This window comes from Engystomops pustulosus, chromosome 6 (genome assembly GCF_040894005.1).
Source record: "Engystomops pustulosus chromosome 6, aEngPut4.maternal, whole genome shotgun sequence".
Taxonomy (NCBI): Eukaryota; Metazoa; Chordata; class Amphibia; order Anura; family Leptodactylidae; genus Engystomops; species Engystomops pustulosus.
In genome coordinates, this window is record NC_092416.1 from 19,449,562 (window position 1) to 19,521,650 (window position 72,089).

A 72,089-nucleotide genomic window follows, 5' to 3' on the forward strand; every position below is an offset into this window, starting at 1 on the left:
GCTGCACACATGTTGGCACAGGGGCATGAATATGCGATAAACCAAGTCATCACCTGATAATTGAGAATCCGGTACCATTGCATGGACATGGGCCAATTATCAAAATTGAGTATTTCTGAAATGCTTGTTCCATATAATTTTCCTAAGTTTCGTCCCTTCTTGTAGCTCCACCACCACATCAAACTTCAATTTTGAGCTAGTAGAGGATTCTCAGCGGATTCCTTACATTTTTGAAGACCTGGAATCTGAAAATCTTTATCACACTGGTCACAGTAGTTAACTTTGTGGTATAAATTAAAGGGGTTGGCCAACTTTGATAAAAACACTGCAGGGGGCCTGTTAAAAAAAAATCAAGCTGTACTTAACTCCTTGGGCTTTCCTGGTGTCCCCCCGCCACCATCCATCAGAGTCACGCTCCTGGGCAGCGCTGAGAAGGGAAACGGGTGGGTGTGCCAGGCGGCCAGAAGCGCAGGAGCGCAGGACCCAAAAGAACAGGGGCACAGTTCCAGTGCACATTGGCGTGGAACACTGGTACCAACGGATGGGGAAAGTACTGGGTTTTTTTTTTAACATTTTAAGTACATTAAAAAAAGAATTGTAATAAAAATAAATATATAAGCAAACTGAAAGTCCCTTTAACACTAATATTACAAAAACATATCTAATAAAGCAAAAAGAAACAAACAAAATCACTATTCAACCCCATATATGGTATTGCGGTATCCATGAAAATCGGTACAATAAATTTAATTTGTAAAATTATTGGACCAGCTTGATGAACGCTGTATAGAAATATCCAAAAAAACTTGCCAAATTGTTTATTTCTCTTCAAAATTTCTTCAATGGCTTAATTGCAATCTACAGTCATGTGGTGGTAATTGACGTTATCATTGTGATGGCACTAGAGCTCAATTCAGGGAGGGCCTAGAGGATCGCACCTGATGAACCCGAACCTACACTTCTGGACTGCTCATCTCTACTGGGAATGATACCTAATTGTAATAAATCCTGCAGTATCAAAATATAAAACAGAGCATAAAAATTGTAAAGTACATGCATAAAATAACAATATGTTCTGCTAGTTTATTTATGTCCATCCCATAAAAGTAATACATGGGTGGTCGCACATGCTCACTACTGTTCAAGTTATGTCATGCATTTAAAAATTTATTGAGGGTCCCAGAGGTCAGATGCGTAGTGTCTTTTTTTCATTTCCCTTTAATTATGTCAGGATCGGAGGTAGTGGATCCTCTGGACCACCGCGGACGATGACGTAAGCCGACACCTGGGTCCGGAATCTAAGTAGTACCCGGTCATTCCACAGGTGTTCGGCCTGTTTGTTGGCAGCCCAGGCATAGTGCAGATTTGTCAGGCAAACTTGTGGTTGGGAACAGGCAGGAAGTCGAGACAGGCAGCACAGAATCGGAATTGGGGACATAGCATTAGGTCAGGACAGGCAACATAGAATCGGAGTCGGGGACATAGCAGAAGGTCAGGACTGGTAGCAGAGGAGCAAGGTCTGGAATGGAATCGAGTTCACAACAGGATAATGGCACAGGGCAACAGGAAATCTTTCTCTAAGGCTATGAGGCACAAAGATCCATCAGGGAACACAGGAAGGGGCAGGAATTTATCTTGGCAGGCAGCCAGCGCCAATTATCGGCACGCTGGCCCTTTAAATCTTAAAGAGCTGGGAAGTGAGGAGGCCACCACTGGAGCCAGGAGAAGCAAGTTGTCAGGCAGGCAAGTTCCTGGGGCAGAGTAAGGCACAATGGTGCGCCAGCGACCCGAGGTAGGGGTTGCAGGGGCACCCGTGGCGGTGAAACATTCAGTTTTTTACATAAGGAAATACGACATTTTGTAGAATGATCAGAACATTTATGTTCCACACATGATCAGCATCTCATGAAAGCATTAAAATGCTAAATACTACACATGACATACTAGACATTCCCTGTAAATGACAAGAGATAGAAGAAGCAGCGACATTCTTACTTGTGACCAGGAAGATGGCGGATAACGTGAAGTAGCTCATGACTCTGGTAAGAGGAGATCTTAGAATTTCACAAGTCACTAAGAAAATAAGATATAGACAAGATATTGCAGAGAATGAATAATATATAAAACATAAATATATAGAGACCTGCATGTTACCGGCTGGGGCTGTAGAGGCTTCAGGGTTCTGACTGCTGGACTGGACGGATCTCTAGATGTGACAGGTACTTAGGTCCGGTTTGGCTCATGACTAGTGACACTGGTGTGTTGTATCTACGTGTCTCTTTATTGTCTGATAATTATCTCCAGACAAAGGGTATAAAAACCAAGATTATATAAATTAAGTCAAAATGAGGTCAACTTGTTCCTTTCCAGCAATTCAGAATTTCAATAGAATAAACTGTAATATATGGATTTGGTGTTTTCTGCAGAAATCCATCAGGTTGCAACTTCAAAATCAATAAAGTGGAAGCAGATCCAGAAAGAGTCAAGAGCAGGATTAAGATTAGTGGGGGCCCCTGGGCACAAAACTTGGTTGGGGCTCCATTGCATGTAGTCCAGACACGGAACAATAATCTATACAGCTTGACAGCAATAACTATATACAGCCTCCTCAGTAATCAATATATACAGAGCCAGGATTCACTTTATACAGCGTCTAGTATTCACTGTATACAGCATCCAGTATTCACTGTATACAGCATCCAGTATTCACTGTATACAGCGTCCAGTGTTCACTTTATACAGCGTCCAGTATTCACTTTATACAGCATCCAGTATTCACTGTATACAGCCTCCAGTATTCACTGTATACAGCATCCAGTATTCACTGTATACAGCATCCAGTATTCACTGTATACAGCGTCCAGTGTTCACTATATACAGCGTCCAGTGTTCACTATATACAGCGTCCAGTGTTCACTATATACAGCCCCCCAGCAATAACTATGTACAGCCCCCAGCAATCACTGTATGCAGCCCCCCAGTAATCACTATATACAGCACCCCCAGAAATCACTATACATAGCCCCCCAGGAATCACTATATAAAGCTCCCCCAGTAATCACTATATACAGCTCCCCAGCAATCACTATATACAGCTCCCCCGGCAATCACCATATACAGCTCTCCCCTATAATAACTATATAGAGTCCCCCTATAATAACTATTTAAAGCCCCTAACAATATCTATATAAAGACCCTATAACTATATATACAGTCTCCTATAATAACCATATACACCCCCTATAATAATATACACCTCCTACAATAACTACATACAGCCTCCCTATAATAACTATATACTGTATACAAACCCCCTTAATAAAGATATATGCAGCCTCCCTTTAACCGGTTAAAGACCGGGCCATTTCCCGTTTTTTCATTTCCATTTTTCACTCCCCACCTTCAAAAATCTATAACTTTTTTATTTTTACAGGTAAAAAGCCGTGTGATGGCTCATTTTTTGCGTAACAAATTGCACTTCATAGTGATTGCATTGAATATTCCATGCCATGTACTGGGAAGCGGGAAAAAATTCCAAATGCAGTGAAAATGGTGAAAAAACGCATTTGTGTCGTATTCTTGTGGGCTTGGATATTACGGCTTTCACTTCACGCCACAAATGACGCATCTAATTTATTCTTTGGGTCGGTACGATCACAGAGATACCAAATTTGTATAGGTTTTATAATGTTTTCATACATTTACAAAAATTAAAACCTCATGAACAAAATTTTTTTTTTTATTTTGCCGTCTTCTTGTGCTTATAACTTTTTCATACTTCGTTGTACGGAGTTGAGGGTGGTGTCACCCTCGGCCTGCGAGCCCTCTCCATGCATCGGAACGCGACCGCCTCCGTGAATACACGGCGGGCGGGCGCGAACCGGTTAATAACTAAATACAGTCTCCTTATAGTAACTATATACAGCCTCCCTATAATAACTATTTACAGCCCATCTATAACAACTATATACTGTACAGCCCCCCTATAACAACTATATACAGACTCCCTATAATACCTATACACAGACTCCTATTTCAGTTATATACAACCCCTTCCCATGAAAACTATATTATATATAATAAGACTGTACTCACCTTCCATTGTTCCCCCGATGCTGGTCGACATCCTTTCCTTCCCTCGCGTTGTCAGGATAGTGGATATCGGAGGTGTACCAAGATGGCAGCGCCCTGTTGTAGGCGGCGCCAGGACTTCTCGGCACAGTGACGTCAAGAATTTAAAAAAAACAAGAAGAGAATGGACAAATATCTGCGTATTTAGGATGCAAGCAAACTTGGAATCTTATTGCTCAGGCTCCATTATTGAGTGAAGGAACCTAATTTTCCAATTAAGTGCAAGGGAGCAGAAAGCAAGAAAAAAGGTGTTAGAGTTGCAATTCTAATTCAACTGCATCCACAGTATACATGACATTACTTATTTTGCACTGGTCCTGACTTACATCCTGTAGATCTTTTATTTTATATAAAAATGAAAAACATTACAATCATAAACATAAATCAAGCCATAACTTCTGGCTAAAGAAAACAAAATAATAATAATAACAAAACAATAATATAAACTAAAATAAATCTCCTGGCCCAGCCACACATACACCACACAATCAGCATTATAAAACAAAACCTTCACCCAATCACACCACCTAATTTTTTTTTCTTATAAATAACTAAACAATACACAGCAAATTAGACATAAACAGGGAAAAAAATAAACAACAACAAAAAAAACTAAAATTAAATACAACTAACTAAATCCCATGCCCATCACCCTCCCACCCAGACACTGGTCTAACGTCCAAAGTTCGTGTTGAGTAGTCCAGACCAGTGCCCAGGATCATAGTGTCAAAATCCTGTCCATCCGCCTCCCAACTTAATCCCTACACCCCAAACCAACTTATATACAAAAATACTATAATAATTAGAGATGAGCGAGCACTAAAATGCTCGGGTACTCGTTATTCGAGACGAACTTTTCCCGATGCTCGAGTGCTCGTCTCGAATAACGAGCCCCATTGAAGTCAATGGGAGACTCGAGCATTTTTCAAGGGGACCAAGGCTCTGCACAGGGAAGCTTGGCCAAACACCTGGGAACCTCAGAAAAGGATGGAAACACCACGGAAATGGACAGGAAACAGCAGGGGCAGCATGCATGGATGCCTCTGAGGCTGCTTAATCGCACCATTATGCCAAAATTATGGGCAACAGCATGGCCATGACAGAGTGACAGAATGAAGCTAGATAGCATCTAAAACATCCAATAATTGACCCTGACACTATAGGGGAGGCAGCGGCAGCAGCGGCAGGCTAGAGAGTGTCATGGCGACATACCCTAAATGGACTCAGGCTTCAAACCAATGGGTGGCAGAGAGGAACCAAAGGAGGTGAGCAAGAAGCGCTCAAATAATATCGGTACATGATAAAAGTTTGCCAGTATATTTTGTGGATTACACAGCAGGGTGGCGACAAAGTTAACATGGAAGCCATGAAAACAACCCAAAATTCTGCCTGACACAGCTCGTTTGATAAGGGGACCATGTATGGAGGCAGTGAACTAGTAGTAGATTAAAGGTGCTGCAGTTAAAACTATGTTAGTTGGATCTTGGCATGAAGCTGGCGCTCCGCTGCCAGGCGAGCTTTCGCCAATCCAAGCCCCTGTCTCTAGGCTACTCCCCAAACAGCACTTCTAAGAATCTTTTGTATAAGATCAAGTGTAGTAGCGTTCTTATAAGTTTAGGATATGGCGGGTGAGGGGAATGTAAACAGATGCGCTAGAAGCGCTGAAATAATATTGGTAAATGATAAAAGTTTGCCAGTATATTTTGTGGATTACACAGCAGGGTGGCGACAAAGTTAACAAGTTTGATGTGGAATGCCCTGTAATAGCTCTTGGGCGGTGTGCCTTTTATCGCCTAGGCTCAGCAGTTTGAGCACCGCCTGCTGTCGCTAAGCGACGGCACTGCTGCTGTGCCTAGAGCTACCGACTGATGGCGCCATGTCCACGGATGGTAATTCGGAGGAGGAGGAGGTGGAGGAGGGGTGGGAGGAGGAGGAGGTATAGTAGGCATTTGAGACCTGGACCGAGGTAGGCCCCGCAATCCTCTGCGTCGGCAGTATATGACCAGCCCCAGGGTCAGACTCGGTCCCAGCCTGCACCAAGTTAAGTGTAGTAGCGTTCTTATAAGTTTGGGATATGGCGGGTGAGGGGAATGTAAACAGATGCGCAAGAAGCGCTGAAATAATATCGGTTAATCATTAAAGTTTGCCAGTATATTTTGTGGATAACACAGCAGGGTGGCGACAAAGTTAACAACTTTGATGTGGAATCCATGAAAACAACCCAAATTTCTGCCTGACACACCTCGTTTGATAAGGGGACGATGTATGGAGGCAGCTATATGGACGACTTTTGGAGGTAGCAATGGAGACAACGTGTGGAGGCAGCTATGGAGACAATTTAATTTGGATAGTGCCTGTATGTGGCAGTCCAAAAAAGTTTTCAAACCAGAGGAGCAGGTAGGTGGCCCTCCAGAAAAATGAAATAGATTGAGTGCCTGTATGTGGCAGTCCAAAAAAGTTTTCAAACCAGAGGAGCAGGTAGGTGGCCCTCCAGAAAAATGGAATAGATTGAGTGCCTGTATGTGGCAGTCCAAAAAAGTTTTCAAACCAGAGGAGCAGGTAGGTGGCCCTCCAGAAAAATGAAATAGATTGAGTGCCTGTATGTGGCAGTCCAAAAAAGTTTTCAAACCAGAGGAGCAGGTAGGTGGCCCTCCAGAAAAATTGAATAGATTGAGTGCCTGTATGTGGCACTCCCAAAAATTGTTTAAAACAGAGGACCGGGTAGGTGGCCCTCCAGAAAAATTAAATGCATAAAGTACTATAGCTAGAGCCAGTGGGCCCTGTCAAAAAATAGCCAGTTTCCTCTGCTTTAGTGTACAAAGAGGAGGAGAAGGAGGAAAATGAGGAGGAGGAGGAGTGCATAAATTATTCAGGTTGAGCTTCCTTCACCTGGTGGAGATTGGAAATTATGAGAAATCCAGGCTTTATTCATCTTAATAAGCGTCAGCCTGTCAGCGCTGTCAGTCGACAGGCGTGTACGCTTATCGGTGATGATGCCACCAGCTGCATTGAAAACCCGCTCGGACAAGACGCTAGCGGCAGGGCAGGCAAGAACCTCCAAGGCGTACAGCGCCAGTTCGTGCCACATGTCCAGCTTTGAAACCCAGTAGTTGTAGGGAGCTGTGTGATCATTTAGGACGATGGTATGGTCAGCTACGTACTCCCTCACCATCTTTCTGTAAAGATCAGCCCTACTCTGCCGAGACTGGGGACAGGTGACAGTGTCTTGCTGGGGTGACATAAAGCTGGCAAAAGCCTTGTAAAGCGTACCCTTGCCAGTGCTGGACAAGCTGCCTGCTCGCCTACTCTCCCCCGCTACTTGTCCCGCAGAACTACGCACTCTGCCGCTAGCGCTGTCAGAAGGGAAATAGTGTTTCAGCTTGTGCACCAGGGCCTGCTGGTATTCATGCATTCTCACACTCCTTTCCTCTCCAGGGATGAGAGTGGAAAGATTTTGCTTGTACCGTGGGTCCAGGAGAGTGAATACCCAGTAATCGGTGCTGGAATAAATTCTTTGAACGCGAGGGTTACGGGATAGGCAGCCTAGCATGAAATCTGCCATATGCGCCAGAGTACCAACGCGTAAGAATTCACTCCCCTCACTGGCCTGACTGTCCATTTCCTCCTCCTCCAACTCCTCTTCTTCTGCCCATACACGCTGAACAGTGAAGGACTGAACAATGGTCCCCTCTTCTGTCTCGCCAACATTCTCCTCTTCTTCCTCCTCATCCACCTCCACCTCCACCTCCTCCGATATGTGCTGAGAAACAGACCTAAGGGTGCTTTGGCTATCAACAAGGCAATCTTCTTCCCCCGTCTCTTGTGACGAGCGCAAAGCTTCCGACTTCATGCCAAGCAGGCCAAGCAGCGGGATGGTGAGGCTGATGATGGCGGCATCGCCACTGACCATCTGTGTTGACTCCTCAAAGTTACTCAGCACCTGACAGATATCAGACATCCACGTCCACTCCTCATTGTAGACTTGAGGAAGCTGACTGACCTGACTACCAGTTCTGGTGGAAGTTGACATCTGGCAGTCTACAATCGCTCTGCGCTGCTGGTAAACTCTGGATAACATGGTTAATGTTGAATTCCACCTCGTGGGCACGTCGCACAACAGTCGGTGAGCGGGCAGTTGGAGGCGGCGCTGCGCTGCCCTGAGAGTGGCAGCATCTGTGCTGGACTGAAATGCGCACAGATGCGGCGCACCTTCGTGAGCAAATCAGACAGATTGGGGTATGTCTTGAGGAAACGCTGAACTATCAGATTTAACACATGGGCCAGGCATGGCACATGTGTCAGTCTGCCGAGTTACAGAGCCGCCACCAGGTTACGGCCGTTGTCACACACAACCATGCCTGGCTTCAGGTTCAGCGGTGCCAGCCACAGATCAGTCTGCGCCGTGATGCCCTGTAATATTTCTTGGGCGGTGTGCCTTTTATCGCCTAGGCTCAGCAGTTTGAGCACCGCCTGCTGTCGCTTAGCGACGGCACTGCTGCTGTGCCTAGAGCTAGCGACTGATGGCGCCATGCCCACGGATGGTCGTTCGGAGGAGGAGGTGGAGGAGGGGTGGGAGGAGGAGGAGGCATAGTAGGCCTGAAAGACCTGGACCGAGGTAGGCCCCGCAATCCTCGGCGTCGGCAGTATATGACCAGCCGCAGGGTCAGACTCGGTCCCAGCCTCCACCAAGTTAACCCAATGTGCCGTCAGCGATATATAGTGGCCCTGCCCGGCAGCACTCGTCCACGTGTCCGTGGTCAGGTGGACCTTGCCAGAAACGGCGTTGGTCAGGGCACGGATGATGTTGTCTGACACGTGCTGGTGCAGGGCTGGGACGGCACATCGGGAAAAGTAATGGCGGCTGGGGACCGAATACCGAGGAGCGGCCGCCGCCATGAGGTTGTGAAAGGCCTCGGTCTCTAATAGCCTATAGGGCAGCATCTCCAGGCTAAGCAATCTGGAGATGTGCACATTAAGGGCTTGGGCGTGCGGGTGGGTTGCACTATATTTACGTTTCCGCTCCAGCGTCTGGGGTATGGAGAGCTGAACGCTGGTGGATGCTGTGGAGGATCGTGGAGGCGACGATGGGGTTTTTGTGCCAGGGTCCTGGGCAGGGGGCTGACTATCAGCTGACACAGGGGAAGGAGCAGTGGTGTGCACGGCCGGAGGTGAACGGGCTTGGTGCCACTGAGTGGGGTGTTTAGCATTCATATGCCTGCGCATACTGGTGGTAGTTAAGCTAGTAGTGTGGAACCCCTGCTGATCCTGGTTTGGCAAATGTTGCACACCACAGTCCGTCGGTCATCCGGTGTTTCTTTAAAGAACCTCCAGACTTCTGAAAATCTAGCCCTCGCCAAGGGAGCTTCACTAGTTGACACATTTGGCGCTGATGCACCAGCTCTGGCCCTGCCTCTCCGTCTGGCCCCACCACTGCCTCTTCCAACCTGTTCTGGTCGAGGACTCTCCTCCGTCTCAGAAGCACTGTGTTCACCCGGCCTCTCAACCCAGCTTGGGTCTGTCACCTCATCATCCTCCGATCCCTCAGTCTGCTCCCCCCTCGGACTTCCTGCCCTGACAACAACTTCACCACTGTCTGACAACCGTGTCTCCTCATCGTCGGACACCTCTTTACACACTTCTTCCACTACGTCAAGAAGGTCATCATCACCCACAGACTGCGACTGGTGGAAAACCTGGGCATCGGAAAATTGCTCAGCAGCAACCGGACAAGTGGTTTGTGACTGTGGGAAGGGTCCAGAAAACAGTTCCTCAGAGTATGCCGGTTCAAATGCCAAATTTTCCTGGGAGGGGGCAGACTGGGGGGGAGGAGGCTGAGGTGCAGGAGCTGGAGGAGTGCCGATTTCGGTGACATGGGTGGACTGCGTGGAAGACTGACTGGTGGACAAATTGCTCGAAGCATTGTCGGCAATCCACGACATCACCTGTTCGCACTGTTCTGGCCCCAACAGTGCTCTACCACGAGTCCCAGTAACTTCAGACATGAACCTAGGGAGTGTAGCTCTGCGGCGTTCCCCTGCTCCCTCATCAGCAGGTGGTGTCTCACCCCGCCCAGGACCACGGCCTCTGACCCCTGCAGTAGTTGGACGCCCACGTCCCCGCCCTCGTCCTCTACCCCTAGCCCTCGGGTTAAACATTTTGAAAATGAAAGTTATAACTTTAATTTTTTTTTACTTTTTTTTGTGTTTTTTTGTGTTTTTTTTTTTGTTGTGTTTTTTAGTTTTTAAAACCAAACGATGCTATCCTATTGCTATGGCTATTTTCTAGCCAAGTATGAAAGCACACTGCTATGCCAGATGAGATGACGCTGAGTTATGAAAAAATAAACGTAAAATAAAAAGGAAATGGCAGACTGTGCCTAATTGAAATCCAACCCCTAATAAATTTTCCCACTTCGGTCTTTGCGATGGATATGTGCGTCACTAAGCGCTAAACACAAAGGTCGCAAGTCTCACTACAAATTCCTCACAATTTGGTAGTAGATGCACTGCAGCAAGGACAGCCACCAGCAGATCAACCAGAAATAAAATATATATAACGCTATTGTAGGCGTAAGTAAGCCGTTTGGATTCTCCTATGGCTATTTTCTAGCCAAGTATGAAAGCACACTGCTATGCCAGATGAGATGACGCTGAGTTATGAAAAAATAAACGTAAAATAAAAAGGAAATGGCAGACTGTGCCTAATTGAAATCCAACCCCTAATAAATTTTCCCACTTCGGTCTTTGCGATGGATATGTGCGTCACTAAGCGCTAAACACAACGGTCGCAAGTCTCACTACAAATTCCTCACAATTTGGTAGTAGATGCACTGCAGCAAGGACAGCCACCAGCAGATCAACCAGAAATTTAATATATATAACGCTATTGTAGGCGTAAGTAAGCCGTTTGGATTCTCCTTTGGCTATTTTCTAGCCAAGTATGAAAGCACACTGCTATGCCAGATGAGATGACGCTGAGTTATGAAAAAATAAACGTAAAATAAAAAGGAAATGGCAGACTGTGCCTAATTGAAATCCAACCCCTAATAAATTTTCCCACTTCGGTCTTTGCGATGGATATGTGCGACACTAAGCGCTAAACACAACGGTCGCAAGTCTCACTCCAAATTCCTCACAATTTGGTAGTAGATGCACTGCAGCAAGGACAGCCACCAGCAGATCAACCAGAAATAAAATATATATAACGCTATTGTAGGCGTAAGTAAGCCGTTTGGATTCTCCTATGGCTATTTTCTAGCCAAGTATGAAAGCACACTGCTATGCCAGATGAGATGACGCTGAGTTATGAAAAAATAAACGTAAAATAAAAAGGAAATGGCAGACTGTGCCTAATTGAAATCCAACCCCTAATAAATGTTCCCACTTCGGTCTTTGCGATGGATATGTGCGTCACTAAGCGCTAAACACAAAGGTCGCAAGTCTCACTACAAATTCCACACAATTTGGTAGTAGATGCACTGCAGCAAGGACAGCCACCAGCAGATCAACCAGAAATAAAATATATATAACGCTATTGTAGGCGTAAGTAAGCCGTTTGGATTCTCCTTTGGCTATTTTCTAGCCAAGTATGAAAGCACACTGCTATGCCAGATGAGATGACGCTGAGTTATGAAAAAATAAACGTAAAATAAAAAGGAAATGGCAGACTGTGCCTAATTGAAATCCAACCCCTAATAAATTTTCCCACTTCAATCTTTGCGATGGATATGTGCGTCACTAAGCGCTATACACAAAGGTCGCAAGTCTCACTACAAATTCCTCACAATTTGGTAGTAGATGCACTGCAGCAAGGACAGCCACCAGCAGATCAACCAGAAATAAAATATATATAATGCTATTGTAGGCGTAAGTAAGCCGTTTGGATTCTCCTTTGGCTATTTTCTAGCCAAGTATGAAAGCACACTACTATGCCAGATGAGATGACGCTGAGTTATGAAAAAATAAACGTAAAATAAAAAGTAAATGGCAGACTGTGCCTAATTGAAATCAAACCCCTAATAAATTTTCCCACTTTGGTGTTTGAGGTGGATTTGTGTGTCACTAAGAGCTAAACACAACGGTAGCAATTCCCCTGCAAATTCCTCTCAATATGGTACTAGCTGCAAATAAAAAAAAAAAAAAGTATAACGTTATTGTAGCCATAAGAAGGGCTGTTGGGTTCTTGTAGAATCACTCCTGCCTAACACTATTCTAATTGAACAGCCTAACGCTTTCCCTGACCAGCAGCAGCTCTCTCCCTAGCGGCATCCAGACACAGAATGATCCGAGCAGCGCAGGCAGGGGCTAGTCTATTCCAGGGTCACCTGATCTGGCCAGCCAACCACTGCTATCGACGTGTAAGGGTACCACGTCATGCTGGGTGGAGTGCAGAGTCTCCTGGCTTGTGATTGGCTCTGTTTCTGGCCGCCAAAAAGCAAAACGGCGGGAGCTGCCATTTTCTCGAGCGGGCAAAGTATTTGTCCGAGCAACGAGCAGTTTCGAGTACGCTAATGCTCGAACGAGCATCAAGCTCGGACGAGTATGTTCGCTCATCTCTAATAATAATCTTTATAAAACAATACACTATGACACACATCAAATCTCTAAACAAATACAAACCACATAAAGCCCAGGTATCACAATATGCTCAGAACACAAAACAAAAATCTACTGTGCAGCATCAGCCCAACACCAGGAGAGGAGATGACAGACTAAGGGACACTAAAGGAGAAGCCCCTCCAAAGGAGAGAGGCCCTCCCCGTGCCCAGCCTCTCATACTCCAGAGAGCGCACCTTCACCAGGTCACCCAGAATGTTCCTAACCACCTCATCCACCGAGAGGGTTTTACGCTGTGTCGAAGCTAAGCACCGTGCGTTTCACATGTGGTACCTAACCAGTAGACTAACTAAATATAACGTGCATCGGTCCCGGCCACCCAGGCCTCTCCATAGGCCCACTCCGCATAGGAGAGACCGGCCAACCCAGGCCAATAGATGAAAAAGCCCACCCGGTTGTACACCTCTGTGTTAAAGGGGCACTGAAGCAGGAAGTGGTCCATGCTCTCCAGCAGGCCACCGCACTCCTCCCGGGGACAACCCCTTTCCTCAGAGCTCCTACACCTCAGATTGTCCCTCACACACAGCTTTCCATGGAAGCAGCGCCAAGCCAAGTCCCAAAACTTCAAGGGGATCCTGATAGAGTTCAAAAGACTTAAACCCACCCCAAGATCCCTATTTGGGCAATCCCTGAGGGTCAGAGGCTTCTGGAAACGGGCAAACAGAACCATTTTGTCAAGGAGTTTCCTTGACATGGTCCTGATCTTCCACATTCCCAGAACCCAACAGAGAATCATCTTCAGAACCGGGGTAGTGTAAGCCGGAAGATGCCTGTGAGGTGTACGGAGATACTTCACTTATCCTCCTGTTTCCCATTCCTGGAAGAAAGGCTGGAACCATCCTTTACAGGAGTATACCCACGGAGGAGCCCTCTCTTTCCAGAGGTTTGCTACGTTAATCTTATTCACTAGGAATACCACAGGGTTGACCATACACAACCCTCCTTGTCTCCTCGTGCGGTAAGTAACCTCCCTCTTGGTTAGGTTCAGCCTATTTCCCCATAACAGCTGGAAGAACAGACTTCAGAGCCGAGCCCAGAGAGGTTCCGGCAAGATGCACACACTGCCCAGATATATCAGCAGCGGGAGCAGGTAAGTTTTAATATGATTCACCCTTTCTCTGATGGTCAAAGACCAACCCTTGCACTGGTCCACTTTCTGGGCGGCGATCTTAAAGGGGTATTCCCATCTGGGCATTTAAATTTAATTGAATTCATTTGCCATTTGTAAACATTTCTTCAATTGAATGTTATTAAAAAAAAATGTTCCTGTGTGAAGATAATTTATCATAAATGTAGTCATTCTGTCCCTTAGAAAAGAGATAGCTTCTTCGGTTATGACCACCTCACACTCTGGAAGCGGAGGCCAGACATGCACTACTGAGCCCTTCCTGACCACCTGGATTCAGGGATCATTACCACGCTGCAGTAACTCCCGGACATTTCATATACAAAAACCTTTTGTTTCTTTGTGCAATCCCTCCAGCAGAGATGGTCATATCCGAGGAAGTTATCTCGTTTCTAAGGGACCATATGACTACAATTATGAGAAATTATCTTCTCACAGGAACATTTTTTTAATAATATCTAATTGAAGAAATGTTTACATATGGCAAATTAATTCAATTAAATGTAAATGCCCAGAAGGGAAAACCCCTTTAAGCCTGTCGTCACAGTTTTGCATGGGGTAATACCCCTGGCCAAATTCGATGCCGAGAACTTTGGCAGAGTCTTGGGGAACTGGAAGAGTGTCCAGGAGATCAAAGCCTGGATCCCCCTCTCCCAGCCATAGACTCTCACAGTTATCCCGGTTGAACTTGGACCCAGAAGCCTCTAGGTAGAGCTCAACCTCTTATATCACCCATTGTGCCCCCCTCCCGAGGACACAAAAATGGTGACATCATCGGCATACGCTACCACCCTTAGAGTGGCTTCCGGTGCTGCCCGGTCCATCCCGACTCCCACCAACAGGCCACGATCAACCGCCCTAAGGAATGGGTTGATCGCGAACACATACAGTAGTGGGCTCAGAGGACAACTGTGGCGAACACCAGACCCAACCTCAAAAGAGCGGCCAATCCAACCGTTCACAAGCGGGAAACTCTCTGCCCCTGCATACAAAACCTTTAGCCAATTGACAAACTCCTCCAGCATGCCATACCTCAGAAGGACAGACCAGAGGTACTCATGGTTAACCCGATCAAACACTTTTGGCTGATCCAAGAACAGAAAGTACCCCTTCCAGAGACCAGCCCCGCCCCGCTCCACTGCCTCCCGGACACAAAGCACAGCACTAAATGTACTGCGGCCTGGAACAGAGCAGTGCTGGGTCAACAAAAGGAGCCGGGGCGCAAACTGCACCAGCCGATTAAACAGCACCTTTGCCAAAACCTTTCTGACCGCATTGAGAAGCGCTATGTGACGCCAGTTCTCAACACAAGATCGGCCCTTACCCTTTGACAGAATCATCAGGGCTGACCTCCTCATTTATTCGGCAGAGCACCCAAGGAAAGACACTCATTGAATACCTCAGGCAAAAGGGGAACCAAGACATCCTTAAAGGTCTTATAAAACTGAGATGTTAAGTCATTCGGACCTGGAGATTTCTTGAGGGCGAGCCCTTCAATCGCCAGGCTGACTTCCTCTTCCCTGATCACTTCGGTCAAAACATCAAGAGAGGGGTCTACTCCTGGCTCAGGGACAGTTTCAGCCAGGAAAGCCGACATCACATCCCGATCTAGATCCTTCCTGCCCAAGAAGTGTGAGTAGAAGAATGTGACGACCTCCAGGATCTCTGATCTGGACCTTTTCAGGGATTCCGTACTGTCCACCAGTACTGTGACAACTTTACCACTCACTGACATCTTGCAGTTTCTGTAAGGATCGGGCAAGCGGTATTTCCCGTAATCCCTATCAAAAACCAAAGATGCGTGTCTATCGTAATGACACCTCTTCAGCAAGGCTTTCACTCTGGGGATGTCCTCACGACTACCTCCAGTCGAGACGAGATGCTCAAGTTTCCTCCTCAGGCCCTGATACAGGCGGTACCTGTCTAGGCTCCTGAGGCTCGAGAGCTGGCGGAAGAATCTCGCCAACCTTTTCCTAAACATCTCACACCACTCTGACTTACTTCTACAAAGGCCCAGCAATGGTATCTGGCACTTAAGAAAGTCCTCAAAGGATTGTCTTACCTATCTTCAAGAAGAGATGAATTGAGCTTCCAATAGCCTCTTCCCATCCGGGGGGTCTCTGTAACATTCAGAGAAAACAAACTTAAACAGTGGTCAGAGAATTCCACCTCAACAACAGAAACTGGTGAAGAAATTGCTTCTTCCTTTAAATAAAACCTGTCTATTCTAGACCTGCAGCTACCCCTATAATAGGTGAACCCCGTGTGGCCTGGGGTGTGCTGGATGTGGACACCCACTAGGTGAGCCTCACTAGCTATGCTATTAAGAGCGATCATAAGTCAGCTTGTCTCTGGAACCTCCGCTTTCTTGGGGCCTCGTGACTGCATTGAAGTCCCCTGCAAAGACCACCTGCCGACTTGTAAAAAGGTAGGGCTTGATCCTCATAAAAAGACACTTCATGTCCCACTTGGACTGGGGACTATATATATTAATTAGGCAAAGTTCTTGTCCCTTCATGAGGGCATCCAGGATCAGGCACCTCCCCATTTCTAACTCAATAACTCGTCGGCATTCTACAGGTGCGGTAAAAAGGTCCACCACTCTGCTATACGGCTCAGCTGCAAGAGACCAATAGGAAGGCCCGTGTCTCCATTCCCTCTTAGCTTTAAACATGGCCGCCAAATCTGGCAGCCTGGTCTCTTGCAAAAATAAAATGTCAGCTTCAACGTGGCCAAGAAAATCAAAGGTCGCAAATCTACCCTCATCAGACTTATTGCTGGCAACATTAATGGACGCCAGCGTCAACGGAGTGGGTGCCGCCATCATGAGTGATTGAGTTAGACGGCTTTTTTCTTACTGATTACCTTCACTCTACTGTCCTCTGAAGATGAACCCTTTTCCCTTCAGAATTGGGGCAACTTCTTTTTAACGAAATTGAGGTGTCCATATTATTACTGGCCCCCAAGGACCCTCTTCGTCCTTGTCTCCTGACTCTGAGTCAGTCTCCCACTCTGAGGACCCAGCATCCCCAGAGGATAGAGACTCGGCGCCCCCTGCAGGCTGCTCCGCCGCCACCTCCAGAACCCCACCCTCAGCCTCTCCTTCTGAGGAGGCGATCTCATTGAGGGTGAGGAACCGGTTGAAAAGCTCAACCAGAGGGGAGGAAGTTTTCCCTTCCTTAGGTACCTTAGATAGGCCGCATTTTTTCTTTTTCTGCTTGCGCTTATTTTCTAGCCAAATCCTGTTATCCTCATCCATACTCTCATAATGGGAGGACGTGGAGGACATGGCACCTTTCTCATGCTCCATCCTCCTGACCTCCTCATCCAACTCATCATCCCTCAGGGCCTCAGTAGCAAGACCCACCTCTGAGGAAGGACCAAGGGTCACCCCAGCAACCTGAGGCTTCCCCAATTCTCTCCCTTTTTGTCTAGCTTCAAGCCGCCTCATCTGAGAAGGTGACTTATTCTTACTTTTCTTCAGAGGCTCTCAGCTCCTCCACCTCTGCTGGTACCTTCCCCAGCAGAAGCAACCTCATGGCTCTCCTCCACGGGGGTCACAACCGCATTGGCAAGGAGCGAGGACAACGACTGAAAGGGTGACCGAGCTCACCACACAGGTTACACCTAATGTCCTTACAGGATGCAGCGAGATGACCTAGCCCACCACACAAAGCGCACTTCTGCACTTGGCAGCTGGCGCTAAAGTGTGTTGGGTCACCGCACCTGTGACAGACCTTTGGCTGCCCCTGGTAGAAAATCAGGATTCTGTTCCGCCCAAGAAAGGCTGAAGAGGGAATGTGAGCGACTGTGCAGCCTGAACACTTCAACTTAATAATGAAGGTCCAGGCCCCAGACCAAATGCCAAATTCATCACGGTTTTTCGGAGGTACCTATACTACTTCGCCATAATGACTGAGCCAAGTCTTGATGTCCATACAAGAAAGTGACTCGTTACGGGTCAAAACGGTAACTTTCTTGACTGCATTTTGGCGAGACACTGCTTGCACAGCAAAGTCTCGCCAGCCAGGCTCGTTCTTTTCCAGCTCCTAATTCGACCAGAAGAGCTCTAAGCCCTCCGGCCGAACAAAGCTGACATCGAACTCCGGAGTACCATAAGGATGTAACAGGGCAAAGATGTCACTAGCCCTGAAGTTCACTACCCTCCAGCGAAGACGAACCACATTCCTACGGGAAGCTCCGGGCCTAGTTGTGGGTAAAGACCATACAGTCTCTCCCCCTCTTTGCTCTTGGAAGGCTGCCAGGCCATGCCTGTCTTTCCAGAAGGACAGATCAACCTCTCTTCCCTCTACATTGATTGACTTTTCCCCTCTCCTGAGAGCCTCCAGAAGACACCTTTGCAAAACGCTATTCCCAGAGCCAGGAGACAAGGAGTTAACCCCAATTGCCCCAGCGGTGACACTCGCATAGCTCCTTATGGGAGCGGCCAGCATTGGGGGTGCAGATGGTCCAGCACTCCTACCAGGATCACCCCCCTCAGTACCATTCACCACCCCCACATTCACCACACTATGGGCATTACTGCCCCGCTTCCCTGCATCAGTCACACTAGCTGGGCCAGGAGGACCTGGGGTGGCCTCGGCGTCACTGGACACTGGGGGTAGAGCCACCTCCATAGCTGATACAGCCTGAGAAGAGGCAGCTCCAACCCCGATCTTAATTGTGCCCTCTGCCTCATTGGCATTAACCCCTTGTTGTCCGGCAGTTTTTATGATGTTTGAGCACCGCTGCTTGATGGAGGCCTCTTGTCCTTACAGACTCCAGACAGTCTCTTTGCCCCTTTCATATCTCCAGAGTTTGATGCACCAATACAGAACAATACTTTTCCTGCGCCTTTCCCTGCAGGCTGCACGGGATGTTTGGGAGGCTCCGCACTACATACCCCAGCAGCCCCATAACACCACCGCTGCTCACCGGAGCAAGCAACAGCCACAGAGCTAGGGGCCACAGGAGCCACCGCCACTTCCCCTGGCACTGGGCCACCCCCCTCTCACTAGGGGGCAGCGCACAGTACCAGGACCTGCTGGATCGCCCTCACTGTCCGGCCTTTCGGCTGATGCCTTCCCTGCACCATCCTTGCTACTACAAACAAGGCTAGTGCTCTGCGCCATGATGGAACGTGGCTTTGCAATCTCCCCGCACCCTGGCACCGAGTCCACTGCAGGATTCGTGCTGGGCTGGGTAACGGGGCCTACATGACAGGCTGACACTGATACCCGCCCTGAGGGGAAAGGGAGGGGACGAAACACAAAGCTCACCTCCTGAGACGCCTTGGTCTTCTTGGATCTCTTCTTCCTCCTTTGGTCGTCATCCGGGATATCACCCCCCAATGAGAAGTTCTGGAGGTGAACTGGGGACTCAAGCTGTCTGATGTGAGCCATTAGCGTCCCTCCCTTGCCGCTACCATCACGTTCCTCCTCCAGGTTGGCAGAGCCGCAGCCTGATGGCAATGGCGCTTGCTCTGCAGGCAGCCTGTCGTGCGAGGCCTGCTGGTATTAGTGCAGGCCACCAGACGGACACGGCTGGTCTTTCTCATCCTCCTCATCATCGCCATCATCCACCTGGATCTGAAGCCCCTTCTGCTTTCTCAGCTGCTTCTGGCGCATGTCATCAAATCTGGCATCGTTTTCTAGTTTTTCACGAAACGGACCACTGTGACCTCGGCTTTTAGTCTGTCTATGGTGGTAAGAAGATCAGTCTTCTTCTTCTTAGTGGCCACCCCCGCTAGGGCCAAGGTCTCCGTTATCTCCTCCTGGAGCCTCCTCAGCGCTTTTCCAGCTTCCCCGTACTTCCGTCGGCCTGGTCCGGGAGACAGGAGCCTGGGACTTTCCAGCCTGATTCATCCCAGAGAACCCACTCCCTCCCGGGGGAGGAGAGGGGTTTGGAAGAGTAAAAACAGGCTGGGGAGGAGAGAGCAGGCCTGGGTGGATAGAGATTGCTCCAGGTGGTGCAGGAGCTCAGCAGCAACAACCCCACCCTTCAACAGCTCAGCACACAATGAGATGCAGGAACTATTCTGCTGCTGGTGCAGTCACTGTGTACATAAATGACATTACTTATCATGTACTGATCCTGAGTTACATCCTGTATTATACCCCAGAGCTGCACTCACTATTCTGCTGCTGGTGCAGTCACTGTGTACATAAATGACATTACTTATCATGTACTGATCCTGAGTTACATCCTGTATTATACCCCAGAGCTGCACTCACTATTCTGCTGCTGGTGCAGTCACTGTGTACATACATGACATTACTTATCCTGTACTGATCCTGAGTTACATCCTGTACTATACCCCAGAGCTGCACTCACTATTCTGCTGCTGGTGCAGTCACTGTGTACATAAATGACATTACTTATCATGTACTGATCCTGAGTTACATCCTGTATTATACCCCAGAGCTGCACTCACTATTCTGCTGCTGGTGCAGTCACTGTGTACATACATGACATTACTTATCCTGTACTGATCCTGAGTCACATCCTGTATTATACCCAGAGCTGCACTCACTATTCTGCTGCTGGTGCAGTCACTGTGTACATACATGACATTACTCATCCTGTACTGATCCTGAGTTACATCCAGTATTATACTCCAGAGCTGCACTCACTATTCTGCTGCTAGTGCAGTCACTGTGTACATACATGACATTACTTATCCTGTACTGATCCTGAGTTACATCCTGTATTATACCCCAGAGCTGCACTCACTATTCTGCTTCTGGTGCAGTCACTGTGTACATACATGATCTTACTTATCCTGTACTGATCCAGAGTTACATCCTGTATTATACTCCAGAGCTGCACTCACTATTCTGCTGCTGGTGCAGTCACTGTGTACATACTAGACATTAATTATTCTTTACTGATCCAGAGTCACATCCTGTATTATACTCCACAGCTGCACTCACTATTCTGCTGGTGCAGTCACTGTCTACATACATAACTGGTCAGGAATGGAATCAAGGTTACAACAGAAATCAGGATAATAGCACAGGGCATCAGGAAAGCTTTCTCTAACGCTATGTGGCACAAGATCTGGCAGGGAAGACAGGAAGAACCTGAGACTTTATCAGAATTGGCAGTCAGCTAGAGCCAATTAATGGCGGCCTGGCCCTTTAAATCCCTGGAAGCTGGCACACGCTCACTCCAGGAGTCAGGGACACACCGCCGGCCTGTCAGAGCCAGCGCTGGATCAAGCAGAGTTGGAGGAGCATGGTTGCTTAAATGTAGTCATTTTGTAATTACAAGTTAAGTGGATGCAATGAATTTGTATTATCCTACAGAATCTCTTATGCTTGATGCTCAACCAGATATATCTGTTCCATAACCCAATAAGTTCCCAAATCTGAACAGAACTTACAGATTCAAGTTCAGCTGAACACGGCAGATGCTTAATTTGTCTGCTCATCCCTAATCATGACCTCACATTACTATTAAACTCCCAATGAAGAATGATAGACAGATGAAGAAGAAGGATGGACAAAGGACAACAAAGTAGGAGGAAATACAAATATGCAGAAGATAAAGAAGTAAAAGGAGAAAATTATGAAAATTCATGGAGAGATGAGCGCCACCATGTTTCCTCTGATCGTCACTCCCCCGAACGTCATTGGGGGGGGGAGGGTTGTGGCGATCGGTTGCCATTACAGCCTCAGACCCGAGGCTGCATGGTTTCACGAGATTCGTTACAATGAGCCGAGTATTATGAGCTGAGGAGCAGAGATTTCCATTGGCTTAGGAGCTGGGTTACACAGAATATTACCCAGTCTGAGTTTTTTATGTTCCTTTCTTACTCTGGTGCACCTTCGTCATGAATCTGGCACCCCCTGCACAGCTTTTTTTTTGGTGTCCCTTTAACATGTGGCATGCAACACAATTCTGTTGGACTACTCTGCATGTTAAATGTGATGCATGGTCTGACTGATCACTGGACACCCCCTCATTTGTGTCAAAAGATGCCTAGTGCAGCTGCGCCCCAAAATGTTGCGTGTGCAACACCCCTGCCAATGTGCAGACAGAGTGTTGCGAATAAGCCCCATTCTGTGTCCCTCCCAGCAGGTGAGCCTGCACAAATCACTCCAGGGATGAACAGTCTTCTAGAAGTAATTACCAGTGGTAGACGCTGCCTGTACAGCAAGGGTTAGCAGGGTATGTGTGTAAGAATTGTTAGCCAATTGTATTCCTTTATGTGAACTGGAGTATGATTGGAGAGTGAGCCACCACCTGACCAGGGTCTAATAAAACCCCTGGACAGGAAGGTGCAAGCTCTTTTAGGCCTGAGCCTTCCTTCTGAGCACATGCTCTTACCAGCCACCTCTTACCAGACAAGTAATCTCTTAGGCCCCAGCTCTCCTAGAGAGCACATCTTTTAGAACACACTGAAAGAAGGAGACAGTGTCTGTGCATCACTAGCGCAGAGACACAGCTAATCCCATGATAATCTGCAGCACCCACATATGGACACAGATCCATCCCAGCCTGTATTTACTACCAGGCTGGTGAATCTGCTCCTGAGGATCACTCTCCATGACCACTCCAGTAATCCGACATTCCTCCAGTAATCCGGCATCTGTTCTGAAATCATTTGGCCTGTTGCCTGTAGTTGTTCCAATAAAGAACCATGAGTTATTTTTGCACAATGTTGCCTCCGTCTGATCCCTGGATACGGCTGTATCACCATCACGGGCGCCGCATCCATTACCTAGGGAGATATACTACGGACACTAAGGGGTTGCCCCAGGGAGAACCAGTACATCAGCCTCTCCCTCATATAATTTCTTGCACACACCACCTGCTGGAGACCTGCCAGGCTGTAGGACAGCCCTTTGGTCCTCCTACCAAGCACGTGACATCAGCGTGCCCAAGGCCGCAGCCGCCAGCCACTCCAGTATTCTGGGCCCTGGTTGCCTCCAGCCCCCAAGAAAAGGCAAGGCCCCGGTGGGGGATATTGCACATGCAACACAAATGTGCCGCATACACTTCCTAAATACCTGTACAAGCAGTTTGTAGCTAGAAAGAATTTTTCAAATTCAGACAGAAAACTGGCACAAGGACCTTAGTAAATGTGCCCCAATGACCTTCTATTAGAGCTTTTCCGGATTTAATGAAATATCCAATTGGACCTTTTGAGTACCATGTTCTGTGTGTGTAATAACAGGTGGATAAGAAATCTATAACAATGATACTGAATAATAAATTATCAAATTAGAGGGGCCTAACTAGAAGGGCCATATGCTTGTCTAAGGTTATTTGAGTGTCTGGTATCTACATTTTGCAAGGCTTCCTACATAACAGCCCTGACTTTAGTTTAGGTCACATGACAGTATTTGTTCTTTACTTTTGGACTTCATCCACACATAAAGAGCGTGGTACAGAATTTACATGTCTGAGTCAACAAGCAGTCATTGATTTGTAAAGCGCTACGTAATATGATGGCGCTATATAAATAAAGATTATTATTATAGAAGTGCCATGGATGTCAGCCAAGTTACTTCAAAGCAAAGTAAAGAAGTAGATGAAAGGAACGATTAAAGAAATGTCAATTAAGCTACGCATTTATGTCAAACTTGGCTCAACTGAGAGACTCACAACATATCTGCATTAAAGAGAAGGAAGACTTTGTTATTTGCAATTATCTTCAGTCTGGGTATTTTAAATTTGTGATGCCCGATCAATAATAGACACCACCAAACAGAGGCGTAACCACAATCCTTTGGACCCTCTAGGAAACATTGTCTGCGTCCCTCCCGTAACTGCATCTTGTGGTGTGCCTATATACTGGGCACCAAGGCCAACAGTTACACCACCTGGAGCGAAAATCCACATCAGACAATGATCTGCTGCTGCCGATGTTCAGGGTGTCTCCTTAACGCCCATATACGGACAGTGACATCACAGGGGAAACACCCCGAACACCAGCAGTAGCCTATCTTCACTCCTCTTCTTTCTTCCCGGGGGAGGAGGTGATCAAGTTGACATATTACATTATATGGGCATAGAGTGCGCTCTGTTAAAAGGCAAAACAAATGTTACTATATCCTGAAAGCAAGCGTTTAGGATATATATGTATGTATATTTGGGGAACAGTTACTCCCAATGCGCTAAAATGGCTCAAATGCAATATAAGCAGCAGGTGTGCACAGGCCTTACACAAACACCTGATTTTTCAGAATTTGCATGCAGACAGCCTCAGGGGGAACAAAATGGGAGAAGTGTAGGAGTCAAAGAGGGGAGACTCTCACTGCAGCAGAGCTTGGGACACAGGAACAGGAAGCTGCTGTATGGGAGGGGCTTAGAAGTGTGCAGGGCATCCTCAGGACCACTTTAGAGTAGGGATGATCCCTGCAGAGACCAAGAAGCAGATAATACATGTGAATAAGTTGCTGGCTGCATGCAGAGCCAGACAGTGATTCATGCTATGGGAGTAGTTGTGCCACTGGTCCTCACTTCGGTAGGAAACAGCAGGTTACTAAGCTGTGTACATTGTTGCAAACACTGACAGATTATGGGAAGGCTCCTGGGGCGTGCACCCCAGGGCCCCCATCACTTTACACATAAGGGCCCCCACCAGCAATGTCCATGCCTTACAAGCGCCATCCTCCTCAATATGACAGTGATTCACTGGTTCTGTCAATGTGAGTGTGCTCGTGCAGTCCATTACTCACTATCGTGCTTTATGCAGTCTGCTCTTCAGGAGCTGTTACAGTAATCTGTATCTAGTTACAGATGAGCCCTGTGTTAAACACTTTGAAGGTCTAGTGATCTGTGCTTTCCTGCGCCTGCACACTTGCTATTTCCTGTAGAATTGTACGACAACACAGTCGGCCACTGGAGGGTTGGTGTACAAAGTGCCTGTGTATGGTAACTGCCCCCCATGTTGTCTGCCCAGGCATTGGATAAGCAACTGTGATGGATTCATGTATTTCTCTATATATAGGGCACCTTCAATGAATAACCTCATTGAGCCAAGGACAGAAAAAACTTTTTCTGTGCATATTTACACGTTTGCTTATTCGCTTATGTCTTGAAATCTGTAAGAGATTTGTAACATGTCTCTTGTGAAATGATGTTGTTTGAGAAGATAGATGAAGGGAACTAATGTTAGGATGTACATGACATGGGTGAGGGTCTTATGAATGATGTCAGGATCAGTCCATTACAGTTCTTGTTATGCCATTCTTTTTGAAGCCTCCTTAATAGTGATGAGTGGATGTGAACCACAAAGTTTGGGTTAGCCCCCCTCCCGCCAGCCGTTGACGATGGTGGTGGGCATTAACTCTTTCTGGAAAATTCAACTGCATCATTTAAATGACTAAATCGCGCAACAGAAGTGACATGAAAGCAGTGCTAAACGCCATCATTATGGGGCACCCTTTGGTGGGCGGAGCAACACATGGCGCTGGGCGGAGCCACGTAGCAGTGGGCCAAGCCAACATAGACAAAGGCATGAAAAGTTTAGGGTTTGATTTTACTGGTGGGAGGAGAAAGATTTACAATTATACAATTGTAATTGTAAATTATACAATTTTCCAATATACTCTATGTATCAATTCCTCATGGTTTTCTAGATCTCTGCTTGCTTTCCTGCCATAGAAGGCTTCTATGTTTGCTTCCACTGGATAGAAATCTGTCCATGGTCATGTGATGGACTTGCAAGTGCAGCCATATTTCACACGGCTCTGATAACTTTTTGTGATAATCACAGTTTGTGCAGATTTCTATGCACTGGAATTAAACATAGAAACTTTCTATAGGTGGACAGCAAGCAGAGATCTAGAAAACAGGGAGGATTGATATATAATTGATATTAGAAAATTGTAAAACCTTTTCTCACACAAACCATATCAATTATTATTTTAGAAATGGGCAACCCCTTTAAGCTGGGACGCTTGCTTTGCACAATGGGGGTGGGGTTAAGTTTACTAGGCCTGTTCTTGCTGACAGGTTCCCTTTAGGCACACTTTTCTGTGTGTGAATTTACTCTGATCTGTGTCGGTCATCTGACAGTGGCTCTGGTCGCTTTCCTTTGCATTTTGACATCTGCTGATGTTGTGACTTTGGTTTGGTCTCTGGTTTGTTTTGTCTTGTTGCACGTTGCTTGTCCGTTAGCTGACAGCAGTTTTGCTTTCCTTTTCCCTAGCAATCATATTATACATTATAAGGAACAGTGGACATTTGGAGGTCGTCATTTTTTGCATGTTCATCAATTAGGCAGGGATAGTGGAGTGATTAGTATCAGAGCCCACTTACCCCCACCGGACCTGACACGTCCCTTACGAAAACTGTAAACGTATCATTCCGATATCTTATGATAAGTGAGCAAATTGTTAAATACGTATATGTTACAAAATTGTGTCATTTCCCATTAACTTATGACATAAATCAATGGCTGAAAACGAGAATTCCTATTTTATCATATTCTAAAACATATTCTCTGACTTATATATTCATATTCTAAGACAAAAGATCTACTAAAATTTACAGTAAGTAATTTATTATGGTTTGACTAACTGACATCCAATATATTTTCAGAATTTCCGTATACAGAAAACGTTGGACATTCCGTTTGACATTCATAACACGTGTATATTTTTATGGTATATTATTCACAATTTTTTCAGATCAGGCACAATTTTCATTTGATACTTATATTTTTTATCTGGACTAATCATAAATCATCTGTACTTCTCATGATTTGTTGTTCTCCTTAGAGGTTTTCGGCTTGTAATGTATGATTACTCTTTACCGATGGATGATCTCACCTACGAGGAGAAGAAGAGAAATGCAAATAATTGCTACACTGCCAAAATGGCTGAAAACGTAAACTGGACTTGTCATTGTTACTACTGATAAGGACAAAGGACAGATGAAAGAGAAGAAGAAGCCAGAGGAGAAGTAGAAGAAGTAAAAGTGTTGGGTGCTAGATCAAATCTCTGGTCCGTAGAGAATAATTAATATAAGTCTAATTGCCAATAACAAAGCGCTAAAGTTTGGAAATTGCTGAGGTTTAATGTTCAAAAGGGAACCTGTGTTTAGGTTTTCACCATTAAACCTAATGGCAGGTTCCCACTTACTGTGTCCCAGGTTGTCTCCATATCTATGATCAAGCTAAACCACTTTTAAAAAAAGTAGTGGACACCTTGTCAGAAGACTCCCAAAGGGAAGAATGGGTGAACTCATTACCGTTTGTAGACTTGGCTGAAGAGAATTCCTGAGGGGTGGGAATGAGGCAACTGAGGGAGTCGTTGGTTAATATGGCTAAAGAGAATTCCCATGGGAGGATTGAAAAAGGGAGTTAAGGGAGCCAATGGCCGGAATGAATAGCACAGGCCCCTTGAAACTTTTTGTAAGCGTTTTTATCTAGATCTGAGCTATAGATTTTTTATACAAAAAATAATGGGGTAACCCCTTAAGCCACCTTGATCTTCCCCTACATCATGGTGCAGCAGGGGTGTATAAAGAGGGTATAGGGGCTGAGCCCTTTTCATACACATTGGGTTTTTGCTTCAGGGATCCAATCAAAAACAGTATAAACCATTTACATGCCATCGGCAATGAAACAGATGGCAGCGCGTGGGTGCAACTTTCTTGGTTGTGATTATTGCTTCATAGTTTTCATAGTTTCATAGTTTATACGGTTGAAAAAAGACACTTGTCCATCAAGTTCAACCAAGGAAGGGTAGGGATTGGATGAGGAAGGGATTTAGGGGAAACAATCCTATATAGCATAACAATCAATGTTATTTAGGTGTAAAAAGGCATCTAGACCCTTCTTGAAGCTATCCGCTGTCCCTGCTGTGACCAGCGCCTGAGGCAGGCTATTCCACAGATTCCATTACGTCATTGGGGAGAATCTATCAGCTGCCATGAGACTCTGGGTTCTTCACAAGACCCCATGACTTGTTATTTCTGAAGATCTTTTACAATGTACCAGTGGTACAACGTAACAGATACACAGGTTTGCGGAAATGATACACAGCTCTGTACGCAAAAATAAAAACGGAGCTGTGTCCTTTAGGGGCTAAAAGGGCAAACCTGATTATACATCATAGTCACCCGAAGAAGAACAGTGGTTGGTCCCACCAGAGTTTGTGTTTATGGAATATTGCGAAGAAGAAATTCAAGTTTGAGTTTGAAGACAGAAGAAGCAGGAGATGATAAAAAAAAAGATGTAACCGAAGCTACAAGAGGGAAAGCAAAAAATATACAATGAAATAAACAAGAATATAAGTGGAATAAATAAAAAGAAGCAGAAAGAGAAGAAGTTGTGGAGAAGTAAAACACAAAAAAAAAACAATGTCATGTATAGAAATGATGTAGTCCTGCTGGTTTCTTACCATCTTGGACATTTCCACTTTGGGATGCAAGTATCACCAGGACCAAAGACAAATCCAGGGCGTTTACATTTACATCCTTTTGTGCACCTTTGGGGGGCACAGAACTTGTCACCCTTTTTTTGACAGAAGTCTGTGCAACGAGTACAATCTGACCGTTCAGCTCCTTGAGGGCAAGATTTAACTGGAGGGGGAAATTTTGGACAATCTTGCCATGGAATACATTTATCATGTGGACCAATCACATAACCTTTCTGTCGGCATTTACAACCTTCCTTGCAAACTTGGTCACAGGCATCTTTACCCTTTACTGGACAGTAAGCCGAACAACCAGAGCATGGTGCCCATTCAGCTCCTCGGGGGCAGGATTTATCTGTGGAAAGCAAAATGAAGAAAGCAAATAAAAAGAAAATAAAGGACTTGTTACAAATAGCAAATGGTCAATGAAGGAAAAATTACTAAATATAAAGTACAAAATCAAACATTCATAATAAAACCCTTCATAAAATGTCAATCATTAAATAATGAGCCATTGCTATTCACCATAAGACCTTTCCTTTTTTTTGTCTCTAATATCCATAACTTTATCAGACTGTGGTGAATACGATCACATTTTTAATCTACTAAATTAATTCCCCATGTACAGTGATCAAAATCCAACATAATAAACCAGGGGCACTTACTCATAATTCCAGGCACTATGATTGTGATAATTTTCTTATATTTGTTTTCCATATCCTTCTTCCTACTAAAATCAACTTTTAAAATTATGCTAATGGTCCAGAAGGGATCTAGGGGTTGTTACCAGAGCTCCACCATGCTCTGAATTTACAGGACGTTACCCTGTCTTAACTTCCCCCTGCTCCTTTGCCCCTCTCCCCCTTTTCTTATCTTTACACGGTGGATGAGGAGAAGTGCTCCTGAGCAGTTTAACAGCCTGTGAGGCTTAGGGGGTGCAATTTTTGTCCTCTGCTTTACATTGAAGGATTGCTCATAATGTAATATATGGGCTCAAGAAATTTTGTTGGTTTGGTGGAGGAATTTTTTGGTATTATATGACCTGAGCTTGGGTTCATCATAATGATCCATTATACTTTCAGCAAAACTTAATGTCTGCTGTGCTGAATTAAGAGCATTAACTGAATAAATTCTCCTGCACATAATATCAAAGTAAAAAGGTTTGGAAAAGACATCAGTCCATCAAGTCTAATCTAAAATGTATACCAGGTTGATTCAGAAGAAGACTCTGCAAGACTGATGCCAATTGACCCAAAGGAGGGAAACTTCCTTTCCGATCCCAAATATGGCATCAGAATAACTCCCTGTATCAACAAAAATTACTTACAAAAAGTTTTATTTCCACATAATGTGAGATTATTGCTCTCCAGAAAGGCATCTAGGCCTCTCTAGAACACGTTAAAATTATCAGTCAGTATATTTTGTGGCAGAGATTTCCACAGTCTCACTGCTCTTACAGTAAAGAATCCCACGGTATGACAATGGTAGAACCGCTTCTCCTCTAGGCATAGAGGATGCTCCCTTCTATGGTGATGGTAGAATCACCTCTCCTCTAGGTGTAGAGGATGCCCCCTGTCTATGGTGATGGTAGAACCTCCTTTCCTCTAGGTGTAGAGGATGCCCCCTGTCTATGGTGATGGTAGAACCTCCTCTCCTCTAGGTGTAGAGGATGTCCCCTGTCTATGGTGATGGTAGAACCTCCTCTCCTCTAGGTGTAGAGGATGTCCCCTGTCTATGGTGATGGTAGAACCTCCTCTCTTCTAGGTGTAGAGGATGCCCCCTGTCTATGGTGATGGTAGAACCTCCTCTCCTCTAGGTGTAGAGGATGCCCCCTGTCTATGGTGATGGTAGAACCTCCTCTCCTCTAGGTGTAGAGGATGCCCCCTGTCTGTGGTGATGGTAGAACCTCCTCTCCTATAGGTGTAGAGGATGCGCCCTGTCTATGGTGATGGTAGAATCACCTCTCCTCTAGGTGTAGAGGATGTCCCCTGTCTATGGTGATGGTAGAACCTCCTCTCCTCTAGGTGTAGAGGATGTCCCCTGTCTATGGTGATGGTAGAACCTCCTCCCCTCTAGGTGTAGAGGTTGCCCCCTGTCTTTGGTGATGGTAGAACCTCCTCTCCTCTAGATGTAGAGGATGCCCCCTGTCTATGGTGATGGTAGAACCTTCTCTCCTCTAGGTGTAGAGGATGCCCCTGTCTATGGTGATGGAAGAACCTCCTCCCCTCTAGGTGTAGAGGATGCCCCTGTCTATGGTGATGGCCAAACCACAAAGACAGGCAGGAACAGGGCTTATTTCTAGTTCTCGCGCTTAGAGCAGTTGGTTCGTTCGCATGGCTGTGAAAACCATGTTTACATGTGTATGGGCCCCCATAAAATTACATGGGGATGTGTGCTAGCTTGTGAAATAATGGTTAGCACACGTCCCCAAAGTATGTTGTTGCAAAGGACGCCTAAATTACGGTAGACCTGTGGTCTGACTATGATGCAAATAGCTCCCACCCAGGCAGCTTGCACTCACCTTTATAAGAAGGAGAAGAATAGACCAAAGCAAAAGCTGAAAAAAAAAGAATCATAATCATGCTAATGATCAAAATATAGGTAATAATACTAATAATATTATAATTAGCTGCAGTATTTATTATTATTATTATTGATGCAAATTGTAATACAATACTCTATTCTTTTGTCAGGTTTCTTTTACATATAATTACATAATAAAATACCTGAAAAAAATATGAGAGTCTTCATCACAGCCATCACAGGTGAAACTGTAAAATTTCAGCTACAAAATAGAAATTAAGTATGAGATATTAGAATGTTGTATTATATAATAGAATTAAATATCTGTATAAAATGGATACAAGCGTTACCTGCGATGGAAAACTCCTCTGAGATGATACCTACCAGCTTAAGCCTCGTAGAATTTATACGCTTGGTCTTCAGAACAGGAACCAATCAGAACCTACAAGGAAACTTTTACCAAGAAGGATTAAATAATAAATACATGTCCCAGTTGCATATCATTGAGTAAATTTAGAACTTAGGAATGCGGAATGGATATTTCCATGGGTGTAGCTGTGAGGCAATTTATTATCTAATATGTACTTAATCAAATATTTGCTTATAAAGAATATGCCGGTTGTTTGTCTGTGTGTAACATTCAGGGTTTGGGAGATTATCAGTACTGTATGTCCAGATCCCAACACTTCAAGGGGCCCAAAGGATCCATCTGTTATATATAAGGAAACAAGTAGAGATGAGAGGACCCAATGGCCGGGTTTGGGTTCGGCTGACTGACACTGACGGCTGAACCCGGGTCACTACATGTGGTGTCTAACAGCTGGGGAGCATTTCAGAAATTTAGCAGTGGAGACATTGACCATTATATTATCCTGAAAGCCCCTGTCGGAAATAATATATTGGGCAATTAGGCAGTTGATCTTAACCTCTTCATGACTGAGGGTAAATTTTTGCAGTTCACTTATTCCCTTCTTTAAATGACAATGGGGCTTATTTGTTAAGGGTCCGCAGCCGGTGGGACAGGTATCTAACTGGGGAATGTGCCGCACGTGATGGGACTGTGGCGCGGCTGCGCTGGCTTTCATGTGACAGAAATTCGGGGGGCAGGCTGTCGGAAGATCCAACTGATTCGAACTGAGCGTGGGATTTAACTTTCAAATTATGTCCCAAGCCCAAGTACTTACATCCACCGGGAAGAAGATGGTGAACTCCGGGGACCTGAGCGGGGAAGCGACACATGCAGGATATCGGGCGCACGATCTTAGTTAATTGCGGCACAATGCATTATACATGGACAATGCACTTTCTGTGACCTTCGCGGACCGGGTAAGTAAATGTTCCCCAAAATCTATGTAAAAAGCTTTACATATCAAATCTAATTTGACTACATATGTGAAAAAATAAGCTTTTTTGTCATTTTTCCAATCAAAGATTATTTTTAAACAGTAGTGAAACTGAATAAACTTTTACCGAAATATGTTAGCAATATGTACAGCATCATAAACGTGTACTCACATCCTCCATCACACCTGATGTCCGGCACCTGGGTCCATCTGATCTGTGCCCATGTTTGTTTACAGGAGCACAAGAGCTGTGCTCGGGGAACTTCTGGCCAGCTTTCAGATGGGATTGGCTGGCCACCTCGGACGGCCGCAGGCTCCACGAGCAGAAATGGACTGTGGCACGATGTACGATGTGTATACTTGTTTATTTTTTTTTTAAAGCCCACCCCAGCCCAGCTCCTAATTTTTTCAAACTCTCAGACAACCCTTTAAAAAAAAAAAAAAAAAACTCTTGTGAATTATTGACAGCATATATTGGTATATATATGAAGACCAGGAAAAGACAAGAGGTAGTGATACTATAATATTTTTTTGGGACAGTCACAGATTATATAATGGAACCAGGGTCGTCAGTTGAGCAGAGTGCAGAAGGTTGCCGTCACAATTGGGGCCAAGAGTTTTAGGGAGCCCATAATGTGTCACTTTCTCATATTAGAAGACTTTAACTACAAACCACACATTATAGTTGGTGACCCGGCACAGACTTTGGTGCCAATCTGCTTTAAATTACGCCACTGATTGGAATAATCATATGAATTGTCTTGACGTTGGGCTAAAGTTTTATATTTGATGACTTAGGATGATACGGCCAGGACGCGATTATGATGCATTTGTGATGTGGCTGGCTGCATCAATTAAGGACAACATTATTATTTAGTGAGAGCTTCATGTTAACAATACCTAAATTGGTCACTAAATAATAATTTTGTACAAAATTATCATGACAATTCCATAGAAGATGGAGCCGGTCACAGTAGAAGAGAGTATTCTATCTTGTTGCATACAATGTGGTACCAAGAAGCCCCGGACTGGTCAAAGCAGCCATGCTTCAGAATGTGCTTTGGAGGACCAATGTTCTGGCATACAAAATACTTTTAAAGTAAGTGACTTACAACTAGGACATTTTCTCATGAGTTACATAAAGTGCCTTATTGAACCCTATAAATTACATGTTCTATGTGTGCAATTAAAAGTAAACAAGATTTTTATTGGGCAATCTCAAAAATTAGATTATGTAATAATGAATCAGCGTGATCTATGTTTAGATATTACCCAATCTCTACAACCTTTGTCCTGAAATAAATGTGGGAACCACTATACATGAAGAATCGTCTTTATATATTTTATTTGTTATTTCCTTTATTCTATATACAGACGGTGGGTGCTGGATCCCTCAGAAACAAGACCAATTTGACTTTGAGCCAATAGCAATGGTATCAGATTGTATCCATTGTCCAAAATATAGGCATCCCAGACACATTCTCATGTTCCACTTCTAATGTAATCTACCTGATTGTGAGCACAAAATGTCCTCTGGGCCTCTATGTTGGAGAGACAGGACAAAAACTTAGAGCCTGGATGAAGTCTCATCGCCATACAAGGAAACATGAGCAGACACCTCTACATGTGGCCATACACTTCTGCATAATACCACGGATATGAAGGTTTTAGTATTAACCCCTTACCGACGTGAAATAATAGTACATCACATGTTGGATGTGGTTGTATGGAAATGCTCAAGGGATCAGCTCTCTCCATACAAGTTAAGAGTTTGCTGCATAATGCAGCAAACACCCACCAGTAACACCAGAGGTCAGTGCTGGCATTAATCTCTAAAGCTGCCGGATCCATATAAATCCCAGTGGAGCATGGGCGCTACCATCTTGGGTGCTACCATCTTGGATTCAATCGCAACCCCGGGTGAGGTGATCGGTTGCCATGACAGGCTTGGGTCATATTTAGAGATGAGCGAACACTAAAATGCTCGGGTACTCGTTATTCGAGACGAACTTTTCCCGATGCTCGAGTGCTCGTCTCGAATAACGAACCCCATTGAAGTCAATGGGAGACTCGAGCATTTTTCAAGGGGACCAAGGCTCTGCACAGGGAAGCTTGGCCAAACACCTGGGAACCTCAGAAAAGGATGGAAACACCACGGAAATGGACAGGAAACAGCAGGGGCAGCATGCATGGATGCCTCTGAGGCTGCATAATCGCACCATTATGCCAAAATTATGGGCAACAGCATGGCCATGACAGAGTGACAGAATGAAGCTAGATAGCATCTAAAACATCCAATAATTGACCCTGACACTATAGGGGACGGCATGCAGAGGCAGCGGCAGCAGGCTAGAGAGTGTCATGGCGACATACCCTAAATGGACTCAGGCTTCAAACCAATGGGTGGCAGAGAGGAACCAAAGGAGGTGAGCAAGAAGCGCTCAAATAATATCGGTACATGATAAAAGTTTGCCAGTATATTTTGTGGATTACACAGCAGGGTGGCGACAAAGTTAACATGGAAGCCATGAAAACAACCCAAAATTCTGCCTGACACAGCTCGTTTGATAAGGGGACCATGTATGGAGGCAGTGAACTAGTAGTAGATTAAAGGTGCTGCAGTTAAAACTATGTTAGTTGGATCTTGGCATGGAGCTGGCGCTCCGCTGCCAGGCGAGCTTTCGCCAATCCAAGCCCCTGTCTCTAGGCTACTCCCCAAACAGCACTTCTAAGAACCTTTTGTATAAGATCAAGTGTAGTAGCGTTCTTATAAGTTTAGGATATGCCGGGTGAGGGGAATGTAAACAGATGCGCAAGAAGCGCTGAAATAATATCCCTAAATGGTAAAAGTTTGCAAGTATATTTTGGGGATTACACAGCAGGGTGGCGACAAAGTTAACAACTTTGATGTGGAATGCCCTGTAATAGCTCTTGGGCGGTGTGCCTTTTATCGCCTAGGCTCAGCAGTTTCAGCACCGCCTGCTGTCGCTTAGCGACGGCACTGCTGCTGTGCCTAGAGCTACCGACTGATGGCGCCATGCCCACGGATGGTAATTCGGAGGAGGAGGAGGTGGAGGAGGGGTGGGAGGAGGTATAGTAGGCCTTTGAGACCTGGACCGAGGTAGGCCCCGCAATTCTCTGCGTCGGCAGTATATGACCAGCCCCAGGGTCAGACTCGGTCCCAGCCTGCACCAAGTTAAGTGTAGTAGCGTTCTCATAAGTTTGGGATATGGCGGGTGAGGGGAATGTAAACAGATGCGCAAGAAGCGCATGATGCGCATGGAGCTGGCGTTCCGCTGCCAGGCGAGCTTTCGCCAATCCAAGCCCCTGTCTCTAGGCTACTCCCCAAACAGCACTTCTAAGAACCTTTTGTATAAGATCAAGTGTAGTAGCGTTCTTATAAGTTTAGGATATGCCGGGTGAGGGGAATGTAAACAGATGCGCAAGAAGCGCTGAAATAATATCCCTAAATGGTAAAAGTTTGCCAGTATATTTTGTGGATAACACAGCAGGGTGGCGACAAAGTTAACAACTTTGATGTGGAATCCATGAAAACAACCCAAATTTCTGCCTGACACACCTCGTTTGATAAAGGGACGATGTATGGAGGCAGCTATATGGACGACTTTTGGAGGTAGCAATGGAGACAACGTGTGGAGGCTGCTATGGAGACAATTTAATTTGGATAGTGCCTGTATGTGGCAGTCCCAAACATTTTTCAAACCAGAGGAGCAGGTAGGTGGCCCTCCAGTAAAATGGGATAGATTGAGTGCCTGTATGTGGCAGTCCCAAAAATGTTTCAAACCAGAGGAGCAGGTAGGTGGCCCTGCAGTAAAATGGAATAGATTGAGTGCCTGTATGTGGCAGTCCCAAAAATGTTTCAAACCAGAGGAGCAGGTAGGTGGCCCTGCAGTAAAATGGAATAGATTGAGTGCCTGTATGTGGCAGTCCCAAAAATTGTTCAAACCAGAGGAGCAGGTAGGTGGCCCTGCAGTAAAATGGAATAGATTGAGTGCCTGTATGTGGCAGTCCCAAAAATTGTTCAAACCAGAGGAGCAGGTAGGTGGCCCTGCAGTAAAATGGAATAGATTGAGTGCCTGTATGTGGCAGTCCCAAAAATGTTTCAAACCAGAGGAGCAGGTAGGTGGCCCTCCAGTAAAATGGAATAGATTGAGTGCCTGTATGTGGCAGTCCCAAAAATTGTTCAAACCAGAGGAGCAGGTAGGTGGCCCTCCAGTAAAATGGAATAGATTGAGTGCCTGTATGTGGCAGTCCCAAAAATTGTTCAAACCAGAGGAGCAGGTAGGTGGCCCTGCAGTAAAATGGAATAGATTGAGTGCCTGTATGTGGCAGTCCCAAAAATGTTTCAAACCAGAGGAGCAGGTAGGTGGCCCTCCAGTAAAATGGAATAGATTGAGTGCCTGTATGTGGCAGTCCCAAAAATTGTTCAAACCAGAGGAGCAGGTAGGTGGCCCTGCAGTAAAATGGAATAGATTGAGTGCCTGTATGTGGCACTCACAAAAATTGTTTCAAACAGAGGACCGGGTAGGTGGCCCTCCAGAAAAATTAAATGCATGAAGTACTATAGCAAGAGCCAGTGGGCCCTGTCAAAAAATAGCCAGTTTCCTCTGCTTTACTGTACAAAGAGGAGGAGAAGGAGGAAAATGAGGAGGAGGAGGAGGAGTGGATCAATTATTCAGGTTGAGCTTCCTTCACCTGGTGGAGATTGGAAATTCTGAGAAATCCAGCCTTTATTCATTTTAATAAGCGTCAGCCTGTCAGCGCTGTCAGTCGACAGGCGTGTACGCTTATCGGTGATGATGCCACCAGCTGCACTGAAAACCCGCTCGGACAAGACGCTAGCGGCAGGGCAGGCAAGAACCTCCAAGGCGTACAGCGCCAGTTCGTGCCACATGTCCAGCTTTGAAACCCAGTAGTTGTAGGGAGCTGTGTGATCATTTAGGACGATGGTATGATCAGCTACGTACTCCCTCACCATCTTTCTGTAAAGATCAGCCCTACTCTGCCGAGACTGGGGACAGGTGACAGTGTCTTGCTGGGGTGACATAAAGCTGGCAAAAGCCTTGTAAAGCGTACCCTTGCCAGTGCTGGACAAGCTGCCTGCTCGCCTACTCTCCCTCGCTACTTGTCCCGCAGAACTACGCACTCTGCCGCTAGCGCTGTCAGAAGGGAAATACTGTTTCAGCTTGTGCACCAGGGCCTGCTGGTATTCATGCATTCTCACACTCCTTTCCTCTCCAGGGATGAGAGTGGGAAGATTTTGCTTGTACCGTGGGTCCAGGAGAGTGAACACCCAGTAATCGGTGCTGGAATAAATTCTTTGAACGCGAGGGTCACGGGATAGGCAGCCTAGCATGAAATCTGCCATATGCGCCAGAGTACCAACGCGTAAGAATTCACTCCCCTCACTGGCCTGACTGTCCATTTCCTCCTCCTCCAACTCCTCCAACTCCTCTTCTTCTGCCCATACACGCTGAACAGTGAAGGACTCAACAATGGTCCCCTCTTGTGTCTCGCCAACATTCTCCTCCTCTTCCTCCTCATCCTCCTCCACCTCCTCCGATATGCGCTGAGAAACAGACCTCAGGGTGCTTTGGCTATCAACAAGGGAATATTCTTCCCCCGTCTCTTGTGACGAGCGCAAAGCTTCCGACTTCATGCTGACCAGAGAGTTTTTCAACAGGCCAAGCAGCGGGATGGTGAGGCTGATGATGGCGGCATCGCCACTGACCATCTGTGTTGACTCCTCAAAGTTACTCAGCACCTGACAGATATCAGACATCCACGTCCACTCCTCATTGTAGACTTGAGGAAGCTGACTGACCTGACTACCAGTTCTGGTGGAAGTTGACATCTGGCAGTCTACAATCGCTCTGCGCTGCTGGTAAACTCTGGATAACATGGTCAGTGTTGAATTCCACCTCGTGGGCACGTCGCACAACAGTCGGTGAGCGGGCAGTTGGAGGCGGCGCTGCGCTGCCCTGAGAGTGGCAGCATCTGGGCTGGACTTCCTGAAATGCGCACAGATGCGGCGCACCTTCGTGAGCAAATCAGACAGATTGGGGTATGTCTTGAGGAAACGCTGCACTATCAGATTTAACACATGGGCCAGGCATGGCACATGTGTCAGTCTGCCGAGTTGCAGAGCCGCCACCAGGTTACGGCCGTTGTCACACACAACCATTCCCGGCTTGAGGTTCAGCGGTGCCAGCCACAGATCAGTCTGCGCCGTGATGCCCTGTAATAGCTCTTGGGCGGTGTGCCTTTTGTCGCCTAGGCTCAGCAGTTTGAGCACCGCCTGCTGTCGCTTAGCGACGGCACTGCTGCTGTGCCTAGAGCTACCGACTGATGGCGCCGTGCCCACGGATGGTAGTTCGGAGGAGGAGGTGGAGGAGGGGTGGGAGGAGGAGGAGGCATAGTAGGCCTGAAACACCTGGACCGAGGTAGGCCCCGCAATCCTCGGCGTCGGCAGTATATGAGCAGCCCCAGGGTCAGACTCGGTCCCAGCCTCCACCAAGTTAACCCAATGTGCCGTCAGCGATATATAGTGGCCCTGCCCGGCAGCACTCGTCCACGTGTCCGTGGTCAGGTGGACCTTGTCAGAAACGGCGTTGGTCAGGGCACGGATGATGTTGTCTGACACGTGCTGGTGCAGGGCTGGGACGGCACATCGGGAAAAGTAGTGGCGGCTGGGGACCGAATACCGAGGGGCGGCCGCCGCCATGAGGTTGCGAAAGGCCTCGGTCTCTACTAGCCTATAGGGCAGCATCTCCAGGCTAAGCAATCTGGAGATGTGCACATTAAGGGCTTGGGCGTGCGGGTGGGTTGCACTATATTTGCGTTTCCGCTCCAGCGTCTGGGGTATGGAGAGCTGAACGCTGGTGGATGCTGTGGAGGATCGTGGAGGCGACGATGGGGTTTTTGTGGCAGGGTCCTGGGCAGGGGGCTGACTAGCAGCTGACACAGGGGAAGGAGCAGTGGTGTGCACGGCCGGAGGTGAACGGGCTTGTTGCCACTGAGTGGGGTGCTTAGCATTCATATGCCTGCGCATACTGGTGGTAGTTAAGCTAGTAGTGGTGGAACCCCTGCTGAGCCTGGTTTGGCAAATGTTGCACACCACAGTCCGTCGGTCATCCGGTGTTTCCTTAAAGAACCTCCACACTTCTGAAGATCTAGCCCTCGCCGCAAGAGCCCTCACCACGGGAGCTTCACTAGTTGACAGTGGCGCTGATGCACCAGCTCTGGCCCTGCCTCTCCGTCTGGCCCCACCACTGCCTCTTCCAACCTGTTCAGGTCGAGGACTCTCCTCCGTCTCAGAAGCACTGTGTTCACCCGGCCTCTCAACCCAGCTTGGGTCTGTCACCTCATCATCCTCCGATCCCTCAGTCTGCTCCCCCCTCGGACTTCCTGCCCTGACAACAACTTCCCCACTGTCTGACAACCGTGTCTCCTCATCGTCGGACACCTCTTTACACACTTCCACTACGTCAAGAAGGTCATCATCACCCACAGACTGTGACTGGTGGAAAACCTGGGCATCGGAAAATTGCTCAGCAGCAACCGGACAAGTGGTTTGTGACTGTGGGAAGGGTCCAGAAAACAGTTCCTCAGAGTATGCCGGTTCAAATGCCAAATTTTCCTGGGAGGGGGCAGACTGGGGGGGAGGAGGCTGAGGTGCAGGAGCTGGAGGAGTGGCGATTTCGGTGACATGGGTGGACTGCGTGGAAGACTGACTGGTGGTGGACAAATTGCTCGAAGCATTGTCAGCAATCCACGACATCACCTGTTCGCACTGTTCTGGCCTCAACAGTGCTCTACCACGAGTCCCAGTAACTTCAGACATGAACCTAGGGAGTGTAGCTCTGCGGCGTTCCCCTGCTCCCTCATCAGCAGGTGGTGTCTCACCCCGCCCAGGACCACGGCCTCTGACCCCTGCAGTAGTTGGACGCCCACGTCCCCGCCCTCGTCCTCTACCCCTAGCCCTCGGGTTAAACATTTTTAAAATGAGAGTTATAACTTTATTTTTTTTTTTACTTTTTTTTGTTTTTTTTTGTGTTTTTTTTTTTTTTTTTGTGTTTTTTGTTTTTTTTTGAGTTTTTAAAACCAAACAATGCTATCCTATTGCTATGGCTATTTTCTAGCCAAGTATCAAAGGAAGCACAGTACTATGCCAGATGAGATGACACTGAGTTATTGCCTAATAGAAATCCAACCCCTACTGAATTTTGCCACTTCAGCCTTTGCTATGGATATGTGCGCCACTAAGCGCAGAACACAGCGGTCGCAAGTCTCACTACAAATTGCTCAGAATTGGCAAGTACATGCACTGCAGAAACTACAGCCACCAGCAGATCAACCAGAAATCAAATATATAGAACGCTACTGTAGGCTTCAAGAAGCTGTTTGTATTCTCCTATGGCTATTTTCTAGCCAAGTATCAAAGGAAGCACACTACTATGCCAGATGAGATGACACTGAGTTATTGCCTAATAGAAATCCAACCCCTACTGAATTTTCCCACTTCGGTCTTTGCTATGGATATGTGTGCCACTAAGAGCTAAACACAACGGTAGCAAGTCCCCCTGCTAATTCCTCACAAAATGGTAAAAGATGCAAATTAAAATAAAAAAAGTAGAACGTTATTGTAGCCCTAAGAAGGGCTGTTGGGTTCTTTGAGAATCACTCCTGCCTAACAGTAAGCTAATAGAACACCCTAACGCTTTCCCTGAGCAGCAGCAGCTCTCTCCCTAGCGGCATCCAGAGACAGAATGATCCGAGCAGCGCGGCCAGCGGCTAGTCTATCCCAGGGTCACCTGATCTGGCCAGCCAACCACTGCTATCGACGTGTAAGGGTACCACGTCATGCTGGGTGGAGTGCAGAGTCTCCTGGCTTGTGATTGGCTCTGTTTCTGGCCGCCAAAAAGCAAAACGGCGGGAGCTGCCATTTTCTCGAGCGGGCGAAGTATTCGTCCGAGTAACGAGCAGTTTCGAGTACCCTAATGCTCGACCGAGCATCAAGCTCGGACGAGCATGTTCGCTCATCTCTAGTCATATTCCCAGGCTCCGGTATATCCCTATATACTGCCATACTGCTTTCGGGACCAAAGCTGTCCTGAAAGCTTCTAACATCTTATATTTCTGTTAGCCATTAAAAGGTATCACAATCTCAAGAAGGAGACTTTATTCATCAAAAACAACAAAATTATCATAACAGAATAAAAGATGTGCACTTTAGGACTCCAGGGAGCACAGATGTGAGAGGAAGGGAAATGTAACCCGGATTACCAGAAAGATGTTATCACTATAATAATAATAATAATAATAATAATAATCACACTTGCTGAAGAACAGACATATTTTTTTTCCACAGCACTAAGGATAAATCATCTTCATATCCCATGGTTTGGTTTTTACTTGAGCAGAGGTTTCTTGCTTCCATCTTTTTATGTCCCTTGTGTCTGATCCCATCTGTGAAGAGAAGAGCAGAGATAAAAATAAATACTTTATAATCAAAATGGCTTCTAAAATATTTGACAAAACTGGATTTTCCAATGAGCAGAGTAAGAAAAAGAAGCAAAGAGAAAATTAGTAAAAAATAAAAAAGAAAGACTGGTTTCCTCTGTCTATTGGGCCCAGTTTTCACAGATTTTGGGGAAAACTTTTGAACTGCTATTTGTCTGGTTATACAATAGACTGTTCAACACAAAGTCCTAAAGACTCTTATAATCATTAAACTTTAATTTTATTGAAAAGAATTTCAGCTTTTAATTCCTGTATTTATATAGCGCAGACAGATTATGCAGCGCTGCACAGAGTTTGCCAAATCGGTCCCTGTCCCCAATGGGGCTCACAATCTAATCAACCTACCAGTATGTTTTGGAATGTGGGAAGAATCAGGAGGACCTGGAGGATACACAGAAACACAGAGAGAACATACAAACTCTTTGTAGATATTGACCTGGATGGTACTTGTACCCAGACCCCAGCGCTGCAATGCTGCAGTGCTCACCACTGAAGCACTATGCTACCTTTTAGTTTATATTTTAAAATATGGGGCTATATCAACTTACTCTTATAAGAATATTGACAAAAAGCAAGAAAAGGGGTGGAGTAAAGAAATCGCCCAGGTATGAAAGAAGGAGGAAGAGAAGGAAAAAATGGGAGGCGTAAAAGCAAAACTGTTAAGAAGATCAAAAGCAAGGAAAGGGGGAGGGTAAAAGCGGAGAGAAAGAATCTACAGAGGAGAAGATGAATAACAAGGAAGAAATTACGAATAAAGAGGAGAAGAGAAGAAGAATAGGAGCATAAAGAGAATACAAAATAAAGGAATATAAGGAACTAATAGGGAAATGTAAGGAAAAAAGGAGGAGAGGAAGCAAAATAATTTAAAAGATTAGAAAGAATAAACTAAAATATCGAAGGAAAATATATAGAGTAAAGAATAGGTGTGAATTAAGAAATAGGGGTTTATGAAAAATAATGAAGAAGAGGGAGGGAGCAGCTACAGAAAGAAACTAAAGAGTTCATAAAACACAACGAAGATACAGGCAAATTAAAACAAACTGAAGATAAAGAAGGAAGAAAAGATTGAATTGGGAAGGGAAGAATCTAAGGGCAGAGAAGCAGATACAGAAGGAGCAGATTATTGAGGAGAAAAAGATATGAAACTAGAGAAAAAAAGTTTTATTCACATTGCCTGGGTCCCTGCCAGCAGCCTGTGGTGAGCCCCCATGGAGCCACCCGTGGGTGTCTCCCCTCCTCCACACTCATGCGGCTCCCTCCGCCTCTTCCTGTCATGTGCATTAAGCAGGCAGGGGAGGGAGGAGGATGGTGTGGAGGAGAGGAAGAATGCAGGAGGAGACTGAGACACAGACACACAGGCAGCAGCTGCCCAGAACTCACCACACGTTGCTACAAAGTACTGAAATGATTCAGAATGTTGACAACGGCATTTTTAAAATCAGCGTAGCACAGGCTATCGAAACCTCCCACCAGCTAAAAATTACATTCTTGGTGATATGTTCACTTAATTGCTAAAAAAAACATCGTAGTGCACTGCATTTAATATAATTGCTGAAACTAAAAATCAGTAAACAGCTGAGACAGAACTCCTTCCCTCTTATCTCACAGAAGACAGCTCAGTCTACTGCTGCTCCATTCCCTCAGCCACAGCCCCGACTATTCTGTGTGTAACATTCAATCCCTGCTCAGTCGTTCCCCTCCCACATGTGGGGCAGCCAAAGCTGTTCTTATCCATGTGAGAGCCAAACACACCAAGATAACATAGGATCACTGTTAGGAATCTCATTTTAGCATAAAAAACTGGAAATAGAAGTCTGCAGTTTTGTAAAGTGAACAATATACAGCTAAAGTGCATCTTATTTTACTACAGGAACTTAGTACCATATATTTCAATTTCTCTTTCACAAAGATGTTCATAGATGCCCTTAATACCAGATATTTGAAATAAATCGCTATTTTGCCTTGGGCTTAAAGAATATGGAGGAAGAAGAAGAACATCTACAAATAAAGAGCAAAAAGAAAGACAAAACAAAAAAATGGCGAGAACAAGCGCAGAAAGAAAATGAGTGAACACAATGGTAGAAAAGAAAAAAATCAGAAAAATGCAACATATTAATTCCTGTATAGAAGACATATAGATCCAGTCCTTGCTTACCATTCTGGACATTGTTCCTTGGGGATGCATTTATTATCAGGACCAATAACGTATCCAGGCTGTGTACATTTACATCCATAAATACATTTGTGGATACAAGCAGCTTCCCTTTTGGGGCAGTAAGCTGAACACCCGGAACAATCGGACCACAAAGCTCCGTTAGGGCAGGATCTGCTTGGAGGGGCAATTTCGGGGCATTCCTTTTTTGGGATACATTTACCACCTGGACCAATGAGGTGTTCTGGTTCTGAACAGGCACATCCTTCCCTACATGCTTGGATGCAAAACCTATCCTTTACTGGACACTCAGACCAACAACCATAACAGGGTGACCACTCAAGTCCTTCAGGGCAAGTTTTATCTGGGGGGGAAAAAGCATGGAAAAATTTTTATTTAAAGACGCATAACTAATAATATATTTATAATAATTATTATTATGTTATAGTTATAAACTATAATGAAGATATACTAATATGATGTGAGAAAGAATTGAGCTAATATACCATAACAACAGGGGTTTATCCTAGAAATCATTAATAAATCAGAGGGTCAAGTGGGGATCGGCAGATCCGTTAAGTTTTGGGCAAGTTCACTTTTACTTACTACCAATATGTTACCAAAGCATAACTATGCAAATTCATGTAAAAGCTGGAGTTATTCTGTAACCTTCACTTTGCATGTAACTCAACAATAAAAATATCCTAATGGAAAGTTTTGGGCAAGTTTGGTCAAACTCGAACCTCATGGTTCTGTTAGGGCTCAGGTCTCGAACACTTGCCCCCAATGGTTACACCAATGCTCGATGTGTGCACTGATCGTATTTGTTACCCTTTAATTGTCAGTAGGAGGGAATAAAAATATGAGGGAAAATGGGGGGGGGGCATTTAAATGCATCTGGCAGGGGGATCAGTACTGGCGGCCTGTAAATGGTAGAGTGCCAAACCCAGACTTCTGGTTGCAGTACAGGTTTGGTTCAGGGATTTGAACCCTCAATGTTTGACACAAACCTGAACCTTTCAGGTTGGTGTCTACCCATCCTTAGTCATAAGGGTAAGTGATCAATAAATAAAACCCAGGAGAACCTCTTTAAGATGGAAACGGAAAGTCTGGTGGTGCTGTCCTTACATTCCAGGAGTTCTCGGAGACAGATGTAAGTTTGCTCATAATGTTAATTCCAAAAATGTTAATAATGAAGACCTGGAAGTGAAATTCTTTGTAGTTCAACCCCTTACGACAATGTTCATGTTACTTCTACCTTAACAGTTAGTTCTGACAATCCATTATAAGGTGATTAAATTGGTTTGCTAGTGTGCCACATTCCGGCACAGATTTTGTAGAAATTTTGAAGGTTTATCGATTTGTATGTACAGTTATTTTTTAACATTTTTTTGATATTCCACAGCTTTACCTTTTCGGCTCTCTCATACTTTATTGTATTCTTTGATGAAAATGGCTGTTTGGGTGACTGGAGTTTGTTGGCTAGATTTCCTGGTTTTACAACACCTTGAGTGAGCCAATCACATTGCAGCATAGCAATGTATGATTCTGGCAGTTCCAGTCCTATTCATTGTGCTTGAGTCACAGAAATTTCCCATTAACCCTCACTGCATTGAAGAGCACTATGATACCGTGAGCTCCAGTCACCCAAACAGTGTGGGTTTTCTCAGATCACATTTCTGCCCATGTCAAAAAGCCATTAAAGGAAACGGTCATAAGGATTACACATTTCTACCTTATGACAGGTTCCCATTGCCTTTTTAATAGTAATTCCCTTTCTGCTTTTATAATCAACATTAATGGTTTCACTCACTTACAAAAGTTGTGTTAGGATTGGGTAACACAAAAGACAGGGGATAGTGTGCCCTGAGCTACCCCAACCTCTGTCCCTTCCTAAAGCCCCCCCACACTAAACCGTGGGGCGACTACTTAAAGACTCGAAATACACTGATAAGTGTGGGAAGGGAAACACAAACAGACTTACAAACATAAAACACAAAAGAATAGTTAACTAGCCGGAGTCACAACGAGAGGGTACGTCAATAGCAAAATCAGTAGGCAAAGAGTCAATGTCAAAAACGAGCCGAGGTCACAACGATACAGATAAAGATACAGAGCAAGTCACACCTAATGCTGAGCGAGTGGAGAAGGGATTTCAGACACTGGCACAGGTGACTAGAGGAGCTGCAATTTATGCACCAGAACTCCACCTCCAGAACCTGATAGGAGCTGGACAACTACTGAGAATTAACCCCTCATGGTGCAGAACAACCAGGCATCATGCAGAGGTACACAAGTCCCAGCAGTTCCGAACACAACTCCTAGACAGCGCGAGATCTTAGCAGCCGCTTCCCGGGACGAGAGGTGGAGTTTGCGCGGATAGGCGCTGGAGGTTGGAGAACACTGCTAGCACCACCAGAAGAACCAGAAGTACCAGCATTCTCTCCAGCGAACCTGACAAGTTGATAATAGTTTAGCAGGCTCCTTGCCGGCACACTCGAAGGAGACCCAGTGTTATCATCATTATCTGCTCTTACAACTTTATCTCCTGCTCCCTCCCCTTCCCCTGATACAGAAGTGAGCTGACAGAGGTCTGTTACCACCGGGTCCACTTGTGCCTGCAGGAGGGAGGGAGGAGGAGGAGGGAGGAGAAGGGAGGAGGAGGATGTTAGAGTAGTATGAAGATAAATATTAAAATTTGGTGATTCAATGCAGTTTACTGGCAGGAATCCAAATATAACTTCTAAGAGTGAATGGAACCAGTTATTTTATTTATAAAAGTAGATTAGAGATAAGTCCTAAAAAGGCTATGGGAACCTGTCATTAGGTGAAAATTAAAAATTCTGATGACAGATTCCCTTTCAAATATTAAAAGGAGTTTACAAGCCTACACGCCCTCCTTCCCTAGTGGTGCCCATTAAGATTCCACCCGAAATATATGGCATGTCACTTCTTTATTTCATTGATTTCATAGGGAAAGCAACGCTGTCAGAAGTTTTCAATCTGCCAAAAAATGGTGTGTAAAAGAGCCCTTAACGTGTTATTGAATTTAACTCACCTTTCACTTGAGAAAAGACCAAGGAAACAGCTAATGAAAAACAAAAAGTAAATGGGAGGAGTTAGAAAAAGCAGAACAATGTATATATAGAATGTATAATAGTATCTAGAAAAATAATCAAATGATTCTATTATTCAATTATATACCAATACCTGAACAAAAGATGAGAGTCTTGATTGCTGCCATCATTGCCGACACTTTAAAATCGTAAAAAAAAATTAAATTAAAAAAAAATTAATTAAAAAATGAATAAGAAAAAAAATTAATATTAATATTACTATGTAACATTAAACTACATAAAAAATACTTGTATAAAATATTGTCAAATGTTACCTGTCGGGGAGTCTTCCTCCGGAGATGGTGACTGCCTCTCTATTCCGAGCAGACTTTATATTGCAGGTCTTCAGACTCACAACCAATTAGAAACTTTTTAAATAGTTTCCCCCTACCAGGAAGGAATAATGACATATTAACCTTTCATTTGCTTGTAAGTGTCCTATTGTTTTGTCGGGAAATATTAAGAAATATTGGGAAACACAGATTTCCGTAGATGTAACAGATCAGTTGAACAATATATTACCCAACGAGTAAGAAAAGTCAGATATTTGTTAATAAAGAACATTCACGTTCTGTTTCTTCCTTGTGATGCATAAGGCAATGTAATCAGGGCCGCATCTGCCATGAGGCGAGATGAAAATCTCGCCTCAGGCGGCAGAATGCGGAACCATGTAAAGGGCGGCGAAATTCGAACAAAGAATAATAAAGAACATTCACGTTCTGTTTCTTCCTTGTGATGCATAAGGCAATGTAATAATTGCCACAGGCAAGGAGGTTGTAGTAATACCTCGTAGCTGTGACTCTTAGACAAATCTTTAAAGATGAGCCAATTAGTAGCAAGTCATAAGTGCGAGAACCCTCCATCTAGTGGGGAGAAGGAGAGAGCAAATTCCATATCGCGATCCAGCGGCGCATTCTCTGCGCTGGATTCGGGTCCGGCCGGGATTTATTAAGGTAGTTCCTCTGACATCCACCAGGTGGCGCTGCTGCGCTGAAGAGCATCAGAACGCACTGGAATACACCGAGCCGGGCTGACTGAAGGTAAGTGCAATTTTCGCGACAATTTTTTTTTTTTAAATGCGGCGGTTTTTCCGAATCCGTCGGGTTTTTGTTCGACCACGCCCCCCAATTTCTGTCGCGTGCATGCCGGCACCGATGCGCCACAATCCGATCGCGTGCGCCAAAATCCCGGGGCAATTCAGGGAAAATCGGCGCAAATTGGAAATATTCGGGTAACACGTCGGGAAACCGCGAATCGGGCCCTTAGTAAATGACCCCCAATATATTAAAAACAAAAGACACATATAATATTTTTCTTACTATCGGACCTGAAATTAGAATAATCCTCTCCTGTTTTAGGCCAATGAGGATTACCAAAAAAATTTATATTTGCTAAATTCCAAAATATTGAGACTGAGAAAATATTTCATAGGCATTTTTGATAAAATTCCAAACACATTTCTTTAGCATTTGGTACCATTGCCCTTAAACTCTAGGAATTGGGTCAAACGTTTTGAATATCCTTCAAGACAAGCGGACGCATATTTTAGTTTGGGTTCAAACGCACCACCCGGACATATTGCTGCATTGGTCCTGAACATCCAATCCGACAAATTGATGCCCCTTGCTACTCATCATGGCTATGATTGGCCAGGGTGTCTGCTCATCTCTAATCACAAGCTTCTCCAATATTTGCTAGTAATGTGGGCCCATTCCTCCTGACATGTTTGTAGCTGTCTTCCTCACACTGGCCTTTTCAGTTTTGCCCATAAATTTTCATTTCGACTGAGATCAGGGCTTTGTGATGGCCTCCCCAAAAATTGACTTTGTTCTCCTAAACAAACTTAACCAATTGTAACCGATGTGACAGTAGCTTCAAGTCATTATCCATTTGGAAGAACCATTTGAGCCCAAGCTTTAACTTTCTGGTCGATGTCTTGAGATGTTCTTTAGTATTTGCCATATAATGGTTATTCCTCATGATGCATCTTTTTAGTAAAGTGCACCCATCCCTCCAAAACATGCTGCTGCCCTCCCCCTGTGTGTCACAATTAGAATGGTAATCTCAGGCTTCTCCTTTTTCTCCAAACATAACAATGGTCATTATGGCCAAACACTTCAATTTAAGCTTTGTCAGACCTTAGGACATTGTTAAGGTTGGGTAACACAGAAGACAGGGGATAGTGTGCCCTGAGCTTGCCCCGACCTCTGTCCCTTCCTATAGCCCCCCCACGCTAAACCGTGGGGCGACTACTTGAAGACTCGAAATACACTGGATAAGTGTGGGAAGGGAAACACAAACAGACTGACAAACATAAAACACAAAAGAATGGTAAACTAGCCGGGGTCACAACGAGAGGGTACGTCAATAGCAAAATCAGTAGGCAAAGAGTCAATGTCAAAAACGAGCCGAGGTCAACAACGATACAGATACAGATACAGAGTCAAACCTAATGCTGAGCGAGTGGAGAAGGGATTTCAAACACTGGCACAGGTGACTAGTGAGGCTGCAATTTATGCAGCCAGAACTCCACCTCCAGAACCTGATAGGAGGTGGACAGCTTCTGGGAATTAACCCCTCATAGTGCAGAATAACCAAGCACAATAGCAGGCACCATGCAGAGGTACCACAAGTCTCAGCAGTTCAGAACACAACTCCTAGACAGCGCGAGATCTTAGCAGCCGCTGCCCGGGACGAGAGGAGGAGTTTGCGCGGATACGCGCCGGAGGTTGGAGAACGCTGCTAGCACCACCAGAAGAACCAGAAGTACCAGCATTCTCTCCAGCGAACCTGACAGACATGTCATCAAAAATGAAGGTCTTTGTTTCTGTATGCATATAAAAGAATGTATCTGGCTTTTTATTTTTCTTTTGGAGTTATGTCTTCTATACTATCTTCTTCCCACACAGAACTTGTTTCTCTGTAGATAATGACACACTCTTACTAGCTTTCACATCAATGCAAGGTCTTTTGCTTTTGTTCTTAGGTTGATTTGCACATTTAAGACCAAAGAACATTCATTCACCTCTGGTACACAAAACCTGTCTCCTTCCTGAACGGTATGGTGGCTGAACATTGTTTCAACTTGAAAATAACTGTTTATACAGATGAATGAAGCATCTTCAGGTTTCTGTAAATTGCACCCAAGGGTGAACCCGACTGGTGCAAGTATACAATTCTATTCCTGATATTGGGGCTGGTCTATATAGACTTTACCATGATGCTACACAAGGAAGTCTTTAAATACCATGAAAAGCCACAAATAAGTTCTAAACCAAAACGTGTAGGCTTGCATACCTTTATGCCTTCTTTTTCCAGAATGTTGTGCAATGTGCTAATTCTTAAATAGATAAAATAAATAAATGAACTTTTAACCCATTTTCAATTTTGAGCGTTTAGCTGGAAACTGTTCTTTGAATTGTCTTCAAATACATCCACAGTTGTGTCTCATCATCATCATCATCATCATCATCATTATCATCATAAGGGCTCTACCAAATTATTTAAAGGTATAATAGTCTTAGTGTATTTAAACTTTTGTCTTTGCAGAAAGTCATAAAAATGCCTTGAAATCTTTCTCTCTGATTATTCTGGCATTTGGCATATATTTTTGGCTAAGTTACATTGACTCCGGAAAGATTTTTTCTGGGGAGCAACTACAGCGGCAGCAGCCATAACAGTTTCTATGGGGCCTGCAGTATCAGGGGGCCCAGGCATCTTACCTGAAACACTGAAAAATGGAGGATGTGCTTTATGATATACAAATTATGATGCACATTGTACAGGGTAGAGGAATGGAACAACAGAACAACAGGACTAGGAACCTCTTCTCTAATTCCTGGCACCTATTTTCCCCCATGTGGTCAGCAGCGACTTGGACTGTAGGATCTATGTAAGTGTATAAATGTATATATCAGTGTTAAAATGTGTGTTCATGAGTATATAAATGGGTGTATGTGTGTAACAGTGTATAAATGTGTAAGTATAAACATATGTTCTGTATCTTTTCTGAGGGAGTAGGGGAGCCACATACATAAGCCTGCTATGGGGCCCTGCCTCTCCTAGTTACGCCACTGGTTTTCATGTCAGATAGTGAGTAGAGATGAGCAGATCTGAATTTCCTGTTCGGGTTAGGGGTTCGTGTGCACCCCTAGCAATGCAGACATATTGTCACATTGGCTGCCGAACAGCCATTCTGTCATATTTATGCCCCGAGCTACTATCCATGGCTGCGATCAACCAAAGGTCGTCCTGCACCCAAACCCTGAGCCCAAATGGGAATTTTGGATCCGTTCATCTCTAATAGTAAGAAAAGCATCATATGTGTCTCTTTATATAGTGCATGGAAACGTCCAGTTTCGAAAAATAGGACATATCCAATTTTTTACGCTTCGGTCTGATGGCCAGCTTATTTTGTGGTGAGATATACTGTGACCTGATACAGTCAATGGGACGTTGTTTAGACGCAAAAAAAATAACTTTCGTGGCCGTTTTAACATCTAAAAGAAGGGTCGTGTGCGTGCGGCCCAATATATATTTTGATTGGAAATGTGTTAATCTGAAGCTTACAAATGCAAACCAGAAGGTGATGCTATGTTATATATTCTGCTTGTTTATTGTCATATTTATTTCTGAGCCAGACAATGGAGCAGACCTGTTTGAGCAAGCTTGCTCTATGTTTTTTCGTATTTTTGTACTTACCCTAAAATATTATTAAACGGAATGAAATAAAAGATTTATCTATTTTTACTAAGCCGCACAAGTGCTGGATCATCACTTCTATCGTTTGGATTTTCACCTGTATCGGCACAGGACTTTGCTGTTCCGGGCATTGTTCATACCTATGGCAACCAATCACGTCCAGATAATCACCGGAATGGTGAGTAGTGAATATCTGCATTTTTGCAATTTTTGTTAAAAATTTTTAATGACTTGGTATTGAAGACATGTATGTATATAGCTGAAGAACGCTCAGAGGAGACCCCTTTCTCCATGCTTAGGGGCGGCACGGTGACTTAGTGGTGAGCATTACAATTACACAATTCAAAACATGTCAAGAACACAACATACCATTTGGAGGAGGGGATTTAATATTTAATGTCCCGCATTGGGTTTATTTATCTTAGGGTAATAGTGGTCTTTGAGTTTCGGGACAAGGTGGACTTTTCCCAAAATGCCTAGGCGGTGAGCAGTTGCCATGAAAGGCTGGGGTCATATTCCCAGGCTCCGGTATATCCCTATATACTGCCATACTGCTTTTGGGACCTAAGCTGTCCTGAAAGCTTGTAACATCTTATATTTCCGTTAGCCATTAAAAAGTATCACAATCTTAAAAAGGTTCCTCAAGTTAACGTATCAATAGCAACAAAAACAACGTTATTGAAACACAATAAAAGACGTGCACTCTAGGACCCCAGGGAGCACAGATGTGAGAGGAAGGGAAATGGAACCGGATGACTATACCCATAAAGAAAGTCACCAATCTACCAAGAAGATGTTATCACTAGAATAATAATCACACTTGCTGAATATCAAGCATAATTTTATTTTTCTCCACAGCACTAAGGATAAATCATCTTCATATCACATGGTTTGGTTTTTACTTGAGCAGAGGTTTCTTGCTTCCATCTTTTTATGTCCCTTTACCGAAGTCTGATCCCATCTGTGAAGAGAAGAGCAGAGATAAAAATAAATAAATAAATACTATATAATCAAAATGGCTTCTAAAATATTTAATAAAACTGGATTTGCCAATGAGCAGAGTAAGCAAAAGAAGCAAAGAGAAAATTAGTAAAAAATTAAAAAGAAAGACTGGTTTCCAGTTTTCACAGATTTGGGGAAAAACTTTTGAACTGCTATTTGCCTGGTTATACAATAGACTGTTTAACCTAAAGTCTCACAGCCTTTTGTCTTATTGAAAAGAATTTAACCTTTTAATTCCTTTCTTTTACATAGCGCACACAGATTACGCAGCACTACACGGAGCTGCCAGATCAGTCCCTGTTCCCATGCGGCTCTCAATCTAATAAACCTACCAGTTTTGGTGGAAACCAGAGGAATCTCATGCTCAGAGAACATAGAAACTCTTCACGGATGGGATGTGTACCCAGAGCCCAGCGCTTCAAGGCTGTAGTGCTAACCACTGAGCCACCGTGCTACCTTTTAGTTTATTTTTTAAAATATGGGGCCATATCAACCTACTCTTATAAGAGAATAGAATATTGGAAGAAAAAACAAGAGAAGGAGTGGTGGTAAAGAAAAGGGCCAGGTAAGGAAGAAGGAGGAAGAAAAAACAAAGAGGGGTAAAAGGTAAAAGCAAAAGTGTTAAGAAGATCAAGAGCAAAGAAAAGAGGAGGGTAAAAGGGGAGAACAAAGAATGTATAGAGGAGAAGATAAATAACAAGGAAGAACTAAAGATTAAAGCGGAGAAGAGAAGAAAAGAAGAAAAGGAGCATAAAGAAAATACAAAATAAAGGAACTAAAAGGGAAATGTAAGGAAAAATGGAGAGGAAATGAAAGGAAAATAAAGAAAATAAAGAAGAGGAATGAATTAAGAAAAGGGGGGTTATGATAAATAATGAAGAATAAAAGGAATAGAGGGAGCAAAGGAAGCAGATACAGAAAGAAACTAAAGGTTCCATAAAACACGACGAAGATAAAGGCAAATTAAGACAAACTGAAGATAAAGAAGGAAGAGAAGAAAGTCGAGTAAATAAAATTGGGAAGGGAAGAATCTAAGGGCAGAGGAGCAAATACAGAAGGAGCAGATTAATGAGGAGCAAAAGACATGAAAGCAGAGAGAAAAAAAAATAATGAAAATGGCCATGAGGATCCATATCTCTTTTCTTTTAAACTTTTGAACCCAACCTTTTAGCAAGAATTACATTTTTTGCGGGTGTCAGATTCCAATTGTCTGTGCTGTGCTGACTTTTTTCAGCATTTTAAATCATTTCAGTACCTTATATAAGTTTTATTAACATTACCTGGCTCACAGCCAGCAGCCTGTGGTGAGTCCTCAAGGAGCCACCTTTGCGTGCCTCCCCTCCTCCACACTCATGCAGCTCTCAGCTTCCTGTCATGTGCATTAAGTAGACAGGAAAGGGAGGAGGATGGAGTGGAGGAGAGGAAGAATGCATGAGGAGACTGAGACACAGACACACAGGCAGCAGCTGCCCAGAACTCACCACACGTTGCTACAAAGTACTCAAATGATTCAGAATGCTAACAACAGCATTTTTAAGATCAGCATAGCACAGGCTATCGAAACTTCCCACCAGCTAAAAATTACATTCTTGATGATATATTCGGTTTAAATGTTCCATGTACCATATATTTCGATTTTGTCTTTCACAAAGATATCCATAGCCTTTAAGCCAGAAATTTTAAATAAATCGCTATTTTGCCTTGTGTTTAAAGAATATGGAGGAAGAAGAAGAACATCTACAAATAAAGAGCAAAAAGAAAGACAAAACAAAGAAATGGAGATAACGAGAATGAGAGATTACAATGGCACAAAAGAAAAAATATGAAAAATTCTCAGTTCACCTTAAAATATTAATTCCTGTATAGAAGACATATAGATCCAGTCCTTGCTTACCATTTTGGACATTGTTCCTTGGGGATGCATTTATTATCAGGACCAATAACGTATCCAGGCTGTGTACATTTACATCCATAAATACATTCTTCTTTGAAACAAGCAGCTTCCCTTTTGGGGCAGTAAGCTGAACACCCGGAACAATCGGACCACAAAGCTCCTTTAGGGCAGGATCTGCTTGGAGGGGCAATTTCGGGGCATTCCTTTTTTGGGATACATTTACCACCTGGTCCAATGAGGTATCCTGGCTCTGAACAGGCACATCCTTCCCCACATCCTTGGATGCAAAACCTATCCTTTACTGGACACTCAGACCAACAACCAAAACAAGTTGACCACTCAAGTCCTTCAGGGCAAGTTTTATCTGGGGGGAGAAAGTATGGGAAAAGCGTAATTTAAAGATGCATAACTAATATTATAATCATAATTATTATTATGTTATAGTTATAAACTAAAATGAAGATATACTAATATGATGTGAGAAGAATTGAGCTAATATACCATAACCTAAGGGGTTTATCCTAGAAATCATTAATAAATCAGAGGGTCAAGTTGGGATCAGCAGATCCGTTAAGTTTCGGGCAAGTTCAATTTTACTTACAACCAATATGTTACCAAAGCATAACTATTAGAGATGAGCGAGTATACTCGTCCGAGCTTGATGCTCGTTCGAGTATTAAGGTACTCGAAACGGCTCGTTGCTCGGACAAGTATTTCCCCTGCTCGAGATCGAGCATTTAATTAAAAAAACACAGTGAAGAACAGTGAAGAATAGAATAAAAACAGTGAAAACAGTTATTTTTTAACATTTTTTTGATATTCCACAGCTTTACTTTTTCGGCTCTCTCATACTTTATTGTATGGTTTGAGGAAAATGGCTTTTTGGGTGACTGGAGTTTGTTGGCTAGATTTCCTGGTTTTTCAACACCTTGAGAGAGCCAATCACATTGCAGCATAGCAATGTATGATTCTGGCATTTCCACTCCTATCCATCGTGCTCTAGTCACAGAAATTTCCCATTAACCCTCACTTCATTGAAGAGCACTATGATACCGTGAGCTCCAGTCACCCAAACAGTGTTGGGTTTTCTCAGACCGCATTTCTGCCCATGTTAAAAAGCCCTTAAAGCAACCGGTCATAAGGATTACACATTTCTACCTTATGACAGGTTCCCATAGCATTTTTAATAGGCTATTATAATCAACATTAATGCTTTTACTCACTTTTAAAAGAGGTTGCAAGTTTACCAGGCTCCTTGCCAGCAAACTGCAAGGAGACCCAGTGTTATCATCATTATCTGCTCTTACACCTTTATCTCCTGCTCCCTCCCCCTCCCCTGATACAGAAGTGAGCTGACAGAAGTCTGTTACCACCGAGTCACCTTGTGTCTGCAGGAGAGAGGGAGGAGGAGGAGGGAGGAGGAGGGAGAAGACAGGAGGAGGAGGGAGAAGACTGGAGGAGGAGAGGGAAAGATGTAGAGCTGTTAGAGCAGTGTGCAGATAATGATAATAAATTTGTGATTCAATGCAGTTTGCTGGCGGGAATCCAGATATACATCTATCAACTTTGAAAAGTGAATGGAACCAGTCATTTTAATTATAAAAATTGATTACAAATTATTATTAAAAAGGCTATGGAACCTGTCATTAGGTGAAAATGAAAAATCCTGATCACAGGTTCCCTTTCAAACATTAAAGGGAGTTTATTGGCCTACATGCCCTCCATCCCTGGTGTTGTCCATCCAGATTCCATCCAGAATATATGGCATGTCACTTCCCTATGGTATGCAATGCTGTCATAAATCTTAAATCTGTCAAAAAATACTTTGTAAAAGAGCCCTTAATGTGTTATTGAATGCAACTCACCTTTCACTTGAGAAAAAACCAAGGAAACAGCTAATGAAAAACAAGAAGTAAACGAGGAGTTAGAAAAAGCAGAACAATGTATATCTAAAATTGTATCATAATGTATCTACAGCTAATCAAATGATTCTATTATTTCATTATATAACAATACCTGAAAAAAAGATGAGAGTCTTCATTGCTGCCTTCATTGCTGACACTGTGAAATCATTAAAAAAAATTATATTAATATGAATATGTAATAATACACTACATAGAAAATACTTGTATAAAATATTGTCAAATGTTACCTGTCGGGGAGTCTTCCTCAGGAGATGGTAACTGCCTCTCTATTCCCAGCAGACTTTATATTGCAGAGTCTCCAGACTCACAACCAATCAGAAACCATTTTTTCAAATTTCCTTCTACCAGGAACGAATAATTACCAATTAAAAATTTAATTAGCTTGTGAGTGTCCTATTGTTTCGTGGGGAAATAATAAGAAATATTGGGAAGCACAGATTTCCTTAGGTGTAACAGATGAGTTGAACAATATATTACCCAACGACCCAACGAGTCAGATATTTGTTAATAAAGAACATTCACATTCTGTTTCTTCCTTGTGACACATAAGCAGAAGGAACAATTGCCACAGGCAAGGAGGTTGTAGTAATACCTAGTAGGTGTGACTCTTAGACAAATCTTTGAAGATGAGCCAATTAGTAGCAAGTCATAAGTGCGAGAACCCTCCATCTAGTGGGGAGAAGGAGAGAGCGAATTACATATACGAATAGTTCCATCTATCCGACATACAGAAGTTTTTATACAATATTTTAAAGACAAAAGACACATATAATATTTTTCTTACTATCGGACCTGAAGTCAGAATAATCCTCTCCTGTTTTAGGTCAATGAGGATTACCAAAATAATTTATACTTGCTAAATTCCAAAATATTGAGACTGAGAAAATATTTCATAGGCATTTTTGATAAAAGTCCAAATACATTTCTTTAGCATTTGGTACCATTGCCCATAAACTCTAGGAATTGGGTCAAACATTTTGAATATCCTTCTACAAGTAGAGACAAGCGGACGCATATTTTAGTTCGGGTTCAAACGCACCACCCGGACACATTGCTGCATTGGTGCCGAATGGCCAATTGATGCCCCTTGCTACTCATCATGGCTATGATTGGCCAGGGTGTTTGCTCATCTCTATTCACAAGCTTCTCACAATATTTGCTAGTAATGTGGGCCCATTCCTCCTAACAGAACATGCTTGTAGCCGCCTTGCTCACACTGTCCTTTTCAGCTTTGCCCATAAATTTTCAGTTCGGGCTTTGTGATTGGAAGTAGCTTCACGTCACTGTCCAGTTGGAAGACCCATTTGAGCCCAAACTTTAACTTCCTGGTTGATGTCTTGAGATGCTCTATAGTACATGTATTTGCCAAAAAATGGTTATTTCTCATGATGCACCCGTCCCTCTAAAACATGCTGCTGCCATCCCCCTGTACGTCACAATAAGGATGGTGATCTCAGGCTTCTCCCTTTATCTCCAAACAAGACGATGGTCATTATGGCCAAACACTTTAATTTTAGCTTTGTCAGACCTAAGGACACGTCATTAAAAATGTCTCTGTAGATAATGACACACTCTTACTAGCTTCAGTATCAATGAAAGGCCTTTTGCTTTTGTTCTTATGTTGATTTGTACTTTTAAGACCAAAGAACATTCACCTCTGGTACACAGAACCTGTCTCCTTCCTGAACGGTATCATGGCTGAACATTCCCATCTTGTTTGAACTTGAAAATAACTGTTTGTACAGATGAATGAGGCATCTTCAGGTTTCTGTAAATTGCACCCAAGGATGAACCAGGCTGGTGCAAGTATACAATTCTATTCCTAATATTGGGGCTGACTTATATAGACTTTCCCATGATGTTAAAGAAGGATGTCTTCAAATACCATGAAAAGCCACAAATAAGTGTCACGGGTGCTCCCGCGATCGCTGTCTCGGATTGCGGGCGCACCCGTGTTCCTGCTGCTTCCCCCGGTCCCGAGCCCCGCTCACCTTCCCTGGCTCCTGCGATGTCCTCCCTGGCTCCCGCAGCTCGGTGCACGCGTCCCCGTCTCCTAGGGCGCGCGCGCCGTCACTCTAAGATTTAAAGGGCCAGCACGCCAATAATTGGCGCTGGCCTGCTATAAGTTTCTTCCCCTTCCTGTGACCCTTGCAAGATCTTTGTGCCTCATAGCCTTAGAGAAAGCTTCCAAGCGAGTATTCCTGCGTTCCTGTGTAATCCTGTGTTCCTGTGTATTCCTGCATTCCTGTGTGTCTCCGCTCCCAAGTCCTGTGTTACTCGTGTTCCTCCATGTTGCTGTGTTCCTGTGCCTGTGTTCCCGTTCCCACCTGCCTGGACCTCCCGTTGCTGACCCCAGATTGGACTTCACCTTGCATCTCTGCCGCCTGCCTTGACCCTGTGCCTGGACCCGACCACGAGACTGTCTTCTGTTAAGGTACCTAGACCTCGGCTGCCACCGCGGGCCAGTCGCACCTGTGGAACGACCAGGTGGTATCCTGCCGCAGCAAGTCCAACCCGCTTTGTGGCGGGCTCTGGTGAAGACCAGGTGCCACTTGGACCCCGGTCCCAGGTGTCGGCTGGTACCACCTCCCGCGGTGGTCCAGTGGATTCAAATACCCCGAATCCTGACAGTAAGTGGGTGAGACGGTGCGGTGAGAAATGCTGTGATCAGATACAGTCAATGGGGCATTTTTTTAGACACCAAAAACTACTTTTGGTGAGAAGGGTCATGTGCATGGGGCCTAACATATAATCTTTATTATCATTTGATTGCAATTATGTTCATCTCAAACTTACAAATGCAAACCATATAGTGATGTTATTTTATATATTCAGCTTTTTTGGCATATTTGTTTCTGAGCCTGACAATGACTGTTTTTAGTTATTAAGTAGGAATTACCATGGCCTCAATGCCAATTGCAGCTTCTGCACCCTTACGCCAACTCCAAGCCAAGTGGCCATGAAAGAGTGTGGAGTGGTCAGCTTCGAGCCACATTGGGAGCTGGGCCGGGGCAGAGACAGCCTTCACCAGCACATTGGGGAAGATTTACTTACCCGGCCCATTCGCGATCCATCCGGGATTCATTAAGGCAGTTCCTCCGCCGTCCACCAGATGTCGCTTCTGCGCTGAAGAGCATCGGAACGCACTGGAGTACACCGAGCCGGGCTGGGTGAAGGTAAGCGCATGCCGAGCGACAATTTTTTTTAAATGCGGCGGTTTTTCCAAATCCATCGGGTTTTCATTAGGCCACGCCCCCCAATTTCCGTTGTGTGTATGCCGGCGCCGATGCGCCACAATCCGAACGCGTGCGCCAAAAACCCGGGGCAATACAGGGAAAATTGCCGCAAATAGGAAATATTCGGGTAACACGTCAGGAAAATGCGAATCGGGCCCTTAGTAAATGACCCCCATTGCGTTACAGCATGCACCAGCTCAAGGCGCAGGTTATAGCACAATTCTATATCTAGGGGTAGAAGTGCGCTATAACCTGCTTCTTGAGTCGGTGCACGCTGTAATGTGCACATTACACGGTGCACGTTGCACACTGCTCCTGCTGTGGCCAGAGCCTTAGTCTATCGGATGTGATATGCAGGGTGGGGGAGGGAAGGGCATCATAAATCCGCTCCCCCAGCTTTATGCTGATGAATAGTTATTTTAGTCTTTACTGTCTATATTTAACAATTCTCCATATTATCATATAACTAAAGTCAGAACTTTTATTTTAGAAACATGACAGTCTCAGCACTTTATCTATTGGACCAATCACATCAAGCGCATTGGCACAGAATTTGCATGTCAACATTTCCTGGAAGTTCTGATTCATCAGTCAGTCATCCAGGTGACAAAGGTGACACAGAGGATTACAGAAATGTCTCTAAAATTAAACATTATAGATACAATATACTATTTAGTTCGACTCAATGGCCCCACAAGACTCAAGTATTAAGTTGGTGATAACCATGTCAATGAAGAAGACGCCCAAACTATTTGTGACTTTTCTCATTCTCTGGGGGTCTGGAAAGTTGGATGTAGCAAGTTTCAAATTTGAAAAGAAACATTTTATAACTTATGTCTTTTTGGGATTGGCTGAGGGGACCTTAACCAGCAGTGGGTAATATATAAATGGTTTTGGCTCAAGCACTCTAGGGGACCCCTTGGAGTCCCCCAAACCTTCCACCAAATTTTATACTGAAAAGGACCTTCACCCATGAAATCCTCATACAACTGTTCATGCTCTCAATACACATGTACACAAGTGCCATTTCAGGCCCTATGAAGGTCCTCCAAAGGTCCTGAAGTTACTGATTGAAAGCAGCAGAAGGGGAGCGTCCTCCATTCCCCAAAAAGCTTCATTCTAGTACCAGAGGTAGGGAGTGATTCCGGAGACTTGTAGGAGCTATAATATTCATACAGCACAGGGCTCATGGTGGTCTTGATCCACCCCTGATCTTAACCAATGACACACTGTCCATTATGTAGACCGGGGGCACATACAGGACTTTGGGGAGCAGTTGTATGACAGCAGAGGAAAGAAAAATATTAGTACATGATTTTAAAGTATTGAATTGAAAATTTAAGTTACTCACTCACTTTTTTTTTCAACCTTTTAATAAATACTATTTTCCATTCATCAGAAGAATGAATCAAAGCAACTGTGTGCGGATGACACGCAAAAGACATAAAAGGGGAAAATAAATTAATCAAAGAGAGAAAATTGATGGTTATTAAAAAGGTAATGAAACATTGGGCAACACTTAACAAGATTATTGTATCCTGTGCCATCCATCTCCAGTGTTAGAGAATGTGCTCCTTATGCAGTAAGATAATGAATGTGACACATACTCGGGAGACTACAGGGAGGGCAATTAAATCTTCACATAGACACAAAAGCCCCATCAGTATTAGCCCCTCCTCCAAGAAATCCATTGAGTTTGTCTCTACCTGTGTCATGATCACTTATAGGTAGTGACAGATTAGTCTACTTCATTAGGTAGCATTTATAATTCTGCTAAGTTGCTATTTAGTGATGAACATACAAGGGTCTATGCTGAACACCGTGGGGCACATTTACTTACCCGGTCCTGTTGCGATCCCCGAGGTGCGTTGTCCGGCGAGGATGAAGTCCGGCACGATTCACAAAGATTGTGCGACCACTATCCTGCATCTGTCACTTCCCCGCTCTGGTCCCAGGAGTTCCCCTTTTTCTTCCCGGTGTATGTGAGTGCTGATCTTGCGACACAATTTGGATTTTAAATCCTGTGCTTAGTCCGAATCAGTCGAGTTGTCCAACGGTCGTGTCCTCCCGATTTGTGTCGCTTAAAAGTAGGCGCAATTTCGACAAAATCCGATCGCGTGCACCATAAACCCCTGTTAAATGCGGCGCAAATCGGAAATAGTCGGGAAATGTGGTGATTGGACCCTTAGTAAATGTGCCCCTGCGGGTCCAACCAGAAGTTCAAGTTTAGTATCTGCTCCCCCCCCATTAATAGCCAGTTCTGATAGACAATCGCTCTCCAAGAAGTTGGCATGTTACCAGTGGGGGAGAGCATTCAGTTACCCAAATTATATATGGGCAGCATGGTGGTTGAATAAGCAGCACGGTGGCTCCGTGGTTAGCACTAAAGCCTTCAAGTCCCATCCAGGTCATCATCTGCAAAGCGTTTGTATGTTCTCTCCATGTTTGCATGGGTTTCCTCCAGGTCCTCCGGTTTCCTCCCACACTCCAAAACATACTGGTAGGTTGATTAGATTGGGAGCCCCATGGGGACAGGGACTGATGTGACAAGCTCTGTGCAGGGCTGCGTAATCTGTGTGTGCACTATATAAATAAAGGAATTATTATTATTTATATATTTCTAATATCTGTAATGTTTTGTAAATTTCATCATACCTGTGTTGTGCAAGAATGGTATCTAGTTCTACCTGACTTTTGATTTTCTTCTGAATTTATGTCACTGATTATGTTTGGCTGTTGGCCACTCATTGTTGCTTTCATTATGTTACTGTTATAACATCCAGACATTTAGAATTATTAATATACAGATTGTTTGAAAATAATGACCTCCAATATCCCCCTGACGTGTTTGAGAAATGTTAGATGTTTCTTGCTATCTCCCCTAGACCCCAGGTTGACATTGCGTACACGCGGCACGGTGGCTGAGTGAGTAGCACATCTGCCTTGCAGCACTAGAGTCCTGGGTTCAAATCCCACCCAGGTCAACATCTGCAAAGAGTTTGTATGTTCTCTCCGTGTTTGTGTGGGTTTCCTCCGGGTACTCCGGTTTCCTCCCACACTCCAAAACATACTGTTAGGTTGTTTAGATTGTGAGCCCCATGTGGACAGGGACCAGTTTGACATGCTTTGTACAGCGCTGCGTAATCTGTGTGCGCTATATAAATAAAGAATTATTATTATTATTATTATTATTCTCTGTAAGGCATTATCACCACACCGAGGTTAAGACATTTTATTGAATTAATCTCCCCTATAAATACAAGTTTTCAATTGTATGCTATTAAAAAAGATGTACCTGTTTGAAGATGTACCTGCCACTTTTTTCATAAATATAGCCATATTATCTCATAAAAATATGATTGTTGTACTTGGATACAACCACCACTGCTTGAGTGATTGCACAAAGCAACAAATACTTTTCTGATATAAAGAGTAACTACATGTCTCACTTCTGTCATGTGGTAATGGACACTGAATAGCTTTCCAGGCAGGGCTCAATAGCCCAGGTCAGGAAACAGCTGCCAGGGTGTGGTGGTGACTGTATCCAAGGACAGCTATCTTGGTAACATTTATGGGAAATTATCTTCACACAGGTAAACATTTTTAAATTACTTGTCATTGAAGAATTGTATGTACATAGCTGATAAGATAAATTAATTGTGAATGCTCAGATAAGAATAACCCTTACTCCATGCTTTCAGAAGCGATTATCGGCTTTGAGTTGGTAATTGCATCTAAATCATGGCTTGTACACTGGTATTCAGACTTACAAGGCATGATAAATCCTTTCCAATGTTCAACAAACTCCAACCAAAAGAGAAGAATAAAGTTAAAGGCGTATTCCAGGAATAAGCACAATTCATATACAAATGGGTCCCTAAAATATAAGCCGTTATATAATCGGTTGTTAATTAAAATTTTGCCTTCCCTTAGCAGAAAATAATTTTTATGGACATACAATATAATGAAGAATCAAAATACTACTGGCCTCTTAATCATTCAACTGATTATTTCCATGGAGCCAGACACTGTACAGAAGATGCCGCTGGTCACATGTCCACATCACATGTCCTGCACCTGCCTGGGCAGGTCATGTGATCACCACTATGTTTGGCTGTAGTGAGTTGGTTGCAGGGTATCCAGTATGGCCGGTGTTGTGGTGAGATCCATCTCTGTGAGGTAATGTGCAGTCATAGCAATTACACATCATTGTATGTTAATAGAGAAGGACAGTCTATAACATCATCACTGGGAGCAAAGCATAAGAGGAAAGAGCTGTTACTGAAAACTGAAGGATCATGGGACTTGTAGTTTCCAGTGGTGGCCATCTTGGTGATAACTCCGCCTACTTTAGAAAGGCTGTAACTAATTAAGCTCCATTTTGTGACTAATGACATTCAGTTTTGTTATATTCCTTTATTTACAGCATTATGGGTTTTTGTATCAGATATTCATATTCCCGGAATACCCCTTTAACACTCAGCAGGACACCTATGACAATTACACAATTCAAAACACGCCAAAAACACAACATAGACCATAAAGGGGAGGGGATTTAATAATAAGTGTTCCGAAATGAGTTTATTTATCCTTGGGTAAAAGTGAACTTTGATTTTCAGGACAAGGTGGACTTTTCCCAAAATGCCCGGGCCACTTGTCCCCAAAGAAGAATGGGGAAAATGTATCATAATTCTGGCTTTGAGAGTCTGCGTTTTTTTTGTTTGCCTTTTCTGCTGTTATTATTAGTTATTATAGTTAGTTTTACTTTATTGATACAAAGGGCATTTGAGGAGTTAAGGTCTTTAGTGATTTTGTGACTTTTTAAACAAAAGTTGCAAAAGTGTCCAGGCTAACCTTCAATGGGGGCACAAATCGATTTGCACCAAAATATACAACTTAGCATAGTATAAGACTTTACAAGTGCTAATACTTCTCTTTACCTTTCTTACTGCTCTACATTTATCCCTGTGAGACCCAGGGTGGTGTATGAGCACAGTTTAATCTTTACCCTCTATTGTGATGCCCCTCACATAGTCCTCATATGATTAATCCCCCCACATGTCACTCAGACGTGTAGCTGTTGTGGATGGACTTTATGGTTGGCTTTTCTTAAACTTCTTAGTGCCTAAGAGTAAGACCAGTTGCCCACTAGTGAGTTGGGTACAAAGCTTTAATCACTGGACTAAGCTAACTTTTTGAGTTATGTCCAGTGATTAGAAGTTTGGTCCAAGATAGACCGCAAGCGCAAAGAGAGAGTTCCCTTGAGGGCAACCGGCCTTAGGCAGATGGAATCTACTAGACCATTTATTTTTGTTGTTGGGTAGATAGAAGTCATGTGATCTTAATCTGCTCATGAGCAATTGCACCGCCAGAACCTCATGATAGCACTCATGAACAACAAATTGCACACGGACATAGAGATCACATGACCCTCCATCTGGGCCCATTTTATCGTAAGGAATGTCTGGCTAAAAGACAGGAGACGTCACTTTACATATTAAGAAAGCGGAGCAAAACTATTACTAGATGTATATTGGTTAATTGCCTAATATACCCCTGCACTTACACAAATTACAAAGAGTGACCAACACCTTTAAGTGCTAGAAAAGTGGTTGGGACAGTTAGAATGGTGAGTGAGAATGGTAGACACTTTAACAATAGCATCCTTAGGACTTTCACGGGTGCTCCTGGGACCCACAAGCCAGGTCAAAGGCGCACCCGAGCCCCCGGACCTCCGCCACTGTTCTTAAGTCTCCCGGTTTCCACAATGGCTTTGGAGTTCCTGATTATGCTCCTGTGCTGCCTGTCCTGACCTTCCGCTATGATCCTGACTCTGATTCCGTGCTGCCTTTCTCAACCTCATGCATGTCCCCAACCACTGAGGACAAAGTCGTGCCTGTGGAATGACCTGGTGGTACCACACCGCAGCAAATCCAACTTGCTTTGTGGTGGGCTCTGGTGAAAACCGGGTACCACTTAGACTCCGGTCCCAGGTGTCGGCTTATGTCATCCTCCACGGAGGTCCATTGGATCCATTACCACTCTTCCTGACTGACAAGGACATGTGATGGTGGATGTTTGGGCTAGTCCACAATACTATATATTTTCCTCTGCCCAGTAAAAACTAAAACCATACAACTACCCGATTACTACCATGATTAAGTCCTTTTGGATAAAACGCGTTGGTTTGCTGTGTCCATACCCATGAAGTGATGTTATATATGAGTGTCCTTTCCATTGTATACCCAATTTTGTCCGACCCATAAACTGCATTCAATTTTATCTACATTATAACAATCACAGTGGACAAAATAAGACACAATTTGTTTTATTATTTCCATTTCTCAGGAATAAGAATAATTCATGTTCCGATCCCATGATCTTGTCTTCTTTAGATGAGAGGTTTCTCTCTTCTATCCATTAATGTCTCTGTATCAGAGGGACATCTGTTGGGAGAAGAGCACAATTATTATTATAAGGGTGATAATTTTAAAATATATTTTCTGGCTGTTTTAACTTAAAATTCATATCTCCCTCCTTTCAAAACAAGTAGAGGTGACGCTATATGTTACAGGACAATGTGAGAAGTAACCAGAAACATAATCACTAGAGATGAGCGAACACTAAAATGCTCGGGTACTCGTTATTCGAGACGAACTTTTCCCGATGCTCGAGTGCTCGTCTCGAATAACGAACCCCATTGAAGTCAATGGGAGACTCGAGCATTTTTCAAGGGGACCAAGGCTCTGCACAGGGAAGCTTGGCCAAACACCTGGGAACCTCAGAAAAGGATGGAAACACCACGGAAATGGACAGGAAACAGCAGGGGCAGCATGCATGGATGCCTCTGAGGCTGCTTAATCGCACCATTATGCCAAAACTATGGGCAACAGCATGGCCATGACAGAGTGACAGAATGAAGCTAGATAGCATGTAAAACATCCAATAATTGACCCTGACACTATAGGGGACGGCATGCAGAGGCAGCGGCAGCAGCGGCAGGCTAGAGAGTGGCATGGCGACATACTCTAAATGGACTCAGGCTTCAAACCAATGGGTGGCAGAGAGGAACCAAAGGAGGTGAGCAAGAAGTGCTCAAATAATATCGGTACATGATAAAAGTTTGCCAGTATATTTTGTGGATTACACAGCAGGGTGGCGACAAAGTTAACATGGAAGCCATGAAAACAACCCAAAATTCTGCCTGACACAGCTCGTTTGATAAGGGGACCATGTATGGAGGCAGTGAACTAGTAGTAGATTAAAGGTGCTGCAGTTAAAACTATGTTAGTTGGATCTTGGCATGGAGCTGGCGCTCCGCTGCCAGGCGAGCTTTCGCCAATCCAAGCCCCTGTCTCTAGGCTACTCCCCAAACAGCACTTCTAAGAACCTTTTGTATAAGATCAAGTGTAGTAGCGTTCTTATAAGTTTAGGATATGCCGGGTGAGGGGAATGTAAACAGATGCGCAAGAAGCGCATGATGCGCATGGAGCTGGCGCTCCGCTGCCAGGCGAGCTTTCGCAAATCCAAGCCCCTGTCTCTAGGCTACTCCCCAAACAGCACTTTTGTATAAGATCAAGTGTAGTAGCGTTCTTATAAGTTTAGGATATGGCGGGTGAGGGGAATGTAAACAGATGCGCAAGAAGCGCTGAAATAATATCCCTAAATGGTAAAAGTTTGCAAGTATATTTTGTGGATTACACAGCAGGGTGGCGACAAAGTTAACAACTTTGATGTGGAATCCATGAAAACAACCCAAATTTCTGCCTGACACACCTCGTTTGATAAAGGGACGATGTATGGAGGCAGCTATATGGACGACTTTTGGAGGTAGGAATGGAGACAACGTGTGGAGGCTGCTATGGAGACAATTTAATTTGGATAGTGCCTGTATGTGGCAGTCCCAAACATTTTTCAAACCAGAGGAGCAGGTAGGTGGCCCTCCAGTAAAATGGGATAGATAGAGTGCCTGTATGTGGCAGTCCCAAAAATTGTTCAAACCAGAGGAGCAGGTAGGTGGCCCTCCAGTAAAATGGAATAGATTGAGTGCCTGTATGTGGCAGTCCCAAAAATTGTTCAAACCAGAGGAGCAGGTAGGTGGCCCTGCAGTAAAATGGAATAGATTGAGTGCCTGTATGTGGCAGTCCCAAAAATGTTTCAAACCAGAGGAGCAGGTAGGTGGCCCTCCAGTAAAATGGGATAGATTGAGTGCCTGTATGTGGCAGTCCCAAAAATGTTTCAAACCAGAGGAGCAGGTAGGTGGCCCTCCAGTAAAATGGGATAGATTGAGTGCCTGTATGTGGCAGTCCCAAAAATGTTTCAAACCAGAGGAGCAGGTAGGTGGCCCTCCAGTAAAATGGAATAGATTGAGTGCCTGTATGTGGCAGTCCCAAAAATTGTTCAAACCAGAGGAGCAGGTAGGTGGCCCTCCAGTAAAATGGGATAGATTGAGTGCCTGTATGTGGCAGTCCCAAAAATGTTTCAAACCAGAGGAGCAGGTAGGTGGCCCTCCAGTAAAATGGAATAGATTGAGTGCCTGTATGTGGCAGTCCCAAAAATTGTTCAAACCAGAGGAGCAGGTAGGTGGCCCTCCAGTAAAATGGAATAGATTGAGTGCCTGTATGTGGCAGTCCCAAAAATTGTTCAAACCAGAGGAGCAGGTAGGTGGCCCTGCAGTAAAATGGAATAGATTGAGTGCCTGTATGTGGCAGTCCCAAAAATGTTTCAAACCAGAGGAGCAGGTAGGTGGCCCTCCAGTAAAATGGGATAGATTGAGTGCCTGTATGTGGCAGTCCCAAAAATGTTTCAAACCAGAGGAGCAGGTAGGTGGCCCTCCAGTAAAATGGGATAGATTGAGTGCCTGTATGTGGCAGTCCCAAAAATGTTTCAAACCAGAGGAGCAGGTAGGTGGCCCTCCAGTAAAATGGAATAGATTGAGTGCCTGTATGTGGCAGTCCCAAAAATTGTTCAAACCAGAGGAGCAGGTAGGTGGCCCTCCAGTAAAATGGGATAGATTGAGTGCCTGTATGTGGCAGTCCCAAAAATGTTTCAAACCAGAGGAGCAGGTAGGTGGCCCTCCAGTAAAATGGAATAGATTGAGTGCCTGTATGTGGCAGTCCCAAAAATTCTTCAAACCAGAGGAGCAGGTAGGTGGCCCTCCAGTAAAATGGAATAGATTGAGTGCCTGTATGTGGCAGTCCCAAAAATTGTTCAAACCAGAGGACCGGGTAGGTGGCCCTCCAGAAAAATGGAATAGATTGAGTGCCTGTATGTGGCACTCACAAAAATTGTTTCAAACAGAGGACCGGGTAGGTGGCCCTCCAGAAAAATTAAATGCATGAAGTATAGCAAGAGCCAGTGGGCCCTGTCAAAAAATAGCCATTTTCCTCTGCTTTACTGTACAAAGAGGAGGAGAAGGAGGAAAATGAGGAGGAGGAGGAGGAGTGGATCAATTATTCAGGTTGAGCTTCCTTCACCTGGTGGAGATTGGAAATTCTGAGAAATCCAGCCTTTATTCATTTTAATAAGCGTCAGCCTGTCAGCGCTGTCAGTCGACAGGCGTGTACGCTTATCGGTGATGATGCCACCAGCTGCACTGAAAACCCGCTCGGACAAGACGCTAGCGGCAGGGCAGGCAAGAACCTCCAAGGCGTACAGCGCCAGTTCGTGCCACATGTCCAGCTTTGAAACCCAGTAGTTGTAGGGAGCTGTGTGATCATTTAGGACGATGGTATGGTCAGCTACGTACTCCCTCACCATCTTTCTGTAAAGATCAGCCCTACTCTGCCGAGACTGGGGACAGGTGACAGTGTCTTGCTGGGGTGACATAAAGCTGGCAAAAGCCTTGTAAAGCGTACCCTTGCCAGTGCTGGACAAGCTGCCTGCTCGCCTACTCTCCCTCGCTACTTGTCCCGCAGAACTACGCACTCTGCCGCTAGCGCTGTCAGAAGGGAAATACTGTTTCAGCTTGTGCACCAGGGCCTGCTGGTATTCATGCATTCTCACACTCCTTTCCTCTGCAGGGATGAGAGTGGCAAGATTTTGCTTGTACCGTGGGTCCAGGAGAGTGAACACCCAGTAATCGGTGCTGGAATAAATTCTTTGAACGCGAGGGTCACGGGATAGGCAGCCTAGCATGAAATCTGCCATATGCGCCAGAGTACCAACGCGTAAGAATTCACTCCCCTCACTGGCCTGACTGTCCATTTCCTCCTCCTCCAACTCCTCCAACTCCTCTTCTTCTGCCCATACACGCTGAACAGTGAAGGACTCAACAATGGTCCCCTCTTGTGTCTCGCCAACATTCTCCTCCTCTTCCTCCTCATCCTCCTCCACCTCCACCTCCTCCGATATGCGCTGAGAAACAGACCTCAGGGTGCTTTGGCTATCAACAAGGGAATATTCTTCCCCCGTCTCTTGTGACGAGCGCAAAGCTTCCGACTTCATGCTGACCAGAGAGTTTTTCAACAGGCCAAGCAGCGGGATGGTGAGGCTGATGATGGCGGCATCGCCACTGACCATCTGTGTTGACTCCTCAAAGTTACTCAGCACCTGACAGATATCAGACATCCACGTCCACTCCTCATTGTAGACTTGAGGAAGCTGACTGACCTGACTACCAGTTCTGGTGGAAGTTGACATCTGGCAGTCTACAATCGCTCTGCGCTGCTGGTAAACTCTGGATAACATGGTCAGTGTTGAATTCCACCTCGTGGGCACGTCGCACAACAGTCGGTGAGCGGGCAGTTGGAGGCGGCGCTGCGCTGCCCTGAGAGTGGCAGCATCTGGGCTGGACTTCCTGAAATGCGCACAGATGCGGCGCACCTTCGTGAGCAAATCAGACAGATTGGGGTATGTCTTGAGGAAACGCTGCACTATCAGATTTAACACATGGGCCAGGCATGGCACATGTGTCAGTCTGCCGAGTTGCAGAGCCGCCACCAGGTTACGGCCGTTGTCACACACAACCATTCCCGGCTTGAGGTTCAGCGGTGCCAGCCACAGATCAGTCTGCGCCGTGATGCCCTGTAATAGCTCTTGGGCGGTGTGCCTTTTGTCGCCTAGGCTCAGCAGTTTGAGCACCGCCTGCTGTCGCTTAGCGACGGCACTGCTGCTGTGCCTAGAGCTACCGACTGATGGCGCCGTGCCCACGGATGGTAGTTCGGAGGAGGAGGTGGAGGAGGGGTGGGAGGAGGAGGAGGCATAGTAGGCCTGAAACACCTGGACCGAGGTAGGCCCCGCAATCCTCGGCGTCGGCAGTATATGAGCAGCCCCAGGGTCAGTCTCGGTCCCAGCCTCCACCAAGTTAACCCAATGTGCCGTCAGCGATATATAGTGGCCCTGCCCGGCAGCACTCGTCCACGTGTCCGTGGTCAGGTGGACCTTGTCAGAAACGGCGTTGGTCAGGGCACGGATGATGTTGTCTGACACGTGCTGGTGCAGGGCTGGGACGGCACATCGGGAAAAGTAGTGGCGGCTGGGGACCGAATACCGAGGGGCGGCCGCCGCCATGAGGTTGCGAAAGGCCTCGGTCTCTACTAGCCTATAGGGCAGCATCTCCAGGCTAAGCAATCTGGAGATGTGCACATTAAGGGCTTGGGCGTGCGGGTGGGTTGCACTATATTTGCGTTTCCGCTCCAGCGTCTGGGGTATGGAGAGCTGAACGCTGGTGGATGCTGTGGAGGATCGTGGAGGCGACGATGGGGTTTTTGGGCCAGGGTCCTGGGCAGGGGGCTGACTAGCAGCTGACACAGGGGAAGGAGCAGTGGTGTGCACGGCCGGAGGTGAACGGGCTTGTTGCCACTGAGTGGGGTGCTTAGCATTCATATGCCTGCGCATACTGGTGGTAGTTAAGCTAGTAGTGGTGGAACCCCTGCTGAGCCTGGTTTGGCAAATGTTGCACACCACAGTCCGTCGGTCATCCGGTGTTTCCTTAAAGAACCTCCACACTTCTGAAGATCTAGCCCTCGCCGCAAGAGCCCTCACCACGGGAGCTTCACTAGTTGACAGTGGCGCTGATGCACCAGCTCTGGCCCTGCCTCTCCGTCTGGCCCCACCACTGCCTCTTCCAACCTGTTCAGGTCGAGGACTCTCCTCCGTCTCAGAAGCACTGTGTTCACCCGGCCTCTCAACCCAGCTTGGGTCTGTCACCTCATCATCCTCCGATCCCTCAGTCTGCTCCCCCCTCGGACTTCCTGCCCTGACAACAACTTCCCCACTGTCTGACAACCGTGTCTCCTCATCGTCGGACACCTCTTTACACACTTCCACTACGTCAAGAAGGTCATCATCACCCACAGACTGTGACTGGTGGAAAACCTGGGCATCGGAAAATTGCTCAGCAGCAACCGGACAAGTGGTTTGTGACTGTGGGAAGGGTCCAGAAAACAGTTCCTCAGAGTATGCCG

The 72,089-nt window shown here is 44.9% G+C and overlaps 2 long non-coding RNA genes across 2 annotated transcripts in view; both read right to left on the reverse strand.

Moving 5' to 3' along the window:
* Positions 1–41,372: 41,372 nt before the first annotated feature.
* On the reverse strand, positions 41,373–56,969 carry LOC140065555 (uncharacterized). The gene is made up of 5 exons (XR_011847949.1): positions 56,674–56,969; positions 56,538–56,582; positions 46,867–46,896; positions 43,812–44,172; positions 41,373–41,602 (listed from the first exon to the last, which is right to left on the reverse strand). It is a non-coding gene; the product is annotated as an uncharacterized lncRNA (long non-coding RNA).
* Positions 56,970–65,994: 9,025 nt separating this feature from the next.
* The window catches only part of LOC140065556 (uncharacterized), a 12,436-nt gene continuing 6,341 nt past the window's right edge, over positions 65,995–72,089 (reverse strand). Inside the window, exon 5 of the long non-coding RNA XR_011847950.1 lies at positions 65,995–66,128. This is a non-coding gene — a long non-coding RNA (uncharacterized lncRNA). The remainder of the gene's footprint in view (positions 66,129–72,089) is intronic.